At 32.3% G+C, this 51,044-nt stretch overlaps 3 protein-coding genes across 5 annotated transcripts; 1 reads left to right on the top strand and 2 right to left on the bottom strand.

Annotated features, from left to right (window-relative positions):
• Window positions 1-3,211: 3,211 nt before the first annotated feature.
• On the top strand, window positions 3,212-7,863 carry LOC112736168 (probable methyltransferase PMT2). 2 transcript variants are annotated; one of them, XR_003168731.3, is made up of 7 exons: window positions 3,212-3,553; window positions 3,821-4,504; window positions 4,713-4,923; window positions 5,408-5,696; window positions 6,312-6,694; window positions 7,092-7,169; window positions 7,292-7,863. XR_003168731.3 is itself a non-coding variant. In XM_025785504.3 (7 exons), the coding sequence occupies exons 2-7, from the start codon at window positions 3,857-3,859 to the stop codon at window positions 7,521-7,523; spliced, it is 1,824 nt and encodes a 607-aa protein (XP_025641289.1). In that variant the 5' UTR covers window positions 3,212-3,553; window positions 3,821-3,856; the 3' UTR covers window positions 7,524-7,863. The 2 variants fall into 2 exon arrangements, 1 of the variants encoding a protein (XP_025641289.1); XM_025785504.3 differs by having other exon boundaries at window positions 6,312-6,677.
• Window positions 7,864-11,865: 4,002 nt separating this feature from the next.
• LOC112736171 (uncharacterized protein At5g39865) lies at window positions 11,866-12,957 on the bottom strand. Its single transcript, XM_025785508.3, has one exon. The coding sequence runs from the start codon at window positions 12,836-12,838 to the stop codon at window positions 12,035-12,037; it is 804 nt and encodes a 267-aa protein (XP_025641293.1). The 5' UTR covers window positions 12,839-12,957; the 3' UTR covers window positions 11,866-12,034.
• A 1,997-nt stretch (window positions 12,958-14,954) lies between these two features.
• On the bottom strand, window positions 14,955-19,170 carry LOC112736170 (microtubule-associated protein RP/EB family member 1A). 2 transcript variants are annotated; one of them, XM_072210971.1, is made up of 8 exons: window positions 18,643-19,170; window positions 18,418-18,486; window positions 18,224-18,310; window positions 17,316-17,422; window positions 16,962-17,101; window positions 16,769-16,842; window positions 16,095-16,208; window positions 14,955-15,467 (listed from the first exon to the last, which is right to left on the bottom strand). In XM_072210971.1, the coding sequence occupies exons 2-8, from the start codon at window positions 18,454-18,456 to the stop codon at window positions 15,303-15,305; spliced, it is 726 nt and encodes a 241-aa protein (XP_072067072.1). In that variant the 5' UTR covers window positions 18,457-18,486; window positions 18,643-19,170; the 3' UTR covers window positions 14,955-15,302. The 2 variants fall into 2 exon arrangements, with proteins under 2 accessions (XP_072067072.1, XP_025641291.1); XM_025785506.3 differs by having other exon boundaries at window positions 18,782-19,170.
• Between the last annotated feature and the right edge of the window lie 31,874 nt (window positions 19,171-51,044).

Raw genomic sequence — 51,044 nt, 5'->3', positions numbered from 1 at the left:
ATTCTTAATTTCGTTTCCCTTCTTATTTGTGCTCCGAACTCTTGTAGAAAAATCTGCAGCCTTCGCATAGTCCTTGTAAAATTTTACAGCATCTTCAAGGGTGTTAAAGTCATTCCAACCTTGGGAACAAACTGGTCATCAACAACACAGAGGAGCTGTAAAATACACACAAAAATACACCATGTTAAAAACAAGGATATACTATAGAGTTTCTGTACATCATAAAAAATAATTCAACTAAAATACACCCAAATATTTCTGATCTACACCCGAACGACAACAACTCAACTAAAATAATAAAAAAAGCCATAAACTATAAATACATCCAAACTTCCCTAAAATACCCCTAAATACCCCTAAATAGTTCTAATCTACACCCGAACGCCAGGTATGAAATGCACAAAATTAATCAAAACTAGTACATTAGATTCAATTTACAGTCAATATTCATGCATTAATTTCACAGTCAATGTTCACGCATTATTCAGCTAGACAATCATAAACGACTAAGTGCATCAAATTCAGATTCAATAATTAACTGAAACTAAATCACACCTCAGGAACTTCATTTGATTCAAAATCAAAATCCACTTCGCCCTGGTTTAGCTGACAATATGAAGTTGAATCATCCATTATCTTCAAATTTCAAAACGATTTCAAAGCTTGATTTTAGAAACCATGAAAATCGAAAAAAACGAAGCAAGAAAACAGAGAGAGAAACGCACGTAAATGACGAAGGAGAAACCAGTGAGAAATGCACGTAAACAACGAATGAAAAGGCAAAGAGAAACACACAAACGAGATCGAACAAAGAAGGCAAGAAATTCGAAAAAAAAACGAAATCCTTTGAAAAAAGGAAGTTATATATTTGCGCGTTAATTGATTTAAAAGTCTGTTAAGGAGGCGCGTGAAAGACAGTACACATGTCACAAGAGGCACGTTTGAGGGTAAAGGACTTGTAACACTTGTAAGTGTTAATCGCTTGTATGCTGAGATTATTCAATACTGGTCAAATTTTAATAAAAGTACTAGATCCTATACTTTCTCATATCAAATATGGCAATGTACCTATATAAACTGAAAGAGAGAAATCTTTACCTGATTACAACATTTACAAAGTGGTTACGTGAGTGTCTTTTTTTATTATTATATAAACCGTAGAAGTTAACCACGGTTTTAAATTTGTGCATAAACCGTGGGAGCCTGGAACGATTTTCACTTAGGAAAGTTTGAGCATAAACCGTGGCTGCTCACCACAGATTATGAAGGAAAATTGCGAGCTATAAACCGTGCTTGGTCACCACGGTTTATGAAAAAAAAGTTGTGTGCATAAAATTCTGTTGGCTACCACGGTTTATGCTTAGAGTAGTATAAATACATAATTGTTATTATTATTATTAATTTATTTTTATTATTATTGGGAGTTGTTAGTATTATTATTCCTGTTGGTATTGTTATTATTATTCATATTGATGTTATTATTATCCTTCTTAGTAATTATTGTTATTGTCATTATTATTATTGTTATTATTTCATTATTGTTTAATTTTATTTAAATAATTAAATTTTTAAATTATAAAATTTATATTAATTTGTAATTTAAATTTTAAATAGATATAATTTAAATTAATAATTTATAAAATTGTATGTATTCGTATTATTTTATACTCATATGATTAATTATATTTATTCGATTTTTAAAAAATATCAATGATTAATTTTTTTTATTTAAATACATTCATATTATTTTTAAATTAAAAGAATATACTTATTTAAAATAATATGAGTACGTTAATTTAAATTTAAAAAATTTTAAAATAATAAGAATATATTTATTTAAAATAATACAAATATGTTTATTTAAATTAAAAAATTAAAATAATAAGAAGATGTTTATTTAAAATAATACAAATATGTTTATTTAAATTAAAAAATTAAAATAATAATAGTACATTTATTTAAAAAATTTAAAAATATCTTAAAATTTTGAAATATGTTAAAATTTTAAATTTTTTTTAAATAAATGTATTCTTATTATTTAATTTTTTAATTTAAATAAATATATTTTTATTATTTTAAATAAACATATTCTTATTATTTTAAATTTTTTTAAATTTAAATTAACGTACTCATATTATTTTAAATAAGTATATTCTTTTAATTTGAAAATAATATGAATGTATTTAAATAAAAAAAATTAATCATTGATATTTTTTAAAAATCGAATAAATATAATTAATCATATGAGTATAAAATAATACGAATACATACAATTTTATAAATAATTAATTTAAATTATGTCTATTTAAAATTTAAATTACAAACTAATACAAATTTTATAATTTAAAAATCTAATTATTTAAATAAAATTAAATAATAATAAAATAATAACAATAATAATAACGACAATAATAATAACAATAATTACTAAGAAGGATAACAATAACATCAATATGAATAATAATAACGATAACATTAACAATAACAACAATAATAATAATAACAATACCAACAGGAATAATAATACTAACAACAATAATAATAATACTAACAACTCTCAATAATAATAAAAATAAAATTAATAATAATAATAACAATTATGTATTACTCTTCTTTAAGCTCTTAGTCTTTCAGTCACAGCTGATGATAAATGGAAATACCCAATTCTTTTGTACTTCTTTATGGAAACACTTTTATTTTATATTAATAAAATAATATTTATCTTTGAAAAAAAAAACAATTATGTATTTATACTACTCTAAGCATAAACCGTGGTAGTCAACAAGATTTTATGCACATAGCTTTTTCTTCATAAACCATGGTGACCAAGCACGGTTTATGGCTCGCAATTTCCCTTCACAATCCGTGGTGCGCAGCCACAGTTTATGCTCAAACAATCCTAAGTGAAAATCGTTCCAGGCTCTCACGGTTTATACACAAATTTAAAACTGTGATTAGCTCCCACAGTTTATATAATAATAAAAAAGAGGACATGCACATAGTCACTTTACAAATATTATAATCAGATAAAAAGATCTTTTTTTATCAAAAAATAACACCCAAACAAGCACAAAAATTTCTCTCTTTCATTTTATATAGGTACATTGCCCTATCAAATATGTCCTAAAAACTTATACTAAAATTTTAGTAAATATTTTCTTTCATGATACTTGCCTTTTAGCATATGATACCAAGATTCTGTTTTTAAAGCATCCACTAATTAACGAAACATTCCGAACAAGGAGTGAGGAAACAAAGCAGAGACCTCGTATTTTTCGAAGGCAATAAACATTTCTGAATTTTGACGGACATAGCGTAAGATAAGCAAGTACACACAAACACAGCCAGCTCAACCCAATCATCCACTCCTCCTCTTTCTGCCATTCCAAACAAAAGGAAGACTACGAACTCCTCTGCTTGTTTCAGATCTTCCCTCACTGTTTTGTTCTTTTCATTCTCTGCACAGAGGGTTGTTCCTTTCCTTTCCTTTCCTTTCCTTTCTCCATCTTCGACCAACTGCCCAATCATCAAGTCTTAAACTTGATTTTGCAAGGTAAGGTCCCACCCACGATTTATTTGTCATAATCATTATCCACTAGTAACCTTCTGGGCTTTATATAAAATAAATTTGTTGATTATCTCATTATTGTTTTTGTTGCATGATCATTCCCTTTAGATTTTGAAATGAAATAAGCACTTACTGTCTTCTGAATTAACCAACCTTGGTGTTGAAAAATAGCTTTCTCTAAGAGGGCTTCTTAGCAGTTAGAGCATTTCACGTTTGATGCGTGCATTAATGTATTTCAATGGAACAATGTAGCAACTCATGTCGGTTTGGAGATAATAAAGATCCATCATGGTTACAAAAGGGAACCCGGGAGACAACAGAAACAATAAGGGTCCCATGCCTGTTTTCACGGCAGTTGGCTTGTGTGCTTTCTTCTATATATTAGGTGTATGGCAGCGGAGTGGTTTTGGAAAGGGAGACAGCATAGCGGTGGCAATTAACAGAGAAACGGATTGCAGTGTTCTGAGTGATCTTAGCTATGAATCCCATCGCGATGGTGAAGCTGGAGCGCCTGATGCTCCCGAAGGAGGAGTCAAGGAGTTCAAGCCATGTGATGATCAATACATTGATTATACTCCTTGTCATGATCAAAGACGAGCAATGACATTCCCCCGCGAAAATATGATGTATAGAGAAAGGCATTGTCCTCCTCAAGAAGAAAAACTTTATTGTCTCATACCAGCTCCTAGAGGATATGCAACCCCATTTCCATGGCCCAAGAGCCGTGATTATGTTCCCTATGCGAATGCCCCTTACAAGAGCTTGACAGTCGAGAAGGCTGTGCAAAACTGGATACAATATGAAGGAAATGTTTTCAGGTTTCCTGGTGGAGGCACACAGTTTCCCCAAGGTGCTGATGCTTATATTGATGAACTAGCATCTGTTATTCCACTCGACAATGGCATGGTTAGAACTGCTTTAGATACTGGTTGTGGGGTGAGTCGGCATTCCTTGTTCTGTTTTATTCTTGCATTTCTCATCTACATGAAGGAATTCTAAGTTTTCACTTAATAATTAATTATAAGCTTTTATCTTGGTTCCTTCTACTTCTAAATGCTTCTTCCATGCAAAATTTTGAGCTCTTATACTATATGTGCAGTAGGTGTTATATCCTAGCTCATTTGATGGTTATTGGTGATGGTAGGTTGCTAGTTGGGGGGCATACCTGTTTAAGAAAAATGTTGTTACAATGTCAATTGCACCAAGGGACTCTCATGAAGCACAAGTGCAATTTGCTTTAGAAAGAGGTGTTCCGGCTATCATTGGCGTTCTTGGAACCATCATGTTGCCTTTCCCTTCTGGATCATTTGACATGGCACATTGTTCTCGCTGTTTGATTCCATGGGGTGGAAATGGTAAGATAACTACCATATCTCTGACACAGGACAATAAACATTTCTTTTAGTTCACCTAATAAATCTCATGCTATCACTTAAGGAAATGATTCCACAGGCGATCAAGGCTTCTATAGATGAAACATTTTTTTTAATGAGACATTCATGCATTACATGTTTCAAAACTCTATATTTCATGACTACTTTGGTTTTTGCTGAGACATATGTTTAATTTGAAATTAACAATTTAAAGGTTAGCTTGTAGGCTACTTTATTTGATCACATTGACCTTAGACAACCTAAGATAACTTCAAGTACGAAAACTATGTCCTATTTATTTATATAAGATGATGATCTTCAAATCATTGTTGTCCTTAATAGATTATTATATCTTTCTTCTTTTAATTCATTGTTTTTTTTTTTTCATGTTTTCTTATTTATTGTTCAATGGTTCATTAAAAGAAGCAAAATTCATAAAATTATTTGAATTCAAAAAAATTGTTAGATGGTATATATATGAAGGAGGTTGATCGAGTTCTTAGACCTGGTGGTTACTGGATCCTTTCTGGCCCTCCAATCAGCTGGAGGAATAGCTACCGAGCATGGCAGCGTCCTGAAGATGAGCTTGAGGAGGAGCAAAGGCAGATTGAGGATATTGCTAAACTTCTTTGTTGGGAAAAGAGACATGAGAAGGGTGAAATCGCTATATGGAGAAAAAGATTAAATACTGATGAATGCACTGAACAAGAAGCTCAATCTTCAACATGTGATGCTACAAATGCCAGTGATGTCTGGTATTTTTCTTTCTCATATCATTTCATCAATATTTTTTCCCTTCTCTTTCTCTTCCATGGATTACTTATTTCCAATTTGATGATTTATGTTCAGACAATTAGATACACCATTTTTTGTGTTAACTCTGAAGGAAAATATGCATTACAATACAAATAAGAGGACTACTATGTTGACTATGGTTACCATGCCTAAGATACTAGAGGACCATCTTCTTATCACCTATGGCAACACCTCAAGAAACCGCTTATAACCAACACCTCTTGTCCATACGTTATGAATATTTACAATTTGATTCCCCGGCTGCATTTTCTATTCTAAGTTATTAATCCCAAGCTTATTTCCTAAGGCTTGTGTTTCGAAGAATACAAGGAGTTTGGATTTATGTTTCTTTTTTATGTTAAACAAGTTTTTGAAATGTATTTTATATTTATTTGCAAGAACTATTTCCTGGCTGGTAAATGGCATCTTTCAAGATAATTAAGTAGTTGAGAAGCAATGCAAGGCCTTTCAAGAGATTTTATATGTGTAGATCTCTAGCATAGTGTTAGTCCCCTAACTTGAACGAGGTAGGACTATGGTTGTAATCTTAATCTGAAAGCTCTGACACTGTGTAGGTACAAAAAGATGGAAAATTGTATAACTCCTACTAAAACTAATGGTTCGTGGAAGCCATTCCCAGAGAGACTCAATGCTATTCCTTCCAGAATAACAAGTGGATCTGTTCCTGGTCTATCTGTAGAGATATTTGAGGATGATAATCGATCATGGAAGAAGCATGTAAACGCTTATAAGCGGGTCAACAAAATCATTGACTCGGGAAGGTATCGCAACATAATGGACATGAATGCTGGTCTGGGGAGTTTTGCTGCTGCCATGGACTCTCCGAAATTATGGGTTATGAATGTTGTGCCTACAATCGCAGAGAAAGCTAACCTTGGTGTTATATTTGAGCGTGGATTGATTGGCATTTATCACGATTGGTAACTTATTTGTTGAGGTGTCCTTTTCTTTTTTTTTTTTTTTTTTTTTTCCATTTTCGAGTTAAATTAGCGAATTAACTATTTTTCAACTAATAACAACAATTTTTTTTGGAGTATCCATTTACTCTAAATCATAAATCTAAAATTTTAAACCGTAAACACTGAATTCTAACTCTAAACTCTTCAAAAAGTGAGAATTAATATTGACTAATCAGAAGTTATCTTATTTCCTATACTTATTTTTTACTTTCTGTCCCTGCAAATTCTATTTATTATAGTGGTTTTATAGATAGTCTATTGAGTCTTGCTGGCTTATCACTAGTTATGCTTTTTATACCGTGTGAATTGGAAACGGAGGGGATGAAAAAAAAAAAAAACCTTGTTCAGTTTGATAATTTTTTTATTTTCTGCCAGGTGCGAAGCCTTCTCCACATATCCCAGGACCTATGACCTAATCCATGCAAATGCTGTTTTCAGCTTATACAAGAATGAGTAAATTGTTTTTCATTGCAATTTACACACACACACGCACACACATATATGCAAATAGCACTTAGCAGCCAAAGTAGTTCATACGAAGTTCTGGTTTTGCCTGACTCAAACCATGAATACAGGTGCGGCGCAGAAGACATTTTATTGGAGATGGATCGTATATTACGGCCTGAAGGAGCTGTAATAATTCGAGATGATGTTGGCGTGCTAATGCGGGTGAAGAGAATTGTGAGAGGAATGAGGTGGAAAACGAGAATGGTGGATAACGAGGATGGTCCATTGGTTTCAGAGAAGGTTTTGTTTGCAGTCAAGCGGTATTGGGTTGCAGGTGACAACAGTACAAGCTCACTGTGATTAACGTAAGCATTAAGCAGAGTTATTGGAATGGAACAATGTTTCCAAAAACACTTCTAATTGCATGTACTTTGGAGTTTGTCTAGCTGGGTGAGAGCTTGGGCCTTGGAGACATGAAATCGCCTGGTGCCGAAGACATTAGTGGCCGTATGTTTAATTTTGTTAAATTGCAGAGTGAATAAGTGAGCAAAAACATAATAATTAGTGAATGTGTTAGAGTGTAATTAGCGAGAGAAAACCGTTAGTTAGGTTTTTTGTTTGTAATTTGGTTTTGTTTGTATGAATGTAATTTTTACCATCATAAAAAGGGTTAACTACCAATTAAATGTTATCAACAAAACGGCTCATAAATGATTCGAAAATGGGATAAAACTAATCAATAATTATTATATGTTGTAATTGACAAAAAAATTGTATTTAGTAAACGGCTCATCCAGTTAATCTGAATTTTTGTGATAATATTTGAATAAATATTTAGGTGTAAGAAAAAGAATTTGGAGTAAAATTTGATCTTTTGATTTTTTTTATTTTTAAAAAATGTGGTAATTTATACTAATTTTTTTTAAAAAATTTGTCGTGCTTTTAAATTTTTCAAAAATTTATTTATCGTTAGCATCTTTTGTGATTTTTTTGTTGATATAAACTTTCAGAGTGTCATTTTAATAGTTTACTCATGTAAAGAAAAGAGTTGTAATTTTCTCCTAATTTTAGAGTTTGCAATTTTATCATTTAGTCCTATTATTGTCATTATTATCTTAAATTATAGTCTTCAAATCTACTCTTTTTTTGGTTCTTTCCTTGACAAGATTGTATTGTAAATTACATGAATTAGAGTCCCTGCCCAAGGTAGCAGCTATGGAGTGTGGATCTTCTTAGTTTCGAATTTCGATCCCTTTCCCAGTGAGCACCATGTTCACTCCAAGCCACCATTGATGGATCCTGTGATTTAGGCTATCTCATGCAAGGAGAGCGTGAACGGTTTCAATTTCTGAGTGTCTCTAACGACTAATGCCATTAGCGTAACTGCGTAAGTGTAATATTTGTTAGAAACTTTGAATGGTTTAAAAATACAACTGTAGTCGATAAATTATCTACGTTGTATGATTATTGTTATTCAATTTTTCTTATCTGTTGTCTTATTATTTTTTATTAATTTCTTTAACTTTGTTTATCCAATATTCCAATTTAAACTTTAGACCTTGTATTTATTTTTTCTTTTTTTGTCCTTTGATTTTGAAGGGTTGTACTTTTTTAAATTATAGATAAATAACAAGTTATATTTGGTATGTATTAAGTCACCTAAACTCAACTCTCCTGACTAGTTACTAAAATGTGATATTAAAAAGGTATTTTTGAGGAATTATTAAGAAGAGATTGTGATGAGATAGCTTTTATGATAAATATAGTATTTTGATCTTAAATAGAGAATTAAAAGAAATATTTATAAATTCCTCTTTATCACATGGTTGATGGTTTTCAAGGGGCGTAGAGGAATATGTTTTGAGTTTGGTGTTAGTTAAATAGTTATTTAGTTTTTAAGAAAAAGACAAATCGATTCTTAACCTTTTAGTCTATAGATATATAAGTTTTTGAGAATTTAAAATATATTTAAGTTTTGGAGTCTAATTTGTCTCATTTTAAAAAATTTTCTATGTGTACATTCGTATTGACTAGATCAGTACAATGAGAGTTGCGTTTAATTTTTGTGAACATAAAAAATTAATATGTCTATATTTTAAAAATATTAAAAATTTAAATATATTTTTAAATTTTAAAAGACTTAAATATTCATAAATAAAAAAGTCAAGGACTTATATATTTTTTTAAAAAAAAAAAAAGCAATTTTCATATTATGTGATCATGTTACATTTAGTTGAATTACTATTATCATTAATGAACAAGATATAAGATCCAATTGTTAGGTTTAAGGATGATTGTCAATAAAGTGATTTTGTTTGCGATAATAGGATATTCATAACCCTTTAGTTTTAACTTCTTGATTGTTACGACTTACGAGTCTCTCTTATGTATAATATTTATTTTGAAAATAAATTTTTTCATCATCTTAATGTATATGATTGTTGCCCTTAAATATTTTTTTTTCTAAAACTAAGGATTTTTTTTATCTTTCTCTTTCATCTATTTTATCTCTTTTATATGTCATTAATAATAATTAATTATAAATTTGACAACAAAAAAATATACATCATGTATTTTTTTAATTATAATTGAAATAAAATTAAAATTAAAATATTAAAATTAAAATATACTTATTACATTACTAATTTAATAATCAAAATGTGTCACGTAATACTCTCTCATTGCTACTAAATTATATTCGTGTAACTATATCAGATTCAATAAGTATAATATGATTTTCAAATTAAGTTCCGAATTAGTGGATGCTGCAAAAGGAAGTGGCGATGCCGCGATGCCATACGCAAAAAGGAAGAGACTCAGAAAGACATAGACAAATAAACCTGATAGATCTCGTCAACAGAACTTCCTATACCCACTTATTTTTCGGGAGTATATTTATGGACTCGCCTCTGGTCATGATTTTAATAACCCTATTCCAGTCTGATCAGGTATCGAATAAACTTAGAATCATGGAATCGACTCAATCATCAGATGCTAAATTTACTTATTCAATTCTTTTTCTTGTCCCATAATTCAAAAAGTTTTTTTTTATTATTGCCGATGAAATGAAATAAAAGATAGGGTAGGCTGGTGAAATTGACGATAGGGGGCTATATTTTTGGGAGCGAATTCTAGGCGGTCCTTATATATCGTATTAACAATCGAAAAATGGTCGAAAGAAAAGATTTCTATTTGACCGGGCTTCTTCCTATACCTATGCCTTACACATGCAAGTCGAACGGGAACCCGAAACCGATACCGGTGGGTAGGTAGAGAATACCTAAGGGGCACATAGACCCATGAATCCATACATCTCAATCAAAAAAGAATCAATAAAAAAAGAATAAAAAATGATCAGTTGATACTGGACAACGAAATGGATTTTGAAATTTATTAACATTCTTCAAAAAGGGCTGATCTTCCCCAAGAGCTCACATCGACGAGAAGGTTTGGCACCTCGATGTCGCCACTCGCCACCTTAGATAATGCAACAACAAAGATTAGGTTGTTGGGCATAATCCTTTTACTGAAATCATTCAATCCTTTTCAATTTATTGGATTCGCTTGAAAATAGAGTCAATTGTTCATCTCGAGAGCAGCAGCAACATCATTTCAAGATTTTTCTTTCTTCTGTTAGACATGATTCATTATTTTTAAAATCGTTTTCATTGCTTCAGAGATTCACTAAATTAATTGAAACACTTGACAATTTATGCTCAAACATTTGATGTCCGACAATGGTATAGGCTTGGCCAAAATTTTCAGGAAACTTTCTTTAACCTTTTGTGGAGACGAACAACTGGCTAATAACTTAAGAAAAGCAATAGTCTTTTTGAATCAGAACTACTATTTCAGACGTCACACTTGAGAATGCAGAGTTCAGAGTGGAGAGACTCCACCACATACTAAAGAAACACTAGGGTTACACCCAAATCCATTGAATTTTTAAAAGCAAAGTTCATTCAATGGAAAAGATGGAAAGGGTGGTGACACGATCGCATATTGGAAAGATCAGCCCATCCATGCTTAAACGTGTTCTGTCTTAGTAACAAGAAACCAAAAAGAGAAACCTCAATCCATGTATGCAATACAAGAAACATATTTCAGTCATCACCATGTCAAACACGAGTAGGCTTCCAGACAAATCGAATTGGTCATCGCTATAAGTTTGCACTCTTGCTGGATTTTTTACTCATCAATTAATTCTAGATCAATAACTTCAGGGACTGCAAGGTTTATCACTACATGAAACTGCAATCCAAGTCAAGTAGTCGGTGAATTGCAACCCACTAGTCATATTGTTATAGCTTTTATTTCAATAAATATAGAGAACTAATTTTTAATTAGCCAGCCATTTTTTTGTTGTTGTTATCTTTTAACTCTCATATTTTGGAAGGTTTAGGTTTTAGAAATTAGGATTTAAGGTTTAGGATTGAATATTGAAGATTTAGGATGCAGAAGTTAAGATAAAAAAAAAGTAATTTGAAAAAAGTTGGCTCCTTAAACTCTTTCATTTTATCTCCTGGACAAAGTTTTTTCCAAAGAAGGGACTCTTAATAGTTAATACTATTCAATGTAAAGAATGATTTTTGTAGCCGGGGCAGAGGCATGCTCAATAATCAGTCAACAGTAGACTAAGTTTGGACAGATCAATTATATAAACCTTCAAAACTGAAAGATATTATAGTGAGAGAACAGGAAATCAAGGAAGGAAGATGATCTGTTTAGAGCTTGATATGATTTGAAGAATGGTGAACTGAGCCACATCACCATTACAAGTATTAGAAACAAGCATGGGAATCGGAAATGATAATAATATGAACAAAAAGCAGATGATCGATTTGTCTATAACATAGTGGCAGTGGAAGAAGTTAGCTACAAATTGGGCATACCACTAAGCCATTCTCATTGCAATGAGCACACTTGATGACAACTGTCCTCCCCTTGTGGCCTTCTTCCTTGAGGAGCACCGCTGTCTTGCAGCTGCCGTTGCACCGGAAACAGGGCAAGAACCTCATGTCCCCGCAGCCGTCACACACAGCACCCATCTTCTTCCTCGGAAGGCCTTCCAGCAGCTCCCCCAGCAGTCCCTCCTCCGCCACCCTCAGCATCTCCTCGGCGCCACCCACATAGAAGCCCTTGACGAACACCCTGGGAGGCACCGTTTCCTCCCTCTCCTTCCCCTTCAGAAGGTCCCTCAGCTCCTGCTTGAAGCCGCTGTCCATGGACACGTCACGCTCGCAGAAGGACACCCCGAAGGCCTCAAAAGCCGTCCTAACAGCGCAGCAGGCCTCGAAGGTGCTCCTCACTCCCCTCAAGGTGGTGGTGTAGATCACCACTCTGTTCTCGCCGCTGGGAGGGCATATCCTCTCGAAGGGGTCCAGGTTCTCTTTCTCGGAGGAGGGTTTGGGTTTGGGTTTTGGGGGAGGGAGTGGGAGTGGAGAGAAGCGGAAGCTGTCGGCGTCGAGGCCTTCCATCAGCTCCCAGGAGTTGATGACCTCTGGAGGTTCGGACAGGGTGGAAGGGGTGGTGGTGGAGGAGGGTGGGTCAAGAGTGAGGAGGCCATAGGTGGTGGATGTGAGGGACACGATGTGGTGGCCAACGCCGAGTGCGGAGGTACCCAGCTGGGCGAAGTCGTCTTCATGGTTGAGGAGGTTTGAAGATACGCATCCCATTTCAGTTTTTCAAACTTTGAATGACGGATTTTGGAGGGAGAACAAAAATGATCTCACTTCGGGACTTGGGACTTGGGACAGGGACTACTCTCCTCTCACAAGTTTATTCTTTAATTTCCTTTTTCTCGAAAAATAATTTTGTATGCTCTTTCTTCTTTTTCTCTTTTAACATTGATATCACGAACAAGGTTAGGAATCAATAATTTTTGTGATTTATAGTCATTAAATAAGTATTAATAATAATTTTAATGGTGTAAAATTGGTATAAAATTTCAGCCAATAACTCATTTTTTTTTTACTAGTTATATGTTGATCAAAATTTAAAAAAATTGTTGTCTCCTAAATTTTTTTAATATCATATGAAGAATATTAAAGCCAATAAAATTTATGATATATAACACATTATTAATATTTTTAATAATATAAAATAATATTTAATAATATAAAATTATCTATTTTTATTTTAATAATTAAGTGCTGACTAAATTTCAATAAAAATGTTACCCTAAACCTTCTAATATCATATTATCATTTGATTCTTTTTCCTTGTGGGATTCAATTTTGAAAAGGTTGCCTGTTGGTGGCCCCGTGGAATTCAAGCGCAGAATAAGAAATTTAATGGCATTATTACTGTACTGAATTGGAAACTCCGCTTTCGTGGACGCTTTTGCCAAATGCCAACTCAAAAGAGTGGTTCTCTCTCTTCGTGACCGTCTTTAGTTTCTCCATCTCCGCTTCTTTACTCATTTCATTTCACATACTTTTATTGTTTTGGGAAAAACAACAATAGTTGTATACGATAATGTAGGATTAAAGATTTTTGAGTCTAAAATTTAAATAATAATTTTATCAAAATTTTTTTCATTAGATATATTCATTATGAATTAAATTTCAATATATTAAAAATATAAAATATTTTAATAATTATTTAATTTTATTTATTTTTTTAAATAATTATTTACACAATTGATATAAAAAATAATTATTTTTACTAATATAATATTATATAATTAAATATTAAATACACATATAAAATTATTTTATACTAACATGTATTAAAATTAAATTCCTTCATTACTTTAACAATTGTTATCATTAAACTCAATAAATTAAGAATAAAATCTCATTTAAAAAAAAATACCATCGCAATTCTTATCCATCATTTTCATTGGACATTTTAGTCCTTGTGTGAAACTTTTCGGCAAAACGAGGCGACAACATTCTTACATGTCACGTAACTTTTTACGTATCAGTCACAGTTTTTTCGAAACCATTTATCCTTTAATCGATTTTTTTCTCCAAACAATTAAACCCTCAAATATTTTGAACAGGACTCTTAAACCCCGTTAATTTTATATAAAATACTTAAAACCACGAACATTATAAACTTAGGTCACATAACATCGGTTGTCCAACTGCCTGGACTGGTTGCTACTGTCCTGATGAATTGTCAGTAGCCTCAATAATTTCTGTGTTTCTTTCTTTTTGTTGCTAGTTGAGATCCTTTGGAGTTCCTTTGCATATTTTGCATAATTAATAATAAGAGGAAAAAAAAATTCTAAACGCCCTGACGATTATTTTAAAAGATAATGAGACCCTAAAAAAATACTCTTTTTAGTTCTTGGTATTTATTTCTATGAGACTAATTAATTCCTCTATTAATTTTTTTCTCTGTATTATTAAAATAAACCTACATGACATACTAAATTGTTAATTTATCTATTAATAACCAACTAAAATTGACAAATTCATTTTTGTTGAGAGTTTCGTTGTCTTTTAAGGATAATTGTCAATATCGTTTATTTTTTTTATATTTTTTGTTACCTTTTTCAAATACATTAGCTAAATCTACATTATAAAACTAATAAATATTTAGTAATTTTTAAATTATTTTAAACTATAAAAATTAAATAGAAGATATATTAGTAATTAAGATATCACAGAAATATATTTTAAAGAGAGATCATTGACAAAAAGACTAATCAATCACATAAAATTAAATATTAAAAAGCAAAAAAGTTTTTTTTTTTTTTTTGTCTATTAGAGCCTCAAAGTCCTTGAAAAAATTGGGTATCTACCGGCCTAATAATAATAACGTTAAAAAAGCAATGGAGTCTTGTTGAATGGATCAGAACTACTATTTCAGATATTGCACTTGAGAATTCAGAATTCAGAGTGGACAGTCTCCAGTACACAAGGGTTACACCCAATTCCATTAAATAAATTTCTGACGAAAAGCTCATTAAAGTCATATTCAACTAAAAAGATGAGAAGGACGGTGACATGACCTCCCATCCATGCTTACAAGGAGAGAACAAAAGCGTCACAAGCAAGCAGAGCAGCTACAACCATGTCAGCAAACGCCATTCTATAGCAATGGCACCAGGAACCTTTATCAATCCTTCATCACAGACGGAGACCAGTTAGTCAAAGACCCCGCCATGGGATACATTTTCAGCAACAATCAGGCTTTGGTTTCTTCCTTAGCTGCAGCTTCTTCATCTGCAGCTTCAGCTTCCTCTTCATCGTCAGCAGCATTGAAGTTTTCGTTAAGGTAATCCTGGGCTTCATCTAGTGCTGATTCCTTTGTATCAGTAGCATATAAAATCTTCCTAATTGCTACAGACATCTGAATATAAAAGATGAAGCAAATTAAGGTTTATTTAACGATCCCTGATGTTTAAATAGTTTATGATTCCCCATTATCTTCGCTTATTTTGGATTGCTAATCAAGATTTTAGGTACAGATTCAAAAGAAAAAGAGAGTAAAACTGAAAGCGGTTTCAAATACCAATACATAACACCGTTATTCAACCCTATTATACCAAAGTGAAAAATACAGCTTCAATAAGGTAGACATGGATTATGAACATTGCCATATTTAAATCAGTGGTAGAAACACAAGAAGGTATACGCAGGTAGAAAACAATAGTGAAGTTGCAAAGTTTAACAAAAAACTTTCTCTTTGTCCAGAGATACAAACTTATAACTCAAGGAGGACTAACCATACCTTATCCACTCCACAAATCAAACAAGTCAACTATAAATGAAAGAACTTCCACAAATAAAAAATAAGAGTTAAATTGCCAATGTCAAAACTAGAAATCTTAAAGCAAGAACTTCCAATGTGAAAATTAAGTGAAAGAAAACGATTAACTAAATCACAACAATGGAATATGATATATTCCTGAATCACACAGAAGTTAGACATAATCATAAAAATAAATACCCCATAAGCTTTCATCAAAATTCTTACAGTATCATTCTCCACTTCGGCGGCTTGACAAAGAATTTCTATATCCCTTAGTTTTGCAAAGTAAAAGTCTCTTTCTTTTTCCAAGAGATCCATCGAGAGATTGAGATCAGTAACCTGAGAAATAGAAGACAGAAGATAGGTGACTTAGACAATGAAAGCATAGGAATGCGATATACTATCAGAGGCAAGCACAAAGAAAATCAACAATGTCTGCATAAAATACACACAAATAACAATTTTCCAACAACTTCTTCAGCTACATAATATCTGACTAGAATTCAGTTATGATCAAAAGCTTAAAAGAGAATTATGCTATATGTCATGTCTACTCCTATGCAAAGCTGTTGACCATTTTAGTGTGCCTCCTTGGTCACATTTCTTATTCCCAATATATCCCTAGCCACGCTAAATTAGAGAAGTTACAGAGATTAAAGGAGTAAAAGAAAAGCAAGAAAGTTGTTCACTTCAATTCAAAACACAAACTATATTAAATATTTAAATTATAATGATGTTTAGAAAAAAGTGGATCGGTAGGCACTGAATTGTAAACATCAATAAAAATACATTTCTGAATTATAAATTTATAATTGAGCAAAATAAAATGTGGATTTCTATCAATCACTAGTTCTATAATTGTCACATGCACAGAGAATGTAATGATCATACATTCATACCTGCTTAGACAATGCTTCAATTTCTGAAGAATTAGGCCCACCTGCTCCTCTGCTTGACTTTGATTGCTTGGGAACTACAGGAAAAAAAAAGGCAAAAACCCAGAAAGTGAGAAGAAAAATAGAGTAACAAACCAAGGACATGCATCTCGAAAAGTGCAGCATGATTGAGGATTGAGGTCACCAAAAAGCCAACCAGAGATTCTATTGGGACCCAGCATATCGCCTGAACCAGCATTATAGATAGCACTTGTTTGTAGGTATTTTGAGCTCTTCAGAATTTTAGAAGTTCCACCCTTTCCACCCTTACACCTACGCTCCACAGGATTATAATTCCTACACACAAAAGGGAAAAGTATATGATCAAATGATACAGCACAGTACTTGAAAATATGTGCAATTGCATGTGGAAAAATTAGTTAACATATCCATTTGACAAGTGTCTTACAATAGTTTCGGGTCAAATGTCATAACTTAAGTAATCCTACAATTAATATAGAACCATTGATAACCAAAGTTCCTTAGAGGATGGTAAGGGTGAGTAGCATACTCATTCATAATGCCGCCATTCACAGAATCGCAGTATCGTTTCAGCCATTGTAGAAACTCTAAGTTGTCCAAAGGTCGACCTTTAACTAGCCTGTTAACTTCAATATGCTGCCACATGGTAGTCAACCCAGCCCATTATATGCAAACATAAATAATTCATTATGACAGAGTATTTTCTACTGCTAGTTTTCAACCTGAAATAAAGTAATACTCTGAAAATACATTCAACATTTAACATTCACACCCTTTTTACAAAACTAATTCAACCAATGAAATTGAGATTGAGCATCTAACATTATGAAATCATTACATCACATATGGATTTAGCCAAGCAAGATAATCATTCAAAAATGTAGTTCACAAGTAGGGTCACCATGATGACGTAAATTGAGGTATAGAAGAAAAGGGAGGGACAAAATAAATAAATAAGTAAATAAATAAATAAATAAAGGCATTCTCACTAAAATGGATTTAGAATGTAACCACACCATTAAGTCTAATTAGAAGTCATGTTAAAACTTTACTGGTGGGATATCATACCATTGAAAGTTTGAAACCATAAAGAAGAGATGATGATTTAGAAATTACAAAACTTTAGTTACAATTCCTAACCAAGCTGTACTGAAACTTGAAAGTACTTGGTAAGTTGGTATTATATACCAAGTAGCATTCATCATTCATATACCTGGTACGATATGGTTACAGTTAGGGGTGTTCAAATAAACCAATTTGCTATGTGAAAAAGTGATTTGGTGTGATTTTCAAAACAATTATAAACCATTTATAATGGTTTGGTATAGTTTCACATCAGTTTTCCCAAAAACCACACCATGAATACCTCGAGTTACAGAAACTATTTACACGCAACATGCTTAAGAATGTGATATTGGGACAGAGAGAAACAGATACTTTATCAATTTTCAGCTTGTTGAACACTTCCTGCAGAATTTTGTAATTCTGAATCATATCATATTCTGTCTTTGCGTCAAAATTCACCTAGAATAAAAGCCCAAATTTAGAAAGTTAATTTTAAAGGGAAAAATTAAAAAAAAATAAAAATCAAGAGAGAAGAAAAGAATATATAAAGCAAATTCATATTTCACCTTGTGCATTGGAACAACCCCTGGATATGTCATATCCATTATCTGACATTGTACAGCTCCAGATGCAGCCTAGCCAAGAGCATAAGCACATAAACAGGCTAAAACAGGCTTATGAAATAAGCAACTGATACGATAAGACATTAACAAATCAAGTAATTCATTATCAGTCAATCGATATTTCAAGATTCCATGCATCAAAATCCTCTTAAGTTTTAATTATTCTACCTCATTCGGAATATCATCTTAATAAAACCTCAATCCTTGCGGTTCTTGCAGAAAGAGACAAAGGTCTCTCAAAAAGTAAAGCAAACTCATTTCTGAATTTTGAGAACAAAATGAAAAGAGGAGGTTGCAGGGGCAATACTTCCTCAATGCGAGAGAGGTTAAGTTGAAGGCGGTTGTTGATCCAAGTGAGAATATCGTTTCTGCCGACAAAATAAGCGCTATCCATAATGCCGATACTCGTCGCCATTTTCCACCCCAAAAAATACAAACAAGAAGAACAAGAACGCCAGCGAAAAGGGAAAGAGGATATATGAAAATGGATGATTGAGAAGATTAAGGATAACGGAATATGATAATTGTGATGGGTAAAATGTCAGAACAAAGTTCACTTTTTTATTTTTGATATTAGGAAAGCATGGAGTATAGCAGGATTATAGGAGAGTGTAGGGGCTTTAGGCGGATGTGGTGAAACCTGTAATAAAAGAATCGGACAGACTGATTTGAAGATTTGAATTACCCTAATTGAACGGTTCGATTAGAGGTTGGGCAGATATATAAATTGGACAGATATATAAATTGGACCGTTTAATTTGTATTTTTAGTCACGTGTCAAGTATACATGCTGTTGAGTCCTATTCGAATATTTTTTAAACTGAATACCCCATTTTTTAATCTTTCACTTTCGTTTCAATTTTTATATTTTAATTCTACTTTTACTTTCATTCTTTTCTATTGATGAAATGAAATCGGACCTTTTAAAAAAAAAAATTGAACCACTAACCTTTAATAATGTTAAAAAGAAGGAGAATAAAAGACGTCAATCGTCTAAAACTCCATATTACTAATTATTTTGATCATTCTAATTATGTACATTTTTATTTTTAAATATTTTGATTTAATTAAAATAATAATTATAATATTAGAAGTTAGTAGTTTATTATAGTGATAATATTAGATATTAGTTTAGTAATAATTTTTAAAATATTTTGATTTAACTAAAATATTAGTGATAATGTTAGAGATTAGTGTAATAATAATTTTTATTAAGATTATGGATGTATGATAATAAATTAATTATTGTTATTAATAGATTGTAGTAATAATTGTTATTAAAATGTGTTGGTATGATAATGAAATAAAATAATTAATATTAATTGTTATTAATAAATTTATTGTAGTAATAATTCTTACTAAGATTACACACGTGTGATAATATCTTAATTATTATAAGAATATAGTAATAATTCTTACTAAGATTACACAGGTGCTCATTATGGTAGTTTCTTTCTGCTAAACGGGAAACATTCGCTCACAGTAACGGTTAGTGAACCGTGCGTAGTCCTGTGCAGGAAATGCCTTCTCTGCTTCATCAACTCGGATGGTCCTCTTCACCCGCTTAGTAGGTGGCTTGACCTGTGTGGAGGGTTGCGCCTTAGTTGATGCTCTTTTAGTTCCTCTCTTTGCCGGTGTCTTGTCAGAAGCCTTCTCTTTTCCTCTCTTGGTGGCCATCCTGAAGAAGGAAGAAAGAGAAGGAATGTCAAATATAGATAGCTTAAAACCGGAAGGAAGAAAGGCCAAGTAATAATGAATGCCAAAGGAAAAGAGAATGTCTTAAATACATGGTAGCTACAACATGCAAGGAAGACATCAATAAAAATCATGAAGGCATATCATAACAACTAGATGCAAGAGGGTTAAAAGCATGCAAGTAACAAGCATGAGAAGAATAGCTCAAGTATCAATAGCAACATTAGTTATCACATGCAACAAAATAATGAGCACTCTTATGATGACAATTGATGAATAATAAACTCAATACACATGGATTGCAAGGGTTGTGAAAAAGAGGCATTAAAGTGTAAGAATAAAATAGAAAAGAAATCAAAATGCCATGAGAACATTTTCACAAACACTTAGTGTGCAAATTAAAAATAGAAAGTAAGGTAATCAATCCAAGTGTATATGAGATCCAAAATAAGATGTTAATTGTCAAAGCACACCTCATAATACATACAAGCTAAGATATAGTAACATAATCACCTAAATAAAATTTCAACACCAACATAAAAATGCAAGATAAAAAAATAAAAAAAATTATAAATAACATAGCTAACATAAAATTAAAAATAAATAAAATAGTCAAATACAATAAATAAAAGAAGAATGAAAAAGTAGAAGAGAGGAAGAAAAGAAACCTTAAAAAGATGATGAAAATAAGGAGATAAATGGGAGTAAGAATAAGAGAAGAGGAGTAAGAAGGGAAGAAGAAAAGGAAAGAAAATTGTAGCGGCCGGAGTTGGTGATTTCCGATGGTACTCCGTCGGTGGTGGTGAGAGTAGGGAGGAAGAAAGAAGGAAGAAGTAGAAAGAATGGAGAAGAAAGAAGAAGAATTAGGATTAGAGAAAGAAGAGAGGGGTGAGAGAAAAGGGACTTAACATAGTCAGGTTACATAACTAACACTTCAAAACAAAATAAAAAAAGAAAGCTACTCTACTTGCACTACGTCAACTATATAATTGTAGAACTAAAGATCATCACATGCCAATCATTTTTTCCACCGCTCTTTGATATTGCCATTGCTAGAAAAATAGAATTAGAGAAAAAAAAGGATAATGGATGGTAGCACTTTGAATGAAGATAAAAGTGTAATCGTCAAGATACAATTGTATGAAATAGTTTAATTTTTTAATGTACCAATTTAGTAAGTGAAATAATAGTAGTAGGTACCTCCCATGTAGAAATCTCAATAGTTGCAGTTGATGCAGTCTAGAGAGTGAATTCTAAAACAACATCATCTTCGTAAGAGAACATAGAATTGTTTTATTTTCCTCTTAAAATCACTACATTCTGATATCTCAATTGAAAAGTATCAATTTGACACAAATTAAACAATTAATCAAAATGATTTATGAGGTGCTCTTTTAAAAACAAAAAAGAAATGATACAAAGTTGTTTCATTGTTCTAAGGATTCTATATTTCTATTCATAGTGAATCCAATACAAAAAAAGTACTTTCTTATGACACTAAAACCTAAATTTTGAAATAATTAAGAAATAAGGATAATTAGTAATGCATCTTAAGGACAATTATGATTTTTCTAGGGTTTTCTAGGATTTTTTTATAGTTTTCTAGGGTTTTCTAGGATTTTCAAGAGTTTTTTAGGGTTTTCTAGAGTTTTTTTAGGATTTTCTAGGGTTTTCTATAGTTTTTCTAAGTTTATCAAGGGTTTTCTTAGGATTTTCTAAGGTTTTCTAATAGTTTTCTAGGATTTTTAGGGTTTTCTAGAGTTTTCTAGATTTTTCTTAGGATTTTTCTAGGTTATTAGGATTTTCTAAGGTTTTTCTAGGGATTTCTAGCGGTTTTTCTAGGGTTTTCTAGTGTTTTCGAGAGTTTTTTAGGGTTTTCGAGGGTTATTCTAGGTTTTTTTAGGATTTTCTAGGGTTTTATAGGATTTTCTAGGCTTTTTTAGAAGTTTCTTGGATTTTCTAGGATTTTTCTAGGTTTTTCTAAGATTTTCTAGGATTTTCTAAGGTTTTCTAGGATTTTCTAGAGATTTCTAGGGGTTTTTCTAGGGTTTTCTAGGGTTTTTTAGGGTTTTTTGGAGTTTTCGAGGGTTTTCATAGGGTTTTCTAGGGTTTGTTAGGGTTTTCTAGGATTTTCTAGGAATTTCTAGGGTTTCTTATGGTTTTTTTGGATTTTCAATAGTTTTCTAGGATTTTCGAGGGTTTTTTAGGGTTTTCTAGGGTTTTTGAGGGTTTTTCTAGGGTTTTATATATTTTTCTAGGATTTTCTAGGGTATTTTAGGGTTTTCTAGGATTTTCTACGATTTTTAGGATTTTTCTAGGGTTTTTAGGGTTTTTCTAGAGTTTTCTATGTTTTTCTTGGGTTTTCTTTGAGTTTTCTAGGTTTTTTAGGGTTTTCTAAGATTTTCTAGGGTTTTCAAACATTTTTCTAGGGTTTTCTAGGTTTTATAGATTTTTCTATGATTTTCTAGGGTTTTCTCGGGTTTTCTAGGATTTTCTAGGGTTTTTCTAAAGTTTTCTGCAGTTTTCTAGGGTTTTCTAAGGATTTTCTATGGTTTTTTTAGGGTTTTTGTAGGGGTTTCTTACGATTTTTTAGGGTTTTCTTGGTATTTCTAGAATTTTCTTAGGTTTTCTACTATTTTTTTAGGGTTTTCTTACGGTTTTTAGGAATTTGTTAGGGTTTTCTAGGATTTTTCTACGATTTTTCTACGATTTTCTAGGGTGTTCTAGGGTTTTCTAGGATTTTCTAGGATTTTCTTTAGGTTTTCTAGGGTTTTCCAGAGTTCTCTCAGGTTTTTCTAGGGTTTTCTAGGGTTTTTAGGTTTTTCTAGAGATTTCTAGGGTTTTCATAGGGTTTTCTAGGATTTTCTAGGCTTTTCTAGGGTTTTCTAAGATATTCTAGGGTTTTCATGTTTTTCAAGGATTTTCTTAGGGTTTTCTACATTTTTTAGAGTTTTCTAGGCTTTCTACGGTTTTTGAGTGTTTTCTTAGGATTTTCTAGGGTTTTTAGGGTTTTCTAGGATTTTCTAGGTTTTTTCTAGGGTTTTCTAGGGATTTCTAGGTATTTCTAGAGTTTTTTAGGATTTTCTTAGGGTTTTCTAGGATTTTCTAGTGTTTTCGAGTTTTCTAGAGTTTTTGAGGGTTTTTCTAGGGTTTTCTAGGGTTTTATAGGTTTTTCTAGGATTTTCTAGGGTTTTCTTAGGGTTTTCTAGTGTTTTCTAGGGTTTTCTAGGGTTTTCTAGGATTTTTCTAGGCTTTTCTAGGATTTTCTAGGATTTTTCTAGGATTTTCTAGGGTTTTTCTAGGATTCTCTAGGGTTTTTTAGGATTTTTCTATGGTTTTCTAGGAATTTCTAGTGTTTTCTATGATTTTCTTAGGGTTTTCTAGGTTTCCTAAGGTTTTTGAGGGTTTTCATAAGATTTTCTTTGATATTTTATGGTTTTCTAGGATTTTCTAGTGTCCTTATAGGGTTTTCTAAGGTTTTTGAGGGTTTTTTTATGGTTTTCTAGGGTTTTCGAGGGGGTTTTCTTGGTTTTTCTAGGGTTTTTATAGGTTTTTCTAGAGTTATCTAGAGTTTTCTTAGGGTTTTCGATGGTTTTCTAGGATTTTCTAGGGTTTTCTAAGATTTTTCTAGAGTTTTCTAGGATTTTTCTAGGAATTTCTAGGGTTTTCTAGGGTTGTCTATAGTTTTTCTAGGATTTTCTAGGGATTTCTAGGGATATCTAGTATTTTCTTAGAGTTTTCTAGAATTTTCGAGGGTTTTTTAGGATTTTCTATGTTTTTGAGTATTTTTTTAGTGTTTTCTAGGGTTTTATAGGTTTTTCAAGGATTTTCTAGAGTTTTTCTAAGGTCTTTTATGGGTTTTCTACGATTTTCTTGGATTTTCTAGGGTTTTGTAGGGGTTTTCTCGGATTTCTCTAGGGTTTTCTAAGGTTTTCTAGGTTTTTCTAGAGATTTGCTAGGGTTTTCTTAGGATTTTCTACGGTTTTTTAGATTTTTCTATGTTTTCGAGGGTTTTCTATATTTTTCTAGTGTTTTTTAGGGTTTTTTTAGGATTATCTAGGAATTTCTAGGGTTTTCTTAAAGTTTTCTAGGATTTTTTAGGGTTTTTTAGGGTTTTCTAGGGTTTTTCTACAGTTTTTCTAGGGTTTGTTAGGTTTTTCTAGCGTTTTCTAGGGTTTTTCTACAGTTTTTCTAGGGGTTTTCTACGATTTTCTAGATTTTCTAGTGTTTTTCTAGGGTTATCTAGGGATTTCTAGGGATTTTCTAGGGTTTGTATGATTTTCTAGGAGTTTTCTAGAGTTTTCTAGGATTTTTCTAGGATTTTCTAAGATTTTCTAGGTTTTTCTAGGGTTTTCTAGGATTTTCTTTGGATTTTCTATGGTTGTTTTTATAGTTTTCTAGGTTTTCTAGGATTTTCTTACGGTTATCTAGGATTTTCTAGGGTTGTTCTAGGGTTTTCTAGGGTATTCTATATTTTCTAGGGTTTCCTTGAGCTTTTCTAGGATTTTTTAGGTTTTTTAGGGTTTTCTAGGGATTTCTAGCGTTTTCTAGGAATATCTTAGGGTTTTCAAGGGTTTTCAAGGGTTTTTTTAGGGTTTTTCTATGGTTTTCTAGGGTTTGTTACGGATTTTTTAGGGTATTCTAGGGATTTTTAGAGATTTCTTGGGTTTTATATTGTTTTCTTAGGATTTTCCATGATTTTCTAGGGTTTTTGAGGATTATTTAGGGTTTTCTAGAGTTTTTCTTGGGTTTTACAGGTTTTGCTAGGATTTTCTAGGGTTTTAAGGATTTTCTAAGGTTTTCTACGAATTTTTAGGGTTTTCTAAGTCTTTTCTAGTGTTTTCTAGGGTTTTTAATGATTTTTGAGGGTTTTTTTAGTGTTTTCTATGGTTTTTTAGGGTTTTTTCTAAGATATTCTAGTGTTTTCTAGGGTTTTTCTAGGGTTTTCTAGGATTTTTTAGGATTTCTAGGATTTTTCTAGGGTTTTCTAGAGATTTCTAGTGGTTTTCCAGGGTTTTCGAGGGTTTTTCTAGGATTTTATAGGTTTTTCTAGAGTTGTCTAGAGTTTTCTTAGGGTTTTCGATGGTTTTCTAGGATTTTTTAGGGTTCTCTAAGATTTTTCTAGGGTTTTCTAGGATTTTTCTAGGAATTTCTAGGGTTTTCTAGCGTTGCCTATGGTTTTTCAAGGGTTTTCTAGGAATTTTTAGGAATATCTAGGATTTTCTAGAATTTTCGAGGGTTTTTTAGGATTTTCTAGGATTTTTGAGTGTTTTTTTAGGGTTTTCTAGGGTTTTATAGGTTTTTTCAAGGATTTTTAGGGTTTTTCTAAGGTCTTTTAGCGTTTTTCTAGGATTTTCTAGGGTTTCTCTAGGATTTTCAAAGGTTTTCTAGGGTTTTCTTAGGGTTTTCTATGATTTTTTAGAGTTTTCTAGGTTTTTTAGAGTTTTCTATGTTTTCCAGGGTTTTCGAGGGTTTTCGAGGATTTTCTTAAGGTTTTCTAAGGTTATTCTAGGGTTTTCTAGTATTTTTCTAAGGTTTTCTAGGGTTTTCTTTGTTTTTCTAGGGTTTCATTAGTGTTTTCTAGGGTTTTTTAGGATTTTCTAGGGATTTCTAGGGTTTTCTTAGGGTTTTCTAGGAATTTTTAGGGTTTTTACAGTTTTTTAGGATTTTTTTGGGTTTTTTAGGGTTTGTTAGGTTTTTCTAGGGGTTTTCTAAGATTTTCTAGGATTCTCTAGTGTTTTTCTAGGGTTATCTAGGGATTTCTAGGGGTTTTCTGGGGTTTGTATGGTTTTCTAGGAGTTTTCTAGAGTTTTTCTAGGATTTTCTAAGGTTTTCTAGGTTTTTTTAGGGTTTTCTAAGATTTTCTTTGAGTTTTCTACGAGTTTTTTAGAGTTTTTTAGGTTTTCTAGTATTTTCTTAGGGTTATCTAGGATTTTCTAGGGTTGTTCTAGGGTTTTCTAGGGTATTCTATGTTTTCTAGGGTTTTCTTAAGGTTTTCTAGGATTTTTTTAGGTTTTTTAGGATTTTCTAGGGATTTCTAAGGTTTTTTAGGATATTTTTTAGGGTTTTCAAGGATTTTCAAAGGTTTTTTAGGGTTTTTCTATAGTTTTCTAGGATTTTCTAGGGATTTTCTTGGGTTTTATAGGTTTTGCTAGGATTTTCTAGGGTTTTCTACGAATTTCTATATCTTTTCTAAAGTTTTCTAGGGATTTCAAGAGATTTCTAGGGTTTTCTAGGGTTTTCTATGATTTTCGAGGGTTTTTTAGAGTTTTCTATGGTTTTTTAGGGTTTTTCTAGGATATTCTAGTGTTTTCTAGGGTTTTTCTAGAATTTTCTAGGGTTTTCTTGGATTTTTTAGGATTTTCTAGGGTTATCTAGAGATTTCTAGCGGTTTTCTAGGGTTTTCGAGGGTTTTTCTAGGTTTTCCTAGGGTTTTATAGTTTTTTCTAGAGTTGTCTAGAGTTTTCTTAGGGTTTTCGATGGTTTTCTAAGATTTTCTAGGTTTTTTGTAAGATTTTTTTAGGGTTTTCTAGGGTTTTTCTAAGAATTTATAGGGTTTTCTAGGGTTGTCTATGGTTTTTCTAGGGTTTTCTAGGGATTTCTAGGGATATCTAGGGTTTTCTTAGGGTTTTCTAGGATTTTCGAGGGTTTTTTAGGATTTTCTAGGTTTTTTGAGTGGTTTTTTTAGGATTTTCTAGGGTTTTATAGGTTTTTCAAGAATTTTTTTGGGTTTTCTAGGGTTTTTCTAGGATTTTTCTAAGGTCTTTTAGGGTTTTTCTAGGAATTTGTAGGAGTTTTTAGGGTTTTCTAGGGTTTCTCTAGGATTTTCAAAGGTTTTCTAGGTTTTTTGGGGGATTTGCTAGGGTTTTCTTAGGGTTTTCTACGGTTTTTTAGAGTTTTCTAGGTTTTTTAGAGTTTTCTATGTTTTCCAAGTTTTTCGAGGGTTTTCTTAGGGTTTTCTAAGGTTATTCTAGGGTTTTCTAGTGTTTTTCTAAGGTTTTCTAGGATTTTCAATATTTTTCTAGGATTTTTAGGGTTTTATTAGGGTTTTCTAGAGTTTTTTAGGATTTTCTAGGGATTTCTAGGGATTTCTAGGATTTTCTAGATTTTTCTAGGGGTTTTAGGGATTTTCTAGGGTTTTGTAGAGGTTTTCTAGGATTTCCTAGGGTTTCTCTAGGATTTTCTAAGGTTTTCTAGGTTTTTCTAGGGATTTGCTAGGGTTTTCTACGATTTTTTAGAGTTTTCTAGGATTTTTAGAGTTTTCTAGGATTTTTGAGGGTTTTCCTAGGGTTTTCTAAGGTTGTTCTAGGGTTTTCTAGGGTTTTTTAGGATTTTCTAGGAATTTCTAGGGTTTTCTTAGGGTTTTCTATGATTTTTTAGGATTTTCTAAGATTTTCTAGGGTTTTTTTAGGAGTCTTACAGGATTTTCTAGGGTTCTCTAGTATTTTTCTAGGGTTATCTAGGAATTTCTAGGGGTTTTCTAGGATTCGTATGGTTTTCTAGGGTTCTTCTAGAATTTTCTAAGATTTTCTAGGTTTTTCTAGGTTTTCTAAGGTTTTCTTTGGGTTTTCTACGGTATTTTTAGAGTTTTCTAGGTTTTCTAGGGTTTTTTACGATTATCTAGGATTTTCTAGGGTTCTCTAGTATTTTTCTAGGGTTATCTAGGGATTTCTAGGGGTTTTCTAGGATTCGTATGGTTTTCTAGGGTTCTTCTAGAATTTTCTAAGATTTTCTAGGTTTTTCTAGGTTTTCTAAGGTTTTCTTTGGGTTTTCTACGGTATTTTTAGAGTTTTCTAGGTTTTCTAGGGTTTTTTACGATTATCTAGGATTTTCTAGGGTTGTTCTAGGTTTTTCTAGAGTTTTCTAAGGTATTCTATGTTTTCTAGGGTTTCCTTAAGGTTTTCTAGGATTTTTTAGGATTTTTAGGGCTTTTCTAGGGATCTAGGATTTTTTAGGATTTTCTTAGGGTTTTCAAGGGTTTTTTAGCATTTTTCTATGGTTTTCTAGGGTTTGTTAGGGATTTTCTAGGGTTTTTGAGGATTTTTTAGGGTTTTTTAGAGTTTTTCTTGGATTTTATCGGTTTTGCTAGGATTTTCTTAGGGTTTTCTACGAATTTCTAGGCTTTTCTATGTCTTTTCTAGGATTTTTTAGGGATTTCAAGAGATTTCTACGGTTTTTTTAGGTTTTTTTATGATTTTTGAGGGTTTTCTATAGTTTTTTAGGGTTTTTCTAGGATTTTCTAGTATTTTCTAAGGTTTTTCTAGGATTTTCTAGGAGTTTTCTAGGATTTTCTAGAGATTTCTAGTGGTTTTCGAGGATTTTTCTAGGTTTTTCTAGGATTTTATTGGTTTTTCTAGAGTTGTCTAGAGTTTTCTTAGAGTTTTCGATGGTTTTCTAGGATTTTCTAGGGTTTTCTAAGATTTTTCTAGGGTTTTCTAGGGTTTTCTAGGATTTTCTAGGGTTTTCTAGGGTTGTCTATGGTTTTTCTAGGGTTTTCTAGGGATATCTAGGATTTTCTTAAGGTTTTTAGGATTTTCGAGAGTTTTTTAGGGTTTTATATGGTTTTTGAGTATTTTTTTAAAGTTTTCTTGGGTTTTATAGGTTTTTCAAGGATTTTTTTGGGTTTTCTAGGGTTTTCTAGGGTTTTTCTAAGGTCTTTTAGGGTTTTTCTACGATTTTCTAGGAGTTTTTAGGGTTTTCTAGGGTTTCTAGGGAATTTTTAGGGTTTTGTAGGGTTTTCTAGGATTTTCTAGGATTTCTCTAGAGTTTTCTAAGGTTTTCTATGTTTTTCTAGGGATTTGCTAGGGTTTTCTTAGGGTTTTCTACAGTTTTTTAGAGTTTTTTATGTTTTCTAGAGTTTTCGAGGGTTTTCTAAGGTTGTTCTAGGGTTTTCTAGTGTTTTTCTAAGATTTTCTAGAGTTTTTTTTATATTTTTCTAGGGTTTTTTAGGGTTTTATTAGGGTTTTCTAGGGTTTTTTATGATTTTCTAGGGATTTCTAGGCTTTTCTTAGAGTTTTCTAGGATTTTTGAGGATTTTTTAGGGTTTTCTAAGGTTTTTTTGGGTTTTTCTAGGGTTTGTTAGGTTTTTCTAGGGTTTTCTAGGATTTTTCTAGCAGTTTTCTAGGATTTTCTAGAGTTCTCTAGTGTTTTTCTACGGTTATCTAGGGATTTCTAGAGATTTTCTAGGGTTTGTATGGTATTCTAGGAGTTTTCTAGGGTTTTTAATTTCTAAGAAGAACTAAAGTTTTCTAGGTTTTTCTAGGTTTTTCTAGGATTTTCTTTAGATTTTCTACAGTTTTTTAGAGTTTTCTAGGTTTTCTAGGGTTGTTCTAGGGTTTTTATAGGGTATTCTATGTTTTCTAGGGTTTCCTTGAGGTTTTCTAGGATTTTTAGTGTTTTTTAGGGTTTTCTAGGGATTTCTAGCATTTTCTAGAATTCTTTTAGGGTTTTTTAGGGTTTTTTTTATGGATTTGTAGGGTTTGTTAGGGATTTTCTAGGATTTTCTAGGGATTTCTTGGGTTTTATATTATTTTCTTAGGATTTTCTATGATTTTCTTACGTTGTTGAGGATTTTTTAGGGTTTTTTCTAGAGTTTTTCTTGGGTTTTATAGGTTTTGCTAGGATTTTCTAGGAGTTTTTTAGGGTTTTCTAGGTTTTTTCTACGAGTTTCTAGGGTTTTCTATGTCTTTTCTAGGGTTTTCTAGGATTTTTCTATGATTTTCGAAGGTTTTTTAGGATTTTCTATGGTTTTTTATGGATTTTCTAAGATATTCTAGTGTTTTCTAGTGTTTTTCTAGGATTTTCTAGGGTTTTCTAGGGTTTTTTAGGATTTTCTAAGGTTTTTCTAGGGTTTTCTAGAGATTTCTAGCGGTTTCCTAGGGTTTTCGAGGGTTTTTCTAGGTTTTTCTAGGTTTTTATAGGTTTTTCTAGAGTTGTCTAGTGTTTTCTTAGGGTTTTCGATGGTTTTCTAGGATTTTCTAGGATTTTCTAAGATTTTTCTAGGATTTTCTAGGATTTTTCTAGGAATTTCTAGGGTTTTCTAGGGTTGTTTATGATTTTTCTAGGGTTTTCTAGGAATTTCTAGGGATATCTAGAGTTTTCTTATGGTTTTCTAGGATTTTCGAGGGTTTTTTAGGGTTTTCTAAGATTTTTGAGTGTTTTTTGGAGTTTATAGGTATTTTAAAATTTTTTTAGGGTTTTCAAGTATTTTTCTAAGGTCTTTTAGGGTTTTTCTACGATTTTCTAGGAGTTTTCAGGATTTTCTAGGGTTTCTATGGGTTTTCTAGGTTTTTCTAGGGATTTGCTAGGGTTTTCTACGGTTTTTTAGTATTTTTTAGGTTTTTTAGAGTTTTATATGTTTTCTAGGATTTTCGAGGGTTTTCTTAGGCTTTTCTAAGGTTGTTCTAGGATTTTCTAGTGTTTTTCTAAGGTTTTCTAGGATTTTCTATGTTTCTCTAGGGTTTTTTAGGGTTTTATTAGGGATTTTTTAGGGTTTTCTAGGATTTTTCTATGTTTTTCTAGGGTTTGTTAGGTTTTTCTAGGGTTTTCTAGGGATTTTCTAGGATTTTTCTAGAGGTTTTCTAGGATTTTTTTAGGGTTCTCTAGTGTTTTTTTAGGGTTATCTAGGAATTTTTAGGGGTTTTCTAGGGTTTGTATGATTTTCTAGGGTTTTCTAGGGGTTTCTTTGGGTTTTCTATGGTCTTTTTAGAGTTTTCTAGGTTTTTTAGGGTTTTCTAGGGTTTTACAGGGATTTCTATAGATTTCTAAGGTTTTTAAGGGTTTTCTTAGGGTTTTCTAGGGGTTTTAATGGTTTTCTAGGGTTTTTCTAAGATTTTTCTAGGGTTTGTTAGGGTTTTCTAAGGTTTTTTCTAGAGTTTTCTAGCAATTTCTAGGGTTTTTCTAGGATTTTCTGGATTTTTTAGGTTTTTCTAGAGTTTTCTAGGTTATTCATAGGGTTTTCTTGGATTTTCAAGTGTTTTTTAGGGTTTTCTAGGGCTTTCGAGGGATTTTTTTTAGGTTTTTCTAGGGTTTTATAGGTTTTTCTAGAATTGTCTAGAGTTTTCTTAGGGTTTTCAATGGTTTTCTTTGATTTTTTAGGGTTTTCTAAGATTTTTTGGATTTTCTATGATTTTTCTAGGAATTTCTAGGGTTTTCTAGGATTTTTCTTAGGTTTTCTATGGTTTTCTTAAGATTTTCTATGGTTTTCTAGGATTTTCAAGGGTTTTTTAGGATTTTCTAGGATTTTCGAGGATTTTTCTAGGGTTTTCTAGGATTTTCTAGGGTTTTCTTAGGGTTTTTTAAGTTTCTCTAGAATTTTCTAGGGTTTTCTAGGAATTTCTTGGATTTGCTAGGGTTTTCTTAGGGATTTGTACGGTTTTTTAGGGTTTTCAAGGGGTTTTAGGGTTTTCTATAGTTTTCGAGGGTTTTTCAAGGGTTATCTAGGGTTTTTCTATGATTTTCTGAGGTTTTTTAGGGTTTTCTTGGGTTTTTAGGATTTTTTTTCGGTTTTCTAGGGTTTTTAAGGATTTCTAGTGGTTTTCTAGGGTTTTTTAGGATTTTCTAGGGGTTTTCTAGGGTCTTCTAGAGTTTTCTAGGGTTTTCTAGAATTGTCTAGGGTTTTTTAGATTTTTCTAGGATTTTCTAGGGTTTTCTTAGCGTTTTCTACAGTTTTTTAGAGTTTTTTAGGTTTTTTACGATTTTCGAGGGTTTTCTTAAGGTTTTCTAGGGTTGTTTTATGGTTTTCTAGGGTTTTCTATATTTTTCTAGGGTTTTTTTGGCTTTTTCTTTGGATTTTCTTAAAGATTTTTTAGGATTTTCTAGAGTTTTCTAGGAATTTTTATGGTTTTCTAAGGTTTTTCTAGGGTTTTCTAGGGTTTGTTACGATTTTCTAAGGTTTTTTTAGGATTCTCTATGGTTTTTTAGGGTTTCCAAGGGTTTTTTAGGGGTTTTCAAGGGTTTTTTTAGGATTTTCTACGATTTTATAGGTTTTTCTAGGGTTTTCTTAGGGTTTTTTAGGTTTTTCTAGAATTTTCTAGTGTTTTCTAGGGTTTTTTAGGAATTTCTAAAGTTTTCTAAGGTTTTCTTAGGGTTTTCTAGGATTTTCGATTGTTTTTTAGGGTTTTCTATGGTTTTTGAGGGTTTTTGAGGGGTTTTCTAGGGGTTTTCAAGGATTTTCTATGGTTTTCTATGATTTTCTAGGATTTTCTAGGGTTTTTCTAAGATTTTCTAGGATTTTCTAGGGTTTTCTATGGATTTATAGGGTTTTCTATGGTTTTCTTAGGGTTTTCTATGGTTTTCGAGGATTTTTCTAGGATTTTCTAGAGTTTTCTAGGGTTTTCTGGGGTTTTTCTGCGATTTTCTAATGTTTTGTAGGGTTTTCTAGGGATTTCTAAGGATTTTTTAAGGGTTTCTAGGGTTTTTCTACGGTTATCTAGAATCTTCAAGGGTTTTCTAGGTTTTTCTAGGAGTTTTCTAGGGTTTTCTAGGGTTTTGTAGGATTTTTTATGGTTTTCTACGATTTTCTAGGATTTTTCTACGATTTTCTATGGATTTATAGGGTTTTTTATGGTTTTTTCAGGGTTTTCTAGAGTTTTCGAGGGTTTTTTAGGGTTTTCTACAGTTTTTAAGGGTTTTTCTAGGATTTTCTAGGATTTTCTAGGGTTTTCTGGGTTTTTCTAGGATATTCTAGGGTTTTCTAGGATTTTCTTGGGTTTTCTAGGATTTTCTAGGCATTTCTAAGGTTTTCTAGGTTTTCTAGGCTTTTCCAGGGTTTTCTTAGGATTTTTAGGTTTTTTTATAATTTTCTAGTATTTTCTAGGATTCTCTAGAAATTTCTAGGGTTTTCTAAAGTTTTCTTAAGGTTTTCTAGGGTTTTTTATTGTTTTTTAGGGCTTTCTATGGTTTTCGAGGGTTTTTCAACAGTTTTCTAGGATTTTCTAGGGTTTTCTGGGTTTTTCTAGGATATTCTAGGGTTTTCTAGGATTTTCTTGGGTTTTCTAGGATTTTCTAGGCATTTCTAAGGTTTTCTAGGTTTTCTAGGCTTTTCCAGGGTTTTCTTAGGATTTTTAGGTTTTTTTATAATTTTCTAGTATTTTCTAGGATTCTCTAGAAATTTCTAGGGTTTTCTAAAGTTTTCTTAAGGTTTTCTAGGGTTTTTTATTGTTTTTTAGGGCTTTCTATGGTTTTCGAGGGTTTTTCAACAGTTTTCTAGGATTTTCTATGGTTTTCTTGTGTTTTTTAGGGTTTTTTTTTTGTTTTCTAGGGTTTTTCTATGGTTTTCTATGATTTTCTAGGGTTTTCAAGCATTTTTCTAGGGTTTTCTATGATTTAATAGGTTTTTCTAGGATTTTCTAAAGTTTTCTAAGGTTTTTCTAGGGTTTTTAGGGTTTTCTATGTTTTTTTTAGGGTTTCTAAGATTTTCTAGGATTTTTCTAGGATTTTTTAGGCTTTTCTTAAGGTGTTGCTAGCATTTTTTAGGGTTTTCTAGTATTTTCTTAGCGTTTTTAGGGTTTTCTTAGGATTTTTTAGGATTTTTCTAGGATTTTCCAGGGTTTTTCTAGAGTTTTTTGGGGTGTTCTAGGGTTTTCTAGGAGTTTTCTAGGGTTTTCTAGGGCTTTCTAGGGTTTTTAGAGTTTTCTAGGGTTTTTCTAAGGTTTTCTAAGGTTTTTCAGGCCTTTCCAGGGTTTTCTTAGGGATTTTTACGATTTTTTAGAGTTTTCTAGGGTTTTCGAATGTTTTCTTAGGGTTTTCTAGGGTTTTTTAGGTTTTTTAGCATTTTTCTAGGATTTTCTATGATTTCTTGGGATTTCTAGGGTTTTCTAGGGTTTTCTTAGGGTTTTCTAAGGTTTTCTTAGGGTTTCTAGGGTTTTCGAGGTTTTTTCGGGTTTTCTAGGGTTTTCAATGATTTTTCTAGGGTTTTCTAGGGTTTTTTTAGGATTTTCTAAGGTTTTCTACGGTTGTTTAGGGATTTTTTGGGTTTTCTAGGATTTTTCGAGGATTTCCTAAAGTTTTCTAGGGTTCTCTAGGATTTTCTATTGATTTCTAGGGGTTTTCTAAGATTTTCTAGAGTTTTGTAGGTTGTTTCTAAGATTTTCTAAAGTTTTCTACGGTTTTTTAGGGTTTTATAGGGTTTCGAGCGTTTTCATAGGGTTTTCTAGGATTTTTTAGGATTTTTCTAAGCTTTTTAGGGGTTTTCTTGAATTTTCTAGGGTTTTTTATGTTTTTCTAGGATTTTCTGGTGTTTTCTTTGGGTATTATAGGGTTTTTTAAGGTTTTCTAGGGTTTTCAGGCATTTTCCTAGGGTTTTCTAGGGTTTTATAGGTTTTTCTAGGATTTTTTAGGGATTTCTTAGGGTTTTCTAGGGTGTTCTAGGATTTTCTAGGGGTTTTTTGGATTTTTCTAGGATTTTCTAGGGTTTTCAAGGGTTTTCTACGGTTTTCTAGTATCTTCTAGGGTTTTCTAAGATTTTTCTAGGGTTTTTTTAGGGTTTTCTAGGGATTTCTAAGGTTTTCTAGGGTTTTTCTAGGATTTTCTAGGCTTTTCTTACGATTTTCTAGCGTTTTTTAGGGTTTTCTCTGGTTTTCTTAGAGTTTTCAGGGTTTTTCTAGGGGTTTCTAGGGTTTTTCTAGGGTTTTTCTAGGATTTTCTGGAGTTTTCTAGGGTTTTCTAGGATTTTTCAAAGACTTTCTAGGGTTTTCTAGGTTTTTCTATAATTTTCTTAGGGTTTTCTAACATTTTTTAGGTTTTTCTAAGGTTTTTTTAGGGTTTTCTAGGATTTTCCAGAGTTTTTTTAGAGTTTTCTAGGGTATTCTAGGATTTTCTAGTGCTTTCTAGGATTTTCTAGACTTTTCTGGGGTTTTTTAGGTTTTCCTATTTCTTGGATTTTCAAGTGTCTTTCTAGGGTTTTCTAAATTTTTTGAGATTTTTTTATGGTTTTCTAGGGTTTTTTGAGGATTTTTCTAGGGTTTTATAGGTTTTTCTAGAATTGTCTAGAGTTTTCTTAGGGTTTTCAATGGTTTTCTAGGATTTTCTAGGGTTTTCTAAGATTTTTCTAGGGTTTTCTTGGATTTTTCTAGAAATTCCTAGGGTTTTCTATGGATTTTCTTAGGTTTTCTATGGTTTTCTTAGGATTTTCTATGGTTTTCTAGGATTCTCAAGGTTTTTTAGGGTTTTCTAGGGTTTTCGAGGGTTTTTCTAGGGTTTTCTAGGTTTTTATAGGATTTTCTAGGGTTTTCTTAGGGCTTTTTAAGTTTCTCAAGAATTTTCTAGGGTTTTTTAGAAATTTCTAGGATTTGCTAGGGTTTTCTACGGTTTTTTAGAGTTTTTGATGGTTTTTTAGGATTTTCTATGGTTTTCGAGAATTTTTCAAGGGTTTTCTAGGGTTTTCTAGGATTTCTAGGGTTTTCTTTGGTTTTTTAGGGTTTTCTTTGATTTTCTAGGGTTTTTGTAGGATTTTCTAGGGTTTTCTAGGGTGTTTAAGGATTTTCTTATGGTTTTCTATTCTTTGTTAGGGTTTTCTAGCATTTTCCTAGGGTTTTGTAGGGGTTTCTAGGGTTTCTAAGGTTTTTTCTAGGATTTTTTAGGGTTTTCTTGGATTTTCTAGGGTTTTTCTAGGGTTTTCTAGTATTTTCTAGGGTTTTCTAGAGTTTTCTAGGGTTTTTTAGAATTGTCTAAAGTTTTCTAGGTTTTTCTAAGGTTTTCTTAGCGTTTTCTACGATTTTTTAGAGTTTTTAGGTTTTCTATGATTTATGAGTGTTTTCTTAGGGTTTTTAGGATTGTTCTGTGGTTTTCTAAGATTTTTCTAGGGTTTTCTAGGGTTTTTTAGCTTTTTCTTTGGATTTTCTGGGATTTTTTTAGGATTCTCTAGGATTTTACAGGGATTTCTAGGGTTTTTTAGGATTTTCTTAGGGTTTTTTAGGGGTTTTTATGGTTTTCTAGGATTTTTCTTATGATTTTCTAGGGTTTGTTAGGGTTTTCTAAAGTTTTTCTAGACTTTTCTAGCAATTTCTAGGGATTTCTAAGGTTTTCTATGGTTTTCTTTGGATTTTCTATGGTTTTCATGGATTCCAAGGGGTTTTTAGGGTTTTCTAGGATTTTTGAGGGTTTTTTAGGTTTTTCTAGGGTTTTCTTAGGGTTTTTAGGTTCTTCTAGAATTTTCTAGAGTTTTCTAAGTTTTTCTAGGGTTTTCTTGGGATTTTCTACGGTTTTTAGGGTTTTCAATTGTTTTTAGGGTTTTCTATATTTTTTGAGGGTTTTTCAAGGGTTTTCTAAGGTTTTTCTTGGGTTTTATAGGGTTTTCTTGGGTTTTTAGTGTTTTCTTTGGTTTTCTAGGGTTTTTCTATGATTTTCTAGGATTTTCTAGTGTTTTCTAGGATATTCTAGGATTTTCTAGTATTTTTCTAGGATTTTCTATGGTTTCCTAGGTTTTTCTAGGGTTTTCTTAGGGTTTTCTACGATTTTTTTATAGTTTTCTAGGTTTTCTAGGGTTTTGAAAGGTTTTCTTAGGGTTTTCTAGGATTTTTCTAGGATTTTCTAGGGATTTCTAGGATTTTCTAGGGTTTACGAGTGGTTTTAAGGGTTTTCTATGATTTTTCTAGGGTTTTCTAGGATTTTCTAGGGTTTTATAGGATTTTCTACGGTTTTCGAGGGTTTTCTTAGGGTTTTCTAGTGTTTGTTAGGGTTTTCTTGGTTTTTGTAGGGTTCTCTAAGTTTTCTAAGGTTTTTTCTAGGGTTTTCTAGGATTTTTTAGGGATTTCTAGGGTTTTCTAGGTTTTTTTAGGGATTTTCTAAGATTTTCTAGGGTTCTCTAGTGTTTTTCTAGTGTTATCTAGGAATTCTATGGGTTTTCTATGGTTTTCTTAGTATTTTCTAGGGTTTTCAATAGTTTTTTAGGGTTTTTCTAGTATTTTCTAGGGTTTTCTAGGGTTTTTTCAAGGGATTTCTGAGGGTTTTTTAGGGTTTTCTATGGTTTTCGAGGGTTTTTCTAGGATTTTCTAGGGTTTTCGAGAATTTTCTTGGGTTTTCTAGGGTTTGCTAGGGATTTCTGAGAGTATTCTAGGGTTTTCTAGGAGTTTTCTAGGGTTTTTCAGGGTTTTCTATAGTTTTCTACGATTCTCTAGGATTTTCTAGGGTTTTTCTAGGATTTTCTAGGGTTTTCTATGGATTTATAGGGTTTTCTATTGTTTTCTTAGGATTTTCTATGATTTTCGAGGGTTTTTCTAGGATTTTCTAAGGTTTTCTAGTGTTTTCTGGGGTTTTTCTGAGATTTTCTAGAGTTTTCTAGGATTTTCTTGGGTTTTCTAGGGTTTTCTAAGGATTTCTAAGGGTTTTCTAGGGATTTCTAGGGGTTTTTCTAGGGTTTTCTAGGTTTTTCGAGGAGTTTTCTAGGGTTTTCTATGGTTTTCTACGATTTTCTAGAATTTTCAAGGATTTTTCTTGGGTTTTCTAGGGTTTTCTTTGGATTTATAGGATTTTCTATGGTTTTCTTAGGGTTTTCTATGGTTTTGTTAGGATTTTCTAGAGATTTCGAGTTTTTTAGGGTTTTTTTATGGTTTTCGAGGGTTTTTCTATGGGTTTTTAGGATTTTCTAAGGTTTTCGAGGGTTTTTCTAGGATTTTCTAGGATTTTCTAGGGTTTTCTAGGGGTTTTCTAGGATTTTTTAGGTATTTCTATAGTTTTCGAGGGTTTTTCTAGGATTTTCTAGGGTTCTCGAGAATTTTCTTGGGTTTTCTAGGGTTTTCTAGGAATTTTTTAGGGTATTCTAGGGTTTTCTAGGTTTTTCTAGGAGTTTTCTAGGGTTTTCTATAGTTTTCTACGATTTTCTAGAATTTTCTAGGGTTTTCTATGGATTTATAGGGTTTTCTATAGTTTTCTTAGGGTTTTCAAGGTTTTTCAAGGAGTTTTCTAGGGTTTTCTATGGTTTTCTACAATTTTCTAGGATTTTTTAGGGTTTTTCTAGGATTTCTAGGATTTTCTATGGATTTATAGGGTTTTCTATGGTTTTCTTAGGGTTTTCTATGGTTTTCGAGGGTTTTTCTAGGATTTTCTAGGGTTTTCTACGGTTTTCTGGGGTTTTTCTGTGATTTTCTAGGGTTTTCTAGGATTTTCTTGGATTTTCTAGGTTTTCTAGTGATTTCTAAGGGTTTTCTAGGGATTTCTAGGGTTTTTCTACGGTTTTCTAGGATTTTCTAGGATTTTCTTTGGTTTTCTAGGTTTTTCTAGGAGTTTTTTAGGATTTTCTAGGATTTTGTAGGGTTTTTTATGGGTTTCTACGGTTTTCTAGGATTTTCTAGGTTTTTTCTAGGGTTTTCTATGGATTTTTAGGGTTTTCTATGGTTTTTTTAGGGCTTTCTATGGTTTTCAAGGGTTTTTCTAGGATTTTCTAGGATTTTCAAGGATTTTCTAGGATTTTCTGGGTTTTTCTAGGATTTTCTTGGGTTTTCTAGGGTTTTCTAGGTATTTCTAAGGGTTTTCTAGAATTTTCTAGGTTTTTCTAGGGATTTCCAGGGATTTTTTGGGGTTTTCTAGGATTTTCTGGGATTTCCTAGGGATTTTCTAGGATTTTCTAGAGATTTCTAGGGTTTTCTAAGATTTTCTTTGGATTTTCTAGGGTTTTCGAGAGTTTTTTATGGTTTTCTATAGTTTTTTAGGAGTTTTTCTAGGATTTTCTAGGGTTTTCTGAGGGTTTTCTTGGATTTTCTAGGGTTTTCTAGTGATTTTTGTGGGTTTTCTAGGAGTTTTCTAGGGTTTTCTACGATTTTCTATGATTTTTCTAGGGTTTTCTAGGGTTTTCAATTGATTTATAGGGTTTTCTATGGTTTTCTTAAAGTTTTCTAGGATTTTTGAGGATTTTTTAGGGTTTTCTACGGTTTTCAAGGGTTTTTCTAGGCTTTTCTAGGATTTTCTAGGGTTTTCTGGGGTTTTTCTTGGATATTCTAGAATTTTCTAGGGTTTTCTAGGGTTTTCTAATATTTTTCTAGCATTTTCTAGGGATTTTCAGGGATTTTCTGGGGTTTTCTAGGATTTTTTAGGTATTTTCTGGGATTTTCTTGGCTTTTCTAGAGATTTCTTGGATTTTCTAAGATTTTTTTGGAATTTTTTATGGTTTTCTAGAGTTTTTTAGGATTCTCTATAGTTTTTGAGGGTTTTTTAGGATTTTATAGGGCTTTCTGGGTGTTTTCTAGGATTTTCTTGGATTTTTTAGGGTTTTCTAGGGATTTCTAAAAGTTTTCTAGTGTTTTCTAAGTTTTCTAGGGTTTTTTTAGTGTTTTCTAGAGTTTTCTTAGGTTTTCTAGGATTTTCTAGGGTTTTCGAGAATTTTCTTGGGTTTTCTAGGGTTTGCTAGGTATTTCTGAGGGTATTCTAGGGTTTTTTAGGAGTTTTCTAGGGTTTGCTAGGTATTTCTGAGTGTATTCTAAGATTTTCTAGGTTTTTTTTAGGAGTTTTCTAGGGTTTTCTACGGTTTTCTAGGGATTTTCTAGGATTTTCTAGGCTTTTCTAGAGATTTTTAGGGTTTTCTAAGATTTATTTTCGGTTTTCTAGGGCTTTCGAGGATTTTTTAGGGTTTTCTATTGTTTTTGAAGGTTTTTCTAGTATTTTCTAGGGTTTTTCTTGGGTTTTCTAGGATTTTCAAGGGTTTTCTAGGATTTTTTAGGGTTTTCTAGGGATTTTTGAGGGTTTTCTACGGTTTTCTATAGTTTTCTACGATTTTCTAGGATTTTCGAGGGTTTATCTAGGGTTTTCTTTGGATTTATATCGTTTTCTTAGGATTTTCTAGGGTTTTCGAGAGTTTTTTTAGGGTTTTCTATGGTTTTCGAGGGTTTTTTAGGGTTTTTCTAGTATTTTCTAGTATTTTCTGGGGTTTTTCTAGGGTTTTTGAGAGTTTTCTAGGGTTTTCTATAGTTTTCGAGGGTTTTTTAAGGATTTTCTTGGGTTTTCTTGGGTTTTCTAGGGATTTCTGAGGGTATTCTAGGTTTTTCTAGGAGTTTTCTAGAGTTTTCTACGGTTTTCTACGATTTTCTAGAATTTTCTAGTGTTTTTTGAGGATTTTGTAGGATTTTCTATGGATTTATAGGGTTTTCTATGGTTTTCTTAGGGTTTTCTATGGTTTTCAAGGCTTTTTCTAGGATTTTCTGGGGTTTTTTCTAGGATTTTTTAGAATTTTCTTGGATTTTCTAGGGATTTCTAAGGGTTTTCTAGGGATTTCTAGGATTTTTCTAGAGGTTTCTAGGATTTTCTAGGATTTTCAAGGGTTTTCTAAAATTTTCTTAGATTTTCTAGGGTTTTCTAGGGATTTCTGAGGCTTTTCTAGGTTTTTCTTGGAGTTTTCTAGGGTTTTCTACGATTTTCTAGAATTTTTTAGCGTTTTTTTAGGTTTTTCGATGTATTTATAGGGTTTTCTATGGTTTTCTTAGAATTTTCTAGGATTTTCGAGGGTTTTTTAGGGTTTTCTACAATTTTCAAGGGTTTTTCTAGGATTTTCTTGGGTTTTCTTGGGTTTTTCTAGGGTTTTCTTGGGTTTTCTAGGGATTTCTAAGGGTTTTCTAGGATTTTCTAGGTTTTTCTAGAGATTTCCAGATATTTTCTGGGGTTTTCTAGGGTTTTCTAGGACTTTCTAGGATTTTCTAGGGATTTTCTAGGATTTTCTAAGCTTTTCTAGAGATTTTTAGGGTTTTTTAAGATTTTCTTTGGGTTTTCTAGGGTTTTCGAGAATTTTTTAGGATTTTCTATGGTTTTCGAGGGTTTTTCTTGGGTTTTCTAGGGTTTTTCTTGGGTTTTCTAGGGTTTTCTAGGATTTTTTATGGATTTTTAGTGTTTTCTAGGGATTTTTGAGGGTTTTCTACGATTTTCTAGGATTTTTGAGGGTTTTTCTAGGGTTTTCTTTGGATTTATAGGGTTTTTAATGGTTTTCTTATGATTTTCTAGGGTTTTTGAGAGTTTTCTAGGGTTTTTTGTGGTTTTTTAGGGTTTTTCTAGTATTTTCTAGGGTTTTCTTGGGTTTTTCTAGGGTTTTCGAGGGCTTTCTAGGGTTCTCTAGGGTTTTCTTGGGTTTTTCTAGGATTTTCTAGGGTTTTCTTGGGTTTTCTACGGTTTTCTATGGATTTCTGAGGGTATTCTAGGGTTTTCTAGGTTTTTCTAGGAGTTTTCTAGGGTTTTCTACGGTTTTCTACGATTTCTAGGATTTTCTAGGGTTTTTCGAAGATTTTTGAGGTTTTTCTAGGGATTTATAGGGTTTTCTATGGTTTTCTAGGATTCTTTTAGAGTTTTCTAGGATTTTCTAGGATTTTCAAGGGTTTTCTAGAATTTTCTTGGGTTTTCTAGTGTTTTCTAGGGATTTCTGAGGGTTTTCTAGGTTTTTCTTGGAGTTTTCTATAGTTTTCTACGATTTTCTAGGATTTTCTAGCATTTTTTAGGTTTTTCTAGGGTTTTCGATGGATTTATAGGGTTTTCTATGGTTTTCTTAGGGTTTTGTAGGATTTTCGAGGGTTTTTTAGGGTTTTCTACAATTTTCAAGGGTTTTTCTAGGATTTTCTTGGGTTTTCTGGGGTTTTTCTAGGATATTCTAGGTATTTCTAGGGTTTTCTTAGTTTTTCTAGGGTTTTCTAGGGATTTTTAAGGGTTTTCTAGGATTTTCTAGGGATTTCCAGAGATTTTCTGGGGTTTTCTAGGGTTTTCTAGGACTTTCTAGAATTTTCTAGGGATTTTCTAGGATTTTCTAGGCTTTTCTATAGATTTTTAGGGTTTTCTAAGATTTTCTTTGGGTTTTCTAGGGTTTTCGAAGATTTTTTAGGGTTTTCTATGGTTTTCGAGGGTTTTTCTAGGATTTTCTAGGATTTTTCTTGGGTTTTCTAGGATTTTCAAGGGTTTTCTAGGATTTTTTAGGGATTTTTAGGGTTTTCTAGGAATTTTTCAGGGTTTTCTTCGGTTTTCTATAGTTTTCTACGATTTTCTAGGATTTTCTAGCATTTTTTAGGTTTTTCTAGGGTTTTCGATGGATTTATAGGGTTTTCTATGGTTTTCTTAGGGTTTTGTAAGATTTTCGAGGGTTTTTTAGGGTTTTCTACAATTTTCAAGGGTTTTTCTAGGATTTTCTTGGGTTTTCTGGGGTTTTTCTAGGATATTCTAGGTATTTCTAGGGTTTTCTTAGTTTTTCTAGGGTTTTCTAGGGATTTTTAAGGATTTTCTAGGATTTTCTAGGTTTTTCTAGGGATTTCCAGAGATTTTCTGGGGTTTTCTAGGGTTTTCTAGGACTTTCTAGAATTTTCTAGGGATTTTCTAGGATTTTCTATAGATTTTTAGGGTTTTCTAAGATTTTCTTTGGGTTTTCTAGGGTTTTCGAAGATTTTTTAGGGTTTTCTATGGTTTTCGAGGGTTTTTCTAGGATTTTCTAGGGTTTTTCTTGGGTTTTCTAGGATTTTCAAGGGTTTTCTAGGATTTTTTAGGGATTTTTAGGGTTTTCTAGGGATTTTTCAGGGTTTTCTTCGGTTTTCTATAGTTTTCTATGATTTTCTAAGATTTTCGAGGGTTTTTTTAGGGTTTTCTTTGGATTTATAGGGTTTTCTATAGTTTTCTTAGGATTTTCTAGGATTTTCGAGAGTTTTTTAGGATTTTCTATGGTTTTCGAGGGTTTTTTTAGGGTTTTTCTAGTATTTTCTAGGGTTTTCTAGGATTTTTTCTAGGATTTTCGAGGATTTTCTAGGGTTTTCTATGGTTTTCGAGGGTTTTTCTAGGATTTTCTAGGGTTTTTTTGGGTTTTCTAGGGTTTTCTAGGGATTTCTGAGGGTATTATAGGATTTTCTAGGAGTTTTCTAGGATTTTCTAGGAGTTTTCTAGGATTTTCTATGGTTTTCTACGATTTTCTAGGATTTTCTAGGGTTTTTCTAGAATTTTCTAGGGTTTTCTAGGGTTTTTCTAGGGTTTTCGAGGGTTTTCTAGGGTTTTCTATGGTTTTCGAGGGTTTTTCTAAGATTTTCTAGGGTTTTCTTGGGTTTTCTAGGGTTTTCTAGGAATTTCTGAGGGTATTCTAGGGTTTTATAGGTTTTTCTAGGAGTTTTCTAGGATTTTCTACGGTTTTCTACGATTTCCTAGGATTTTTTAGGGTTTTTCGAGGATTTTCTATGGACTTATAGGGTTTTCTATGGTTTTCTTAGGGTTTTCTATGGTTTTCAAGGATTTTTCTGGGATTTTCTACGGTTTTCTAGGATTTTCTGGGGTCTTTCTAGGATTTCCTAGGATTTTCTTGGATTTTCTAGTGTTTTCTAGGGATTTCTAAGAGTTTTCTTGGGATTTTTAGGATTTTTCTAGAGTTTTCTAGGATTTTCTAGAAATTTCAAGGGTTTTCTAGGGATTTCTGAGGATTTTCTAGGTTTTTCTTGGTGTTTTCTAGGGTTTTCTACGATTTTCTAGGATTTTCTACTGTTTTCTAGGGATTTCTAAGGGTTTTCTAGGGATTTCTAAGGGTTTTTTGGGGATTTCTAGGATTTTTCTAGAATTTTCTAGGATTTTCTTGGATTTTCAAGGGTTTTCTATGGTTTTCTAGGGATTTCTGAGGATTTTCTAGGTTTTTCTAGGGTTTTCTACGATTTTCTAGGATTTTCTAGCGTTTTTTTAGGTTTTACTAGGGTTTTCGATGGATTTATAGGGTTTTCTATGGTTTTCTTAGGGTTTTCTAGGATTTTCGAGGATTTTTTAGAGTTTTCTACAATTTTCAAGGGTTTTTCTAGGATTTTCTTGAGTTTTCTGGGGTTTTTCTAGGATATTTTAGGTTTTTCTAGGGTTTTCTTGGGTTTTCTAGGGTTTTCTAGGGATTTCTAAGGGTTTTCTAGGATTTTCTAGGTTTTTCTAGGGATTTTCAGGAGTTTTCTAGGATTTTTTAGGACTTTCTAGGATTTTCTAGAGATTTTCTAGAAAATCCTAAGAAAACCATAGAAAACCCTATAAATCCAAAGAAAACCCTAGAAAACCCTATGGTTTTTTATAGTTTTCTACGATTTTTTAGGATTTTCGAGGGTTTTTCTAGGGTTTTCTTTGGATTTATAGGGTTTTCTATGGTTTTCTTAGGATTTTCTAGGGTTTTCGAGAGTTTTGTAGGGTTTTCTATGGTTTTTGAGGGTTTTTTAGGGTTTTTCTAGTATTTTCTAGGGTTTTCTGGGGTTTTTCTAGGGTTTTCGAGGGTTTCCTAGGATTTTCTTGGGTTTTCTGGGGTATTTCTAGGATATTCTAGGTTTTTCTAGGGTTTTTTTGGGTTTTCTATACTTTTCTAGGGATTTCTAAAGGTTTTCTAGGATTTTCTAGGGATTTCCATAGATTTTATGGGTTTTGTAGGACTTTCTAGGATTTTCTAGGGATTTTCTAGGATTTTCTAAGCTTTTCTAGAGATTTTTAGGGTTTTCTAAGATTTTCTTTGGGTTTTCTAGGGTTTTTGAGGATTATTTAGGGTTTTCTATGGTTTTCGAGGGTTTTTCTAGGGTTTTCTAGGGTTTTTCTAGGAATTTTTTAGGGTTTTCTAGGGATTTTTGAGGGTTTTCTACGGTTTTCTATAGTTTTTTACGATTTTCTAGGATTTTCGACGGTTTTCTAGGGTTTTCTTTGGATTTATAGGATTTTCTATGGTTTTCTTAGGATTTTCTAGGGTTTTCGAGAGTTTTTAGTGTTTTCTATGGTTTTCGAGGGTTTTTTTAGGGTTTTTCTATTATTTTCTAGGGTTTACTGGGGTTTTTCTAGGGTTTTCGAGGGTTTTCTTGGATTTTCTATGGTTTTCGAGGGTTTTTCTAGGATTTTCTAGGGTTTTCTTGAGTTTTCTAAGGTTTTCCAGGAATTTCTGAGGGTATTCTAGGTTTTTCTAGGATTTTCTACGGTTTTTTACAATTTTGTAGGATTTTCTAGGGTTTTTCGAGGATTTTCTAGGATTTTCTATGGATTTATAGGGTTTTCTATAGTTTTCTTAGGGTTTTCTATAGTTTTCAAGGGTTTTTCTGAGATTTTCTACGATTTTTTTGGATTTTCTGGGGTTTTTCTAGGATTTTCTAGGATTTACTTGGATTTTTAGGGTTTTCTAGGGATTTCTAAGGGTTTTCTACGGATTTCTAGGATTTTTCTAGAGTTTTCTAGGATTTTCTAGGATTTTCAAGGGTTTTCTAGAATTTTCTTGGGTTTTCTAGGGTTTTCTAAGGATTTCTAAGGGTTTTCTAGGTTTTTCTTGAAGTTTTCTAGGGTTTTCTAGGGATTTTCTTGGATTTTCTAGGATTTTCAAGGGTTTTCTAAAATTTTTTTTGGGTTTTCTAGGGTTTTCTAGGGATTTCTGAGGGTTTTCTAGGGTTTTCTTGGAGTTTTCTAGGGTTTTCTACGATTTTCTAGCTTTTTTAGGTTTTTCTAGGGTGATTATATGGATTTATAGGGTTTTCTATGGTTTTCTTAGGGTTTTATAGGATTTTTCAGAGTTTTTTAGGGTTTTCTACAATTTTCAAGAGTTTTTCTAGGATTTTCTTTGGTTTTCTGGGGTTTTTCTACGATATTCTAGGTTTTTCTAGGGTTAGCTTGTGTTTTCTAGGATTTTCTGAGGATTTCTAAGGGTTTTCTAGGATTTTCAAAGATTTTCTGGGATTTTCTATGATTTTCTAGGACATTCTAGGATTTTCTAGGGATTTTCTAGGATTTTCTAGGATTTTCTAGGCTTTTCTAGATATTTTTAGGATTTTCTGAGATTTTCTTTGGGTTTTCTAGGGTTTTCGAGGATTTTTTAGGGTTTTGTATGATTTTCGAGGGTTTTTCTAGGGTTTTTCTTGGGTTTTCTAGGATTTTCAAGGGGTTTCTATGATTTTTTAGAGATTTTTAGGATTTTCTAGGAATTTTGAGGGTTTTCTACGGTTTTCTATAGTTTTCTACGATTTTCTAGGATTGTCAAGGGTTTTTCTAGGGTTTTCTTTGGATTTATAGGGATTTCTATAGTTTTCTTAGGATTTTCTAGGGTTTTCGAGAGTTTTTTAGGGTTTTCTATGGTTTTCGAGGGTTTTTTAGGGTTTTTCTACTATTTTCTAGGTTTTTTTGGGATTTTTGTAGGGTTTTCGAGAGTTTTCTAGGAATTTATATGGTTTTCGATGGACTTTCTAGGATTTTCTAGGGTTTTCTTGGGTTTTCTAGGGATTTTTGAGGGTATTCTAGGGTTTTCTAGGTTTTTCTAGGAGTTTTCTACGGTTTTCTACGGTTTACTATGATTTTCTAGGATTTTTTAGGGTTTTTCGAGGATTTTCTAGGATTTTCTATGGATTTATAGGGTTTTCTATGGCTTTCTTAGGGTTTTCTATGGTTTTCAAGGATTTTTCTGGAATTTTCTATGGCTTTCTAGGATTATCTGGGGTTTTTCTAGGATTTTCTAGGATTTTCTTGAATTTTCTAAGATTTTCTAGAGATTTCTAAGGGTTTTCTAGGATTTTTCTAGAGTTTTCTAGGATTTTCTAGGATTTTCAATGGTTTTCTAGAATTTTCTTGGGTTTCTAGGGTTTTCTAGGGATTTCTGAGGGTTTTCTAAGTTTTTCTTGGAGTTTTCTAGGATTTTCTACGATTTTCTAGGATTTTCTAGCATTTTTTTAGGTTCTTCTAAGGTTTTCGATGGATTTATAGGGTTTTCTATGGTTTTCTTAGGGTTTCCTAGGATTTTTGAGGGTTTTTTAGGGTTTTCTATAATTTTCAAGGGTTTTTCTAGGATTTTCTTGGGTTTTCTGTGGTTTTTCTAGGATATTCTATGTTTTTGTAAAATTTTCTTGGATTTTCTAGGGTTTTCTAGGGATTTCTAAGAGTTTTCTAGGATTTTCTAGGTTTTTCTAGGGATTTTCAGAGATTTTCTGGGGTTTTCTAGGATTTTCTAGAACTTTCTAGGTTTTTCTAGGGATTTTCTAGATATTTTTAGGGTTTTCTATGGTTTTACTTGGGTTTTCTAGGATTTTGAAGGGTTTTCTAGAATTTTTTAGAATTTTTTAGGGATTTTTAGGGTTTTCTAGGGATTTTTGAAGGTTTTCTACGGTTTGCAATAGTTTTTTACGATTTTCTTGGATTTTCGAGGGTTTTTCTAGGGTTTTCTTTGGATTTATAGGGTTTTTTATGGTTTTCTTTGGATTTTCTAGGGTTTTCGAGAGTTTTGTAGGGTTTTCTATGGTTTTCGAGTGTTTTTTAGGGTATTTGATAGGGTTTTCTGGGTTTTTTCTAGGGTTTTTGAGGGTTTTCTAGGGTTTTTTATGATTTTCGATGTTTTTTCTAGGATTTTCTAGGGTTTTCTTGGGTTTTCTAGGAATTTCTGAGGGTATTCCAGGGTTTTCTAGGTCTTTCTGGTAGTTTTCTAGGGTTTTCTACGGTTTTCTACAATTTTTTAGGATTTTCAAGTGTTTTTCGAGGATTTTCTATGGATTTATAGGGTTTTCTTAGGGTTTTCTATGGTTTTCAATGGTTTTTCTGGGATTTTCTACGATTTTCTAGGATTTTCTGGGGTTTTTGCTACGATTTTCTAGGATTTTCTTGGATTTTCTAGGGTTTTCTAGCGATTTCTAAGGGTTTTCTAGGGATTTCTAGGATTTTTCTAGAGTTTTCTAGGATTTTCTAGGATTTTCAATGATTTTATAGAATTTTCTTGGGTTTTCTAGGGATTTTTGAGGATTTTCTAGGTTTTTCTCGGAGTTTTCTAGAGTTTTCTACGATTTTCTAGGATTTTCTAGAGTTTTTTTATGTTTTTGTAGGGTTTTCGATGAATTTATAGGGTTTTCTATTGTTTTCTTAGGGTATTCTAGGATTTACAAGGGTGTTTTAGGGTTTTCTACAATTTTCAAGGTTTTTCTAGGATTTTTTTGGGTTTTCTGGGAATTTTCTAGGATATTCTAGATTTTTCTAGGGGTTTCTTGGGTTTTCTAGGGTTTTTTAGGGATTTCCAAGGATTTTCTGTGGTTTTCTAGGATTTTCTAGGACTTTCTAGGATTTTCTAGGGATTTTCTAGGATTTTCTAGACTTTTCTAGAGATTTTTAGGGTTTTCTAAGATTTTCTTTGGATTTTCTAGGATTTTCGAGAATTTTTTAGGGTTTTCTACAATTATATTATATGCATATATGTATACTAAAAGTGAATTACATTTTATTACATGTTGAAATAGATATAAAAATAAATTAAAAATATGTAAAACATATATACATAAATACAATTAATTAGTTTTTAGCATAAGTAAAGTATTTTTTAATGCTATTAAAAATTCCTCCCACCCCACTCAATCAATTCTCGGTCTCAAAGTTCGTACCTTAAATAAAAAATTCTGTGCCACAATGGATGCCAGACCAGAAAAATACTTCCCTAATTTTAAAAATATTCTTTATATTTTTAATGGACATTTAAAAGAGAAAGATCATAAATTTTTCTCATTTCTTTTTTAACGATGCATCCTTAGATTTAATTTTATAAATGACTATTTTCATTTATATACATTGTTATTGCAATAAATAATTTGTTTCCGTAACTATAGCAATAATGTAATAAAAAATATTATTATAATAGAAGAAATATAGATTAAATTGTAATGCTAATCATTATCTATGGATAATGAACCTATGTCTTTAAACTTGAAATATTATGGATTTTGATTTGATTTTTATATGTTATTGGTTTAATAAAAATTCAACAAATTTTTTTGTATCTTTTTTTTTAAATTTTGATACAGGGTCTACATATTTTTAACATTATATTTTAAAAAAATCTCTAAACGAATAAAAATTTAATATTTAGAAGCCCCAAATAGTCTTTTAAAAGACGAACCAAATTATTGCACACCTTTACAAATTTCAAACAAATATAGTAGTTTGATGAATGTCTAAAGAAATAAAGAAAATAACAATAGAACTCAACCAAAATTTATAAACTAAATTTTTATGTATTTAAGCTATTTGCAATAGCTACTAACATTAAATTTTTTATAGAACTATCTAACTATACAGTAGTGTATAAATAAAAATATTTGATTTAGTTGTTCACTTATTTATTTTTTATTACTATAAATACAAATATTTCATTAGAATTTAGATAATAGTATATTACTAATATACATAATAATTAAGCTTGGAAAATAAAATTCACCACATTTCCAAGTCTAAAGAAACATGTCAAGCTAAGTTTACTAAAAAAAAAAAAAATTTTAGTGTAAATTTTATATGCACTATTTTAGTAATTATATTTTATATATAAAAAGTAGAGATTTATTATGGAAAAAAATAATCGTGCATAAATTTTGAAATATTTTTATTCTGTTATAAATAATTATTGCTACTCTATTATATTTTTGTATTTATAATTTTTTTAAAAATAATATAAATTTAAAATTTATTCACTTAAATATGAAGAGAATAATTAAATGATAGATTAAAACTTCTAATTATTGGTCAATTTAAATTCGTAACTTGTATTATAGTTGTGACGAATTACATATAATATGTTGAAAAGAATTAAAGAACTCCTGTTCCTGATTCTTGTGTGATCTGAACTAGTTTAAATCTAACGTGGGCAAAACCAATTGGCCCAACCTTAAGACCAAACGAATAAGAAATCGCCATGTAACCACATTCCCATACGGTGCAGCCGCACCAGAACCCGCCCGCATATCTCTCTCTCTTCCCCTCACCCTAGTGTTCCTGATTCAAAGATCTGGAAAACACACACACACTCTCTCTCTCTCTGTTTCTTTCATTCATTTCTTTCCTTCGTTTTTTTCTTTTTAATTTGGCATTGGTTCTGTTTCTCTGGCTAGGACGGAACCGATCGAGCGAAGCACATCGTCGTCAATGAGCACGGTGTTTCTTCACCGTCGGCGCGAGCCCTTCGAGCACGTTCTCTTACCCATCCCGAAGCTCATATTCTCGGACCCCGCTGAAACCCTAATTTCGCTGAAGCAGAAGCTTCTTGAGCTCTCCTCCGGTTGCAAAGGCGATCTGGCGGCGATGTCGGAGTCTCTTCAGATCTCGCTCGAGCACGCCAGGCTCGTCCTGGACACGCTTTCCTCCGTCCTCCCATCTTCGGAGCCCGAGGTAGCCACCGCCGAAGTCTCCGCCGTCGACTCGAATGATCTGTTGCTGTTCCTGTATAGTAAATCCTACAAGAGGCTCCTGCCGCGCACGCACAACGACTCCGTCCCCGTTGCTGACGTCTGGCCTTCGATGGTTACTTGTCCGCTCTCTGGCCGCTTCAGTTTCAATTATCCCTTCCCGGACGCAATCTATTTTTGGTCCAATGTGATTAGTTTTGTGTTAATCGTGGTCTTAAATTCTTTAGTTATTTGGATGTATTTGTTGAGGTTGGTTTCTAATTTCATGGATTACAGCGTTTGTTTCGGTCGCTGTAGTAATTTTAATGGTTTTTTTGTGGCTCCTGTTCTGTTATTCTGTCTTTCTCTCGGTTAACCTGGTAGCAAATTTCGATTCTAGTGATTCTGTTGATGCTGAAGAGAAGTTTTGATTTTCTGATTTTTGGTGCGTTTGGGGTTTTGGGGTTTGATTTTGGGGGTTGGGGCTTAGGGGTTGGGTTTTGGGGCTTGGGGTTGAGGGTTGAGGGTTGAGGGTTGAGGGTTGAGGGTTGAGGGTTGAGGGTTGAGGGTTTAAGGTTTGGGGTTTGGGGTTGAGGGTTGGGGTTTAGGGTTGAGGGTTGGGGTTTAGGGTTTGGGGCCTAGGGCCTAGGGCCTAGGGCTTATGGTTTATGGTTTAGGGTTTAGGGTTTAGGGTTCGGGGTTCGGGGTTCGGGGTTCGGGGGTCCGGGGTCCGGGGTCCGGGGTCCGGGGTCTCGGGTCCGGGGTCCGAGTTCCGGGTTCCGGGTTCAGGGTTCAGGGTTCAGGGTTCAGGGTTCAGGGTTCAGGTTCAGGGTG

The sequence above is a fragment of the Arachis hypogaea genome, chromosome 13 (genome assembly GCF_003086295.3).
Source record: "Arachis hypogaea cultivar Tifrunner chromosome 13, arahy.Tifrunner.gnm2.J5K5, whole genome shotgun sequence".
In the NCBI taxonomy this organism is placed as follows: Eukaryota; Viridiplantae; Streptophyta; class Magnoliopsida; order Fabales; family Fabaceae; genus Arachis; species Arachis hypogaea.
This window is presented reverse-complemented; position numbering and strand designations above follow the sequence as displayed.

Coding starts and splice junctions, on each gene's coding strand:
- LOC112736168 (XM_025785504.3), top strand. CDS start 3,857: ATGGTTACAAAAGGGAACCCGGGAGACAACAGAAACAATAAGGGTCCC. Junction 4,924..5,407: donor GATTCCATGGGGTGGAAATG/GTAAGATAACTA, acceptor AAAAATTGTTAG/ATGGTATATATATGAAGGAG. Junction 7,170..7,291: donor TTCAGCTTATACAAGAATGA/GTAAATTGTTTT, acceptor CCATGAATACAG/GTGCGGCGCAGAAGACATTT.
- LOC112736171 (XM_025785508.3), bottom strand. CDS start 12,838: ATGGGATGCGTATCTTCAAACCTCCTCAACCATGAAGACGACTTCGCC.
- LOC112736170 (XM_025785506.3), bottom strand. CDS start 18,889: ATGGCGACGAGTATCGGCATTATGGATAGCGCTTATTTTGTCGGCAGA. Junction 18,487..18,781: donor ACCTCTCTCGCATTGAGGAA/GTATTGCCCCTG, acceptor GCTCTTGGCTAG/GCTGCATCTGGAGCTGTACA. Junction 16,843..16,961: donor GGGTCCCAATAGAATCTCTG/GTTGGCTTTTTG, acceptor TTTTTCCTGTAG/TTCCCAAGCAATCAAAGTCA.